Source organism: Delphinapterus leucas, chromosome 1 (genome assembly GCF_059928025.1).
Source record: "Delphinapterus leucas isolate spDelLeu-1000000601 "Yukka" chromosome 1, BTC_Dleu_Yukka2, whole genome shotgun sequence".
Taxonomy (NCBI): domain Eukaryota; kingdom Metazoa; phylum Chordata; class Mammalia; order Artiodactyla; family Monodontidae; genus Delphinapterus; species Delphinapterus leucas.
Genome location: NC_143129.1, coordinates 110173081 through 110245169, shown reverse-complemented (window position 1 = coordinate 110245169; position 72089 = coordinate 110173081). Strand labels below are relative to the sequence as shown.

General features: G+C 39.6%; 1 protein-coding gene across 2 annotated transcripts; it reads left to right on the top strand.

Annotated features, from left to right (window-relative positions):
- The first annotated feature begins 26640 nt into the window (after positions 1-26640).
- On the top strand, positions 26641-52552 carry CDC7 (cell division cycle 7). 2 transcript variants are annotated; one of them, XM_022553360.3, is made up of 12 exons: positions 26642-26778; positions 27475-27663; positions 35305-35388; positions 37195-37330; positions 40632-40725; positions 40810-40952; positions 41864-42116; positions 42734-42829; positions 43588-43766; positions 44591-44673; positions 47200-47349; positions 50790-52552. In XM_022553360.3, the coding sequence occupies exons 2-12, from the start codon at positions 27555-27557 to the stop codon at positions 51182-51184; spliced, it is 1722 nt and encodes a 573-aa protein (XP_022409068.1). In that variant the 5' UTR covers positions 26642-26778; positions 27475-27554; the 3' UTR covers positions 51185-52552. The 2 variants fall into 2 exon arrangements, with proteins under 2 accessions (XP_089775931.1, XP_022409068.1); XM_089919805.1 differs by lacking the exon at positions 42734-42829 and having other exon boundaries at positions 26641-26778.
- Positions 52553-72089: the final 19537 nt, after the last annotated feature.

Genomic DNA, 72089 nt, shown 5'->3' with positions numbered 1-72089 from the left:
GAACATGGTGCAGTAGAAAATAACCCAATTCACAGTTATAACCAGCTATCATGCATAAGAGATAGTGTAGGGCCTAGCACTATGAGTCTCTCAATGGGGTCCATAAAATGTTCATAAGCACCCACCTTGGCTTTCATTCATCACACGTGCCTTGACTCAAAATTCTGGAACATTTTCCTGTTCCCTATCTGAGCTGCAGATAAGGGAAAGGGGAAAGATTTCTAGGCTTCTAGAAAATTGTTGGCCCACAGGGCAAGAAAATTACCTTGGTTTTCCCTCTTTGTCCCTCATATTTAATGTCATCAAGCCCTGCAGACCCCAAACCTCCCTTGTATCTGCCCTTTTTCACCCATCTCCACTGCCTCTGTTCTCATTGTTGCATTTGGGTTCCTACCATAGATACCTAACACATCACCCATCTTCCAGTCTTGCCCCTTTCCAATATATCCTCCATACTTCTATCAGTTTACTGATAACCTTTGCAAAACTCTAGTCTGACTATTGCAATTCCATTTTAAAATATTAGTGATTTCCTGTTAAATGTGTTTAGAAGGAAGTTCAATCTCTTTATCCTAATATACAAAGGTTATCTTGATTTGGCCCAGATGTTGCAGATAGATGTATATTTTTGGCCACATATTTTAATATGTTTGGGAAAATTCACATAAAAATCTGTATGTTAGATTTCTCTTGAAAAAATAACAAAAAATATCTGACAATATTTGGACCTTCATTCATAATGACTACATCAGGCTGGAGTGAGGAATCGTTGCCCATTTGGACAAAGCATGTGCTCTCTGGTTTATCACTGTCTCCACTCTCCATATTGTATTTTACCCAACCTGCTTCACTCATTCACCTTATCTGCTTAGCTTCGGAAGCACTTTTGTTTGCGGCCTGTGGATACCCTCATATCATCCCCTATTACTTCTTCCCACACCCCTTATTTTACTGAACTACTTATAAGAAGAGGTAATATTGCAATAGGTAATGTAGCTTCCAGACTGTGTGACTTTGTAAACGCTGCTTCCTCTGTTTAGAACATTCTGCCTTTACCCTTTACCTATCTAACACCAACTTTCCTTCAAGACAGTTCAAGGGCTCCTTCTCTAACTTCCCCTTAGTTCCCAGGCTCATTTCTTTGCCCTTCTCTGTAGTTTTCAACTCTTACCACCTTACTTTTATTGCCCCCATCACACCCTATACCTGCTCATTCACAACACCTATCATACTGTGTTATAGTTAATAATCAGAACATTTTCCATACTAGACTATAAATTCCTTGCTAGATTTGCATTTCCTTTGCTTGGCACAGTGCCTGGTATCTTATAAGAGTAAATATTAAGTGAGTGATGTTGGAAAAATTTATTTAGGGGTAACAGGCAAAACTAGTAAGTACCAAAAAGAATGTAATGGAAAGAGGAAGAGAACTGAACAATAGTTAGTAGGTGAGAAAAGGGAATGGAAACAAAAAAGAATTAATTTAGAGGAGAATTTGTCTAAACAATCTTAAAGGCAAAAGGAAGAGAGGGTTTCAAGTTCCAAAGGGAGACTCAGAGCCATCAAATGCCCTAGAAATACCAAGGATGACGGTATATTGAGAAAGTCCAGGCTTTAAACAAACTGATATCCAACCCTCAGTTCCACCACTTACTAGCTGTGTGATCCAGCAAGTTACTTAACTTACTTAGCTCTTTTGAAACTCAGTTTCCTAATTTGTCAAATAAAACCTACTGTGGCAAGGCAGTGATTAGAAATAAAAAGCAAAAAGCTGAGAGAACTATTTTCATTAAAAATGCTATCACAGGGCTTCCCTGGTGGTGCAGTGGTTGAGAGTCCGCCTGCCGATGCAGGGGACACGGGTTTGTGCCCCAGTCCAGGAAAATCCCACATGCCACGGAGCAACTAGGCCCGTGGGCCATGGCCGCTGAGTCTGCGCGTCTGGAGCCTGTGCTCCACAACAGGAGAGGCCTGCGTACCGCAAAAAAAAAAAAAAAAAAAAAAAAAACTCCCTTTAGGGAGTTCCCTGGTTGTCCAGTGGTTAGGACTCGGTGCTTTCACTGCTGTGGCCCGCCGGGTTCAATCACTGGTTGGAAACTAAGATCCTGCAAGCTGCTTGGCAAGGACAAAAAAAAAAAAAGTTACATTAAATATACTATAAAGGTAGAGTGAGACATTTAAAAGAGTAACTGTAGTGCCATGTACACACACAAAAAAGCTTATTTATTAACAAAAATTAAAGAACTATGTTTCCTAATAATAAAGCTGAAAAACAGAATTTCCAACATAAAAGCAAAGGTTGCCAATGAGGACAACCAACAAAATTGTCTAGCAACAAGAAAAAATGAAAGAAGGCAGGGAGTTGTTCTAAGCTCTAGAGTTAGTTCATTAGGTTCTAGGACAACTAGTTGCCCTGCTGACTCTCTGACCATTCCTGACAACCTGATCTCCTAAAAAGGCAAGAGGTGCTTCATGGGAAGAGGGTAGTGGACTAGAACAGAGAATCTGTGTTTACTGGAAATCATCATGGCTTCAGGTCTCTTATTTTGGTCTTCAGAATGTAATCAGCCTCATAGAATACAAAATATACAGACATATATGCTATCTATGGCTAACATATACAAATTTGGTAATTTTGCTAGAAATTATCTTAGTGAAAGATCACACAGTGGTTGAAAAGGAGGATTTTATCTAGGTAGCATTACTTTTATTTTACTCGTGGATAATTAAGAACTCTAAATATATTGGTATGAAACATAGAACCACAGATGATTTGAGATTCTCTTCGCCACTACAAGTTGAAAGGGCAAACGTTTATAAAACCACAGTGACAGATGTGTATAATGAAACAAAGGAGAAATTACTAAATAGTATACATTTATTTATATACATATTGAAGTTATGATTTTAATATCAAAGTAGCTGTTGACTTACATCATCCTAGATTTAAAAACAAAGATCCTTCTTGATCTCAGGCTCTTGAATGATTACATCAGGAAAAATCTTCATAATTAAGGCTTTTGGTGTCTTTAGCATAGCTCCAAATGGGAACATTTTAATAGGCTTATATAAACTAGAAATAGGGTGATCACATAATTTATTGTCCAACCCGTGACAATTTTGAGAGAGAAAGGGGGCACTGACTAGATGGAACATGAGGAAATGAGGCATAAACTAGGACTGTCCCAGGCAAACCAGTGTGTGTACTCCTAGTCTAGCTGGAGATAAATCCCTTCTCCCATCTCAGCTTTTTATAGACATTTCCCAGTTTGAGCCTTGTCCTACCCCATGGCTGTAAGGTAGTGTGGAGCGAGAAGTCCATCTTTCACCCCTACCCTAATTTCCCCCTTAATTCAAAGAGGCTTCATCTTCCCTTTGAGAGATTTCTTCACTGGCAATATTCAGCACTTGCCTACATGTCCAGCATCAATAAATCAAATGATTATCAAAATTACATACAACATATCTGTCAACTAGAGAAAAGATAAAAGACTTTCAAAGACTAAAGACAAAAAAGATTGTAGATTATCACCTGATGACTCTGTTTAAAATGTGGTGGAATATTATCTATGAAGTATTAACAGATTATTTTTCTTTGACACTTACCCATCTTTTAACACTTCCCCTCCTTCATTGCCTCAGGGAAGGGGTGTTACAGAAGAAAGCAGATTTTAAAAGAGCCTATTCCTTGCTTTTAAGTTTCAAAACCCAGGCCCTCAGGAGACCTGAACAGACTCAGGGCAGTTTTAAGAAAAAAAGGAAAAAGGAGAAAAGAAACAAAAATAAGAACCTGGCTTCAGGCCTAGAGGGTGGAAGGAGAGGAGAGTCAAGGGGAAGAAATAAGATCTTAGAAGCTTGGGGTCCTTGAGAAAAGAGCATCTGCCCTTCCTCACCCCATCCCTCAGGTTGAATTGAGACCTGCAGGGGTCTACAGAAATTTGGGATAGGTTTAGGAGAGCCAAGAACAGAGGGGAGGTCCTGCAGGTGGCAAGATCCTGGAGAACAGGCACCTTAGACAGCCTCACCCATCCCCCAAGAGGGTGCAGAAAGCATGGAACACCTTCTGTGTGCCCAAGAGGGTGATGAATGACCCTGGCACCTTACAGAGTTTTCCACTGGCCAGCAGGTCATGGGAGCACTTGACTCAGCAGCAGAATGACCACTGTTGCCCAAGAGAAGGGGCCAGACCCAAAGGGGGCTTTAGGAATGAGCCTGAGAGCTGACTCAACGACAGCCCTCATGGAGCACAGACTGAGGACTCAGTGAGGCGATGGTGGCCCCAGAGGATATCAGTTTGGCCAGATGATCTAATGCCCAGCCCCCACCTCACACCCTGGCACTCCTGGAACATAAGTACAACGTTGGAAAAAGGGAGGAGAAACCCCAATTTAACTGATATTATGTTTCTGCCATCCGAGGGGAAAGCTCAAAACAGAACTTAGGCTGAGCTAGAGGAAAAGACATTTATATTTCTTATTCATATGTGTTTGTGGATGAGAATTTGAGCCCAGTACATATAGACAAGGACATGCAAAATGACAGATCGTAGCGCGACCTACGCAAAAAGAACGAGGAGGAAGAATATCAACCAGAACAGCTTTGAATCCAGACCTCCTCCACTCACACAGTGAATTCAGATAGGTCCTCCGCCCCTCCATTCTTTTCAAACCACTTTAACCACTGTGTTAACAAGTCCTTTCAATGTCATTTCCTTGACAGCATCCCCTTCTTTCTATCTCCAGTGCCACTGCTTTAGCCCAAGCACTCACCATTTCTCTTTTGCACTAATGTATTGTATTAATAATAATAACGGTAACAGCAACAACAAGCTAACATTTATGTGGACCTCCTATGTGGCAGGCATTGTGCTGTTTGCTGTATCTCTACTAACTCTTTTAATTGTTACATCAATCCTATGGGGTAGTTACTATCTTTATCCCAATTTCACAAAGGAGAAAACTGAGGCCCAAAGAGGCTAAGTAAATCATCCACAGCCATAGAGCTAGAAAATGATGAAGCCAGAAAATCTGGGCCCAGACACCTGTCTCCAGAGCTATTTCAAATGACTACTCTATACTGCTTCCTCTTAGTTTCCTAACTCTCCCTGCATCTAACATTGTGCCTCTCTCTTCCACATTATTACCTACATAATCTTTCTAAACCATAAATCTGAACAGAGTACATTTTTCATAAAATCCTTTAAAGGCTTCCCATCATTTTTAGCATAAAATATAAATTTCTTAGAAAGCTGACATGATTCAGCTCCTGCCTGTCCAGTCCCATCCTATAGGCATACTTTCCTGGCAGAATTTTCCTGGAATTTTCCTGACATATAGTACTGGCAATATTCCTTGACCCAAATGAATGGACAGGATGTCTCACTCACACACACACCCAAATTCCCACTTGCTCCTTTTAAGAGTTCACTTATGAGCTTCCTGGTTTTGGAAGCATGTGTTTTTATGATCCTAACCTAAAATATATAATAATAAATTCTAATCAATAACTTTCTTGTCTGGTTAGTGAATTTTTTGTCTATCTTCCCCACTACACTGGGAGCATCCTAAAGTCAGGCTATATTTGATTTTATTTGTATTGGGCCAGAATGTGGCAGGCACTCAATACAATTGCCGAATGAAATAATCAAAATATCTTTCATATCCTCATCCATTCGGCTCAATTCAACAATAATTTCACAAATGTAAATGCCAGGCACTTTGAAATACTTTCAAATTCAATTCTCCCGGCAATATTATAAGATAGCCATTAGCATTCCAGTTTTAAAGATAAAGAAAACTGAAACTGAGAAGTGCATATAGAATAAAAGAAGGTAATAATGTATTATCTTGCAGGATTTTTTGAGAATTAAAAATAGCATAAATAGGCTTCCCTGGTGGCGCAGTGGTTGAGAGTCCGCCTGCCGATGCAGGGCACACGGGTTCGTGCCCCGGTCCGGGAAGATCCCACATGCCGCGGAGCGGCTGGGCCAGTGAGCCATGGCCGCTGAGCCTGCGCGTCCGGAGCCTGTGCTCCGCAACGGGAGAGGCCACAACAGTGAGAGGCCCGCATACCGCTAAAAAATAAAAAATAACATAAATAAGTACCAAGTACTAAACATAGCAGTAACTCAATAACTGGTGATCCTTACAATTATTGATCTGTTGTAAGTACCAGGACTTATTAATGTTTCCTAACTATATGTCAAAGCTGGTCCAGATATACCACATCTGCTCATAATTTAAAATTAATGTCTCGTTTTTTTTTTTTTTCCTAAGAACGTTACTTCCATTCTTTAGTGTTCATTCTGATCCTTGGTGTTAACCCTTGGTTCCCACAAGGTCCACATTCCTAATTTCTACAGGTCATTTCACAAAATGAGACACAGCTCCCCCATGGGGACCTCCTGACCCCACTGTGCAGAATACATTCTTACATTTTTCCCAGCATTTTAAAAGAACTTCCTTCCTGGCTTTAAGAAACTGGATACTGCCTGCTTCTTGTCATTTTAAGAGTTGATGAGTTACAGCCTTGCCTACACACAGCTATGGAGGACTGTGAGAGAAGCAGCTGGCTCTGCTCAGATGAACTAAGCAAGACTCCCTCAACCTTCAATTTCACTCTCCAGCCCCTCTCCGCTAGCACCTGGAAATGCTCGTGTTCTCTAATGCTCATGGGGTACCATAAAATATTTGCTTCCCACTTCAGGGTGGGGTGGGGTTGGCGCTGCCCAACCCAGATGAGCAGTGCCCAATTTTAGGATGCCAGTCCCAGCTGTGCTCCCACCCTAACTTCATGCTCCTGCCCTCCTGACACTTCTGGGCCTTCTCCTCAGGAATTTAGGGAGAAGGGAAAGGAAGAGAGGAAAAGAGTGCAAAGAAAAGCCAGGAGCGGGTCCCAGATGAGCTCACACTCACTCAGAAAAGAGGATCTAAATTTGAAGATCCATTAGAGTAGGAGTGAATGTTGAAGCCAACTAGTTCACTGGTGAGTAAACATCTTTGCATTTGGGCCACAATGAAAATGTCTGCAGGTGTGGCAGGAATGAATCTTTGCAATTTAACAGACAGTTTTTGCTCCACATTTCCTCATACCTCACAACCCTTCTCTTTACACAGGTGGCAGATAGAATATGAGGCATGTATTACCTCAAAGAAAAGATGACATAGCGGCCCACATAAAAATTCTTGGCTTATGAATTTCAAATTCACAGGCTTAATAATAATATTTTATCAAACTAAACATTTTGCATGTATTCTCTTATTTAATCTCCATAATTATGTGGTGTGGTAGATAGAATAATGGTCCCCTCAAAGATCCCCATGCCCTAATTCCTGAAACCTGTGAATGGGTTACCTTAGATGGCAAAGGAAACTTTGCAGATGTAGTTAAGTTAAGGATCTTGAGATGGTGAAATAAGCCTGGATTATCCTGGTGGGTGAAATGTAATCACAAGTGTCCTTATAACAGGGAGGCAGAAGACTCAGAGTGAGAGAAGGAGATGTGATGGTGAGATGAGGTGAGTTGAAGGGGAGAGCAGGGGAGGGAAGGGAATGGAGTTCAAGGAGTTGTTCACTCTAACCAGGACCAGGGAACATTTGTTTATGTGATTTGGACAAGGTTCATGTTCTTTTCTGACATTAGTATAGAGTGGACTTGCTTTTGCCTTGATCCATCCCCTTCACAGACTGGCCTTGTCGGATGTTGCTGTTTTGTGAAATTGTTTATGTTGAACGGGGGAACAGTAAGGCCTTAGCCAACAGTACCAGGCTAGCTCTTGTATATCAGGGGCTGCTTCTTTCTCATTTTTTGTATAGTTTATATATAATTATATATTTTAATAATTAATTATATATATAATTAATATATTTAATTATATATATAATTATATATTATATAGTTTATATAATCATCCATTTGATGCTTCATTCTTTATTTAACTTGATGTTTCATTCTTTATTTAACTATGCCCTTCTCTTGAACATATAGGTTGTTTCCAGATTTTCAGTATTACAAATAAACCTATAAATGTAGGCCTCCAGCTGCCTTAAATAATAAAGGAGATTTACTGGCTCCTGTAACTCTTATGTCAAGAAAATGGAAAGACAAGCCACAGACTGGAAGAAAATATTGGCAAATCAAATACCTGATAAAGGTCTTGTGTGTCTAACATACACAGAGAACTCTCAAAACTCAGAAATTTTTTTCTTTTTAATGAACAAAAGGTTTTAACACATTACAAAAAATATATATACATTTGGCATACAAACAAATGAAAATATGCTTAGCATCGTGAGTCATTAGGAAAATGCACAATGAGATACTACCATACACTCATTAGAATGACTAGAATGAAAAAGACTAATCATACCAAGTGCTGGCAAGGATATAGAGGAACTGGAAGTCTCATAAACTGCTAGTGGGTGTATAACCACTTTGGAAAACAGCTTGGCAGTTTCTTAAAAAGTTAAACACATACCTACTGTGTTATACAGCCATTCTACTCCTAGGTATTTACCTAAAAGAAAAGGAAATATATGTCATACAAAGACTTGTATACAAATGATCATAGCAGTTTTGTTTTGTTTTGCAGTACGTGGGCCTCTCACTGCTGTGGCCTCTCCCGTTGCAGAGCACAGGCTCCGGACGCGCAGGCTCAATGGCCCTGGCTCACGGGCCCAGCTGCTCCGCGGCATGTGGGATCTTCCCGGACCGGGGCGCGAACCCGTGTCCCCTGCATCGGCAGGCGGACTCTCAACCACTGCGCCACCAGGGAAGCCCTGATCATAGCAGTTTTATTTGTAATAGCCAAAAACTAGAAACTACCCAAATGTGCATCAGCAGGTGTGTGGATAAACAATTGTGGTACATCCATACAATGGCACACTACTCGACAATAAAAAGGAATGAACTTTTGATACATACAACATGAATAAATTTTTTAAATAATTATGCTGAATGAAAGAAGCCAGATGGAAAAAAGTACACCTATTTATATAAAAAGTACATTCTATTTATATGAAACCCAGAAAACGCAGCTAGTCTATAGTGAAAGGAAGCATATCAGATGTTGCCTGGGGAAGGGGAGGGGTGGGAGTGACTGATTACAAAGGGGCAGGAGGAAACTTGTGGAAGTGATGGATAGGTTCACTGTCTTGTTTGTGGTGATGGTTTTACAGGATATATGTACATCAAAACTCATTAAATTATACAATTTAAATATGTGCAGTTTAACTCATTATTTTTTAAAAGGAGGGAGAGTGAGGAAGGAAAGGCAGAGTTAAAAGGGTAATTGAGGAGAGTTTAGTGAAGGACTGTTTACAAAGATGTGAGGAAAATTAAGGGCTAATGAAATTGCTGGGGGGACTAACAACAGTGGGAGAGATGGGGAGATGGGGCAGGGAACCTTCTCCATTTTCTAGACCTGAAGGTGAATGGAGGAGCTGTTCTTGCAACCTGGTGAGAGAGAAAACTGGGAGAGGAGATATGGGTTGCTGCAGACTTATGTAGGGAACACAGCCAGTCAATTTGGGGCCCAGCAGGGAGGGAGATGGGGAAACAAAGCTCCAACCTCTCTTTCCTTTTCACCTCTCTCCTGCCGGTTAACCAACCTTGCCCAGAGTCTATAGGTTAAAGGATCCTGGGTGATGTGGTCCAGTCAGTAGAGATCAGCTTCCCAGGGCACAGAGTGCAGAAGGGTGAAGAGGGGATATTGAACAAAGAGAATATCCAGCACAGTACTTCTTGCTCAGTTGCTTTCCTCAAAGCTACCTTTTATTTTTATTCTTTTATAAATTTATGTATTTGTTTATTTATTTTTGGCTGCATTGGATCTTCATTGCTGCACATGGGCTTTCTCTAGTTGTGGCGAACGGGGGCTACTCTTCGTCGCGGTGCACGGGCTTCTCATTTCAGTGGCTTCCCTTTGTTGTGGAGCACGGGCTCTAGGCACATGGGCTTCAGTAGTTATGGCGCACCGGTTTAGTTGCTCCGTGGCATGCAGGATCTTCCCAGACCAGGGCTCAAACCCATGTCCCCTGCATTGTCAGGTGGATTCTTAACCACTGCACCACCAGGGAAGTCCAAAGCTACCTTTTAAGTTTTTGTATTTTCCTTTCTTAAAATACCGCTGGCAGGTGGTTAATGAGGGACTTCCGTGCCCTGCTAAGAAACAGCCTCCTGTCTTATCCCTGTCCCCACGTTGTTTGCTAAGTATGTTTGGGGTTGTCCTACAACAACTGAAGTTCTCTGTAAGGTAGGACAGCTGGGCATCTGGCAGCATAAACAGAAAATGGCTTTTTAAGGGAGTGTCTTGCCAGCTCCAAAGGCTTAAGTCAAAAGAAAATTCAGATGATCTCTTGCTCTCGGTTTCTTCCCTCGCCCCAAATTCATAAGCAGAATAGTCCTAACTGGATAAAAATGTAAAATAGCAGCCTCCTCAATTTGTCATTAAAAAATGTAAACACATGGTAGGTACCACTGAATGGCCATATTAGGGAATAGAAGGGGAACTGAGAAAAGATAGTGACTTCCTTTCCATCGTAAAACAAAGAGATTCGTGCCTTTACTTTCCAAGGTTTGGTATCTGTTATAAAATGATACTGTTGTTTTGTTGGCGCAGTAGGGAGCACAGTCTAAGCAGTGAGTCACTCTGCAGACCAGACTTGTCTGAGTGTGTCTGCAAATCACTAGAAGATGGGGGTGGGGAGGGGGGAGGGGGGTGATGGTGGAAGTCCTGGTCTGAGTCAGAAAGCTGAGATCAGGAACACCCACGTTCAAGGACAGGAGAAGGTGGATGTCTCAATTCAAGTAGAGAGGGCAAATTCACCCTTCCTCTACCTTTTTGCTCTACTCTCTTTTGGTTCAATGGATTGGATCATGCCTATCGGAATTGGTAGGGCGCTCTTTACTCAGTCTACTGATTCAAATGCTAATCTGGAAACACCCTCACAGACACACCCAGAAAAAAATGTTCTACCAGCTATCTGGCCATTCCGTAGCCCAGTCAAGTTGACACATAAGTTTAACCATCACACTGTGTTTGAAAAAAAGAAAAACCTGCTTTTACTACCTGCTTAACAGGATTATTGAAATATTACACTAAAATATTTAATGTGAAAAACAGCACAGTGTCTGGTTCATAATAGGCAAAGTTAGTTTTCTTCTTTTTCATACTGTCTGCTTCCCCTCTCAACGTCACTGTCGACATAAAACCTCTTTTCGTCAGTCATAAGGAGTTGTTTTCAATCACTTGACTGCTTTGTTCATTTTTTTTTCTTTTTGTTGAGACTTCAGCTGCCCCTCAATCAGGTATAATTTGCTAATATCCTTTTGAACATACTCTGATTTAATTTAAGATAAATGCTGTGTACATTTAAGGAAGGAAGGGAAAATGGGACAGTAACTATAGTGGATTGAATAGTGCCCCGCAAAGACAGGCCCAGCTCCAAGTCTCTGGAACCCATAAATGTGACCTCATTTGAAAAAAAAAAGGTCTTTGCAGGTGTAATTAAGCCAAGAATCTCAAGATGAGATCATTCTGGTTAATCTGGGTAGGGCTCAAATCCAATGACAAGTGTCCTTATAGGAGACACATAGGAGAGAAAACAAGAAGATCACGTGAAGATGGAGTCAGAGATTGGAATTATGCTGCCGCCAACCAGGGTATACCTGGAGCCCCCAGAAGTTGCACCAGGCAAGAAAGGACCCCTCTAGAGTTTTCAGAGGGCGGGTGGCCCTGCTGACAACTTGATTTCAGACGTCTGCTCTCCATAACTGTGAGAGAATAAATTTCTGTTGTAAGCCATCCAGTGTGTGGTAGTTTATTATAGCAGCCACAGGTACTGATATAAGAAATCACATCTGGGGCTTCCCTGGTGGCGCAGTGGTTGAGAGTCCGCCTGCCGATGCAGGGGACACGGGTTCGTGCCCCGGTCCGGGAAGATCCCACATGCCGCAGATCGGCTAGGCACGTGAGCCATGGCCGCTAAGCCTGCGCGTCCGGAGCCTGTGCTCCGCAACGGGAGAGGCCACAACAGTGAGAGGCCCGCATACGGCAAAAAAATAAAAAAAAAGAAATCACATCTACTGCATGCTAGCGCTCTTACAGGAGCTTCAAACATGCTGTGTCATTTAGCCCTCAAAAGAACCTGTTCAGGTAGTATTACAATCAGTGCCTATATTTAGATGAAGTAATTCATCCACAGTCACAGAGTTAATGAATGATGAGCTGAGATTAAATCTAATAACTTTGATCATAAAGCTCATACACTATCCATTGTATCATGTTACCTGTCAAATACATTATGCTATTTAAAGAGAATGTGACATTGAAAAAAAATCAAGTTTTTTTTTTTAACCCATAAACATACAAAGTAGTGTCACCAGATAAGTGTTCATAAATATTTTCCACCTGCTTGCTAATTGAATGGACAGGAATGTTTAAGTAGAGAGATAAGATGCCAATACCCTATTAGGTATGTCAAGGAGTGCTACACTTCAATATTGGTATTTATGTTTCTTTTTAATCTTTTAACTTTTCCTTTAGGTGACCTTAGTTTTTTATTTATTCATTTAATAATTCATATGCGCCAGGTAATGTGCTAGGTGATAGTGATATAAAAATAAATAAGATATTATTCCCATCCAAGTTACTCCAAAAGGAAAATTAATTACAGCTTATAAGTTGTATAAAATAGATTGTTCAAACACTTTAACCATCGATAATGTAATGTTGCTAAAATTTTCATACCTTCTGCTCTTTACTGCTATTCAAACAATGAAGATTTCCCACCTTGGTGTGAAACATAAATTTACATAAGCTCTGTTTTACATGTATGCATGGAACAAGTTGTCAGTATGACATAAGTACATGTAGTTATTAGTCATGACAATAATGTGTGGGAATGGGTAAGGGTCAAGGCAGACCCATAGAACTTCTAAGTTTTTTCATAGTTTAGCTCAGATCATTGTGTGAATTTTCCCAACCCAGGAGCAAGAGACTCTGAAGAGATTATCTCATTTAAGCAAGGTGACCAGTCTCAAAAGACTCTTAACATTTCTGTTACTTAAACCTGTTAAACTCCATTTCTATTGAATACCACTCGTAAATGTTCGGAGATAATTTTCTATTGATCTCTCACTTTTCTGCACATCCTGTTAATAGAATCACTGATAGCTATTGTTCTAGGCTGTCTTTTTACGGATGTCTATATAGCAAACAGCTTGGGACGACTGAGATAGTATTTGCCTCTGGAGTAGAGGGCAGATTTATTTGCTGACCAATAAAATAAAGATCATGTCTTTCACCAGGGAAAAGTTTGAGCAGGTCTGCTTGTGGCCACTCTGGCATGTGCAACCTGGAAGGGAGGAGGGAGTTGACCAACGGGGAAGAGAAAGCAGTGAACAAATACTTGCTTCCTCTTTTAAACCTGGGTGAAATGCTCTATAACACATTTCAAAAGCCCCCTCAGAGGATTCTGCAAGATTGTGCACCAGTCACCCACAGGGGTGGCCAGACCCTTAACACATCCTTGTCTTGGCTTCTCCACCTTCCTGCCTGTTATACCTGCTCCCTGGAATAACACAGTTTAATAAATGTTACTGGCCTTAAGGGGAACCCACACAAAGACACCATCTTACATGTCTTGGTTTTAGCAATTGTTATTTTCCTGTAAATTAATGTCTGGAATATTTGAAGAGTTATTATTGTCAGTGTTGGGACTAAGCTGTTTAGTGCAAAAATCCTGGGTTCTAACAGAATCCAACGCTTTTCAGGTGCCTTAAGAAGAGTGGTTAGTTCCTCTCTTAATTTCTTTCATAGGACTCCCTAATTTCATATTGAAAAAGAGAAAATGTAAACTGATAACCACAAAAGAGCATGGAAGAGAGAAGTGGGCATATTCATTCCATGAATACATTAGTTTCTATAACTGCCTACTCAAGATTAACTAAAAAAAAAATAAGAAAAAAGACAGGAAAATTTGGGATGCTGGCTGTTAAACCAATTTTACAATGAAGTGTTCACTTTGTTCAAGCAAAGTGTAAAGTTTAGGGAACTCATCCTTCATTTTTAATATTCATGATGACTATCCATGGGTAAGCTGCAGTGGAAATGTGTGGAAAGAATGCACTGGCCTTGCTTCTTGGAAGGGGTCTTGCTACAAGGAACTACCTTGTAAAGTTAACTTGCTTTGACAAGTTCCAGATGTGATTCATCTGACCAGAATTATTGACGTACTGGAGCTGAGCATAAATCAAGGAGATGTGATTTCTTGCAATATAGAAGATGAGTATTTATATAATCAATTGTTTGTCTTATAGGATCTAAAACTAGAATATATATTTTTTTTATTTTAATCATTTTTGGTAAGACTGTTGTTATGCTTCATGTGTGTGTCACATGAAAGAAGGCACCAATCATTTTCATTTCTGGGCCTCTATTTTCCCTTCTCTTTTATATTTTGGTTGCCACCCTCTGCCACTTTCTTAGCTATGTGATGGCTTCAAGAGACAGTAGCTATACCTTCTTAAAGCCAATAACTCACTACCTTCAAGGATGACTAGTAGGCAAGGGACCCTCTTTAGGTCCCTCTAACATATTCTGAGATCAGAGTTACCCTTTCTGAGGAACTTGCAGGTTTCTATACAGGCGCCATAAAAATTCTCCAAGAAAGTTTATGATGTAGCTTATAATTTGCTCCAAATTTTAAGACACATGTGCTACTCAATCCTTTTCATGTGGATAGGGAGAAAGCCTGTATTAGAATGTATGAGTAACAACATAAGTGTGACTTAAACTGTTAAGAAGGATTAGAATCATTGCTCTTGAGAACACTGAAGTAATTTTACTGGCTTTACCATAACCCATTACCAGATATACAAATGCAAGAAGGAAAGGCTCAGTGGATCTTTGCCTTCGCTTCAAAGAGGCACTGAGTATTTGCTGCCTTCTCCCTCTTCATATCAAAATTAAATACCAGGGACTTCCCTGGTAGCGCAGTGGTTAAGAATCCGCCTGCCAGTGCAGGGGACACGGGTGGTTCGAGCCCTGGGTCTGGAAGATCCCACATGCGGCGGAGCAGCTAAGCCCATGCGCCACAACTACTGAGCCTGTGCTCTAGAGCCCGCAAGCCACAACTACTGAAGCTCACGTGCCTAGAGCGCATGCTCCACAAGAGAAGCCACTCAGTGAGAAGCCCGCGCACAGCAAACGAAGAGCAGCCCCCACTCGCTGCAACTAGAGAAAGCCCACGAGCAGCAATGAAGACCCAACTCAGCCAAAAATTAATTAACTAATTATTTTTTTAAAAAAATAATGTCACTTGGTTATCAAGAGTCTTAAAAAGAATATTAAAAAAAAATTAAAGACCAAAGTCATTGTCCATCCAGAGTCACACTGTTAAAGACTTCAGGATATGGATTTGTGCCATATTTCCTCCACTCTGCCTTCTGTATTTTTTTCACACAGAGAGGGTGAATTGGGGCTCTCCTATCAAGAAAAAGAAACTACCATTAGAAAGTACTAGTCTCAATTCTTAACTGTTGTAGTCAACAAATACTGGTGCATTTGTATCCTCTCTTTCTCTGTATTAAGTAGCTGATTTACTGTATGGTAAAAATTTCTTCTGCACTCCTTGATGGCATTTGTTTAATTCGTATGTTCATGCTAAAGTGCAAGCTGCTTTTGTGAGGCTCTAAAAGCTGACAAACTTTTTCCATAAAATATTTTAGACTTTGTGGGCCACATGTCTCTGTGGCACCTATTCAACTCTGCCATTGTAGGACAAAAACAGCCATAGACATTACATAAACAAATGAGCATGGCTGTGTCCCAATACAGCTTTATTTATGGCATTGAAATTTGGTTTTCATGTAATTTTCATGTGTCACAAGATAGTATTCTTTTAAAAAAAAGTGTTTTCAATAATTTAAAAATGTAAATTCATTTTAGCTTGCCGTGTGTACGAAAACAGGCAGCAAACTAGATTTGGCCCACAGATCACTGATGCTCCAATATCAAACTTATGAGAGTTACAGTTTATCATTGTGCTTAAAGCTTCAGAGTAAACCATGCCTGTGTCTCCATTTTAAATTCTATTTTAGTATTTTGGGGGAGGGGCAAGGATTTACAACCTTACTGTAAAATTCTTCTTTGGGATAAAATTTGGTATTTAAAACCTAAAATAGAGAAGACGGTTGTTCTAAATCTGAAAAATCACTAGGACTGAACCCCAACTAACGTTGCTGTATTAAACTATATCTTGATTAACTGTCTTAAAAATAATGAACATTCACCTCTTTAAGTATTTTAAATAAAAGCTGACTAATTATAATTTTCTTCTGTAATTTAAAAACATACAGGAGGGACTTCCCTGGTGGCACAGTGATTAAGAATCAACCTGCCAATGCAGGGGACACGGGTTCAAGCCCTGGTCCGGGAAGATACCGCATGCCACGGAGCAACTAAGCCCGGGCACCACAGCTACTGAGCCTGTGCTCTAGAACCCGCGTGCCACAACTACTGAACCCACGTGCTGCAACTACTGAAGCCTGCGTGCCTAAAGCCCATGCTCCACAACAAGAGAAGCCACTGCAAAGAGAAGCCCACGCACTGCAACAAAGAGCAGGCCCTGTTCACCACAACTAGAGAACGCCTGTGCACAGCAACGAAGACCCAAAGCAGCCAAAAAAAAAAAGCAAATGGCTGTGCCATTCAAAAAAAAAAAAACAGGAGTATTAAAAGTTTCATACAAAACTGATATATCATTTAAAAATTTTCCTCAAGCATATTTCTTTTCTAGCAAAAGGGCGCCAAGACAAAGGCCCTGAACTTGGAAATTCTAGTGATTTTTCAAAACCTTAAATCATCTTCTTTAAAGATAACAAGAAAATGGAAGTCAAACAATTGTGACTTCACTGTAGTGAATATTTTTCCCATTAATGGCTGAAGTGAAAATTGTCAGCTCATTTTGGAGTGGTATAAGATGCTAGCAAGATTTAGTCCCAGGAGATGAGGCTCAACACATCACAGTACTTGCTCCTTGACCTCCCTGTCCTGACAGTATTTTACATTATATTGGAGCCCAGTGAATGTAAAGAAAATCTCAACTTTCATAAGTTTGCATTTGAACTTTAAAAATATGAATTTGGTTCTATGAGTCTCTCTGAATTTTAGTGATAATAACAGGATTTATTCCAAAGTGTTTGAAATCTGTATGTTTTAGGGGGGAAAATAGGTTGTTTCCTTTGTATGCTTCAATCACCTTCAAGTATAGCATGTTTATTTCATCTTATGAATACTTTTTCTCCCTTGGTAGATCGCCAGTTATTTCTTACAGATCTTTCCATTCTTCATGTTTTCAATTTTGGAACTGAATTACAACTACCCACATGTACCACATAGATGGATAGATGAACAAGTATACAAAACAAAAAGATAGATAAATATTATACTAAATAGGTTGGATTCTTCCTCTTTTTTTTATTTTTTCCTAATCCTGAGAGATGTGTCTCTCTTCAAACTATGCTACAAAACAGTATCTTCTTTCCAATAATGGAGCATGCAATTACTTATACTGTATTTTCATACTGAATTACAAATTTAACTTAGCCTGAGGCACTTATTTGCTATCTATGTTAAACAAAACATTTTTGAAAATATAACTGAGGTATACTGGAAAAACTGGATATCCACATGCAAACAAGTGAAGTTGGACTTTTACCTAACACCATATACAAACATTAACTCAAAATGGATCAAAGACCTAAACATAAGAGCAAAAACTATATATCTCTTAGAAGGAAACAAAGGGCAATAGTTAGATTTGGAAATTTCTTGAATATGACACCAAAAGCACAGGCAACAGAAGAAAAAAAAATAGACAAATTGAATTTCATAAAAGTGAAAATCATTTGTGTATCAAAAGACATTATCAATGGAGTAAAAAGACAACCCACAGAACAGGAGAAAATATTGGCAAATCATATATGTGATAAGGGATTAATATCCAGAATATGTAGAGAACTCCTAAAATTCAACAAAAACAAAATGCAGTTCAAAAAGGGTGAAGAACTTGAATAGTCATTTCTTCAAATAGGATATACAAATGACCAAGGAGCACTTGAAAAGATGCTCAACATCACTAATCACTGGGGAAATGTAAATCAGAACTACAATGAAATACAACCTCACACCCATTAGTATGGCTCCTATCTAAAACAAAACAAAAAACCAGAAAATAAGAAGTGCTGGCAAGGGTGTGGAGAAATTAGATCCCTTTATGCACTGTTGATGGGACTGTAAAATGGTACAGCTGCTGTGGAAAACTGTACAGAAAACTCAAAAAATTAAAAATAGAATTACCATATGAGCCAGCAATTCCTCTTCTGGTATATACCCCAAAGAAATGAAAACAAGGTTTTGAAAAGATATTTGTACACCCAAGTTTATAGCAGCATTATTCATAATACCTAAAATGTGGAAGAAACTTGTGTCCACTGATCGATTAATGGATAATCAAAATGTGGTATATGTACACAGGGGAATATTATTAATCCACAAAAGGAAGGAAATTCTGACATATGCTACAACATGGATGAACCTTAAAGACATTCTGCTTAGTGAAATAACTCAGGCACAAAAAGACAAATACTGTATGATTCCTCTTTTAGGTGGTACATAGAGTAGTCAAATTCATAGAGATAGAAAGTAGAATGGTGGCTGCCAGGGGCTGAGGGAAGCAGGGAATGGGGAGTTATTGTTTCACGGATATAGAGTCTCTGCTTTGCAAGGTAAAAAAGAGTTCTGGAGATGGCTGGTGCTGATGTCACACAACAATATGAGTGGACTTAATACCACTGAACTGCATGCTTAAAAATGGTTAAGATGGGTAAGGTTATGTGTATTTTTGTTTAAAAAAATTTTTGTTTTAAATATAGCTGGGGTCTAATATAAACCAAGACCTTTGTAATCAAAGAGTCCTGTATTCAGATTCCAGTTCTGCCACTTACTGGCTGGTAGTCGTCAGCAATTTACTTAGTCTTTTCTAAAGCTCATTTTCCTAGGCCATAAAATAGTTTCAATAATTAAAGAATTAATGAGATAGCACATATAAAGATCTTACTACAGGGCCCGACTGAATGCCTGTGACAGTACCCATTCAATATATCCTTTTCTCTTCTTCTCATTATACCAATAATTCAAACATACATCAAACGGGATTGAAAGGGAATTCTTGGAAGTTTTCCCTTATTGCACTGCTATTGAACTTTCCTAATTTCCATTCAGGATGCCTGGATGAGAGGGAAGGCCCCTAGTTCGGTTGCTAGAATTTATGTCCCTCAATGTCACTACTGTGTTCTTTTACCTATAAATGTCCATTTCTCTCACTATTCCAATTTAAGACTAAGCTTAAACATTATCCACCTACCTCAACTGGAGCTCGGCCCTGAGAACAGGGGTGGGGTGGGAACCACTTATCCCAATTCTCTCTCAACTATCCACCAGGTTTTTAAAAACAAATAGGCCTATTTATTCGAGAGGCAGCAAGCCAAAAAGAAAGTAGTGCCAACAGCTGTCAGCCTCTTTTTGTGAGCCAGCACCTGTATACAGGGAATATCTGTTCTGTTTGTTTATATTCTCCCACCATGGACCCCAGAGCAGTGTAGTCTCTTGTTTTAGGTGTTTTCTCACAGGAGAGATGTGTCTGGAGGCAAGTGCCATGTTAGTGACCTTTCCTGGACTGTGACTTCAATTGCAACTGACACTCATCTTCAGGGGGAGGCAAGAAAAGGTAGAACCCAGTCTCAATCATCACCCAGACAAGCAGGATACACATAGGAAGTTCCTCCTGTGCCCAGGGTTCAGGCTGTCCCCTCTCTAGCCCCTACTCCGCACAGGGCCCCACTGCTCACTAATCCACCTCCCTCAAAAATGGTTACATCAGCAGAAGGGAGGTCTTCTTCACTGGCTAATTTGTTCCTACATCCACTCATTAGAATCACTGACCTGGTTATTGTTGCTTCAGCTGTTTTCTCCTGCAAAGGAGACCACATTTGGCAACACTAGAAATAACATTCTTGTGGTCACATCAGCAATGATGAGAACAGGGTTGTTACTTTTGCTTTCTTGTAACCTTTTTAGTTTATAAACAAACTAGATGTGTCTCTCCTTTCAACATCTCTCAAGGAGAAATAAGCACAAACAAAATAGAAAGACCTTGTATGCAGCATAAAGCATCATGTAGGAATAAACTCCTTTTGAAACTTTTCCATAAAGAGACCATTACAGATCATCTATTTCTAGTTTTCACTCTTGTTCGCTCTCTCTCTAAACACTTATTGAAAAGGGCACCTTGCTTATAGCTACTTCCTCCTACACTCTCTCCTAGGCGATCTTAATAAAACTTGTGTTTTTCTCTCTTTCTCCTGCAGTTAATATCCTTTACTAGCTCTCTACCGCCCTCATTTTGAGAATAGCACACAAGAAGCTTCATGATGAGGTTCCTGTTTACTCTCTAGCTTTTCTGCTACCAATCTTTCTCTATTTGTGCTGAAATAATACCAAGCAACTTATAGTTCCCTGAACAGTCCTCTTAGAAAGCCTAAGAGAATGCCTCTTCCTTCCCCCATCACTGGGGAATTTCTATCAAATTTTCAAAACCCAGCTTGGACATCAACGCCCCTGGAAAAAGTTTTCTCATTCAGAATTAATAACTCCTTCTTCTATGCACTTATTCCATTCTACTCATTCATTTATTTGACAAATTCAGTAACATTCGACAAATATTTACTGACCTATGTAACACATGTCAAGTACTGTGCTAGAGAATTTCATCACCATTATTGTCATCCTGGCTAACACTCACATAGAGTTCACACTGTGCCAGGCACTGTTCTAAATGATATACATGTACTAATTCATTGACCTGAGTAACAACTCTTTGAAGTAGATACTCTTACCATTGTGTAAATGAAGCAACTGAATCCCAGAGAAGTTAAGTAACTTACCCTTGCTCCCCCTGGCAGTCCAGCTTCAGAGTGCATGCATGTTCAAGACAAGCCTCATCCATATCGTAACAGAGATAACAAGGCGAATGAGGAAGATTGACATTAACAAGCAATTATAGCACAATGTGGTAAAAGAATGAGTACAAGATGCTGTGGAAGCGTGCATTTGAAGAACTAACCTATTCAGTTGGTGAGGCTTCCCTGAGAAAAAGGTGCTTAAAGCTGAGTTGGTGAAGGATGAGTATGGAAACTGTCCACTTCAACCCCTAGATAGACTTCAAACTACTTGAGGGAATAGTCCTCTTCTTAGTTATCTCCGTATGACAGGACCTATTCTACTGCTAGGCACACGAAATGTGAGGAGGTATTATTTACTGAATAAATACATAAATTAAAATGTTAGGTATCTTCTATGAGCTCCACCAGGAGCTTTATTTTTATTTTTTTAACATCTTTATTGGAGTATAATTGCTTTACAATGGTGTGTTAGTTTCTGCTTTATAACAAAGTGAATCAGCTATACATATACGTATATCCCCATAGCTCCTCCCTCTTGCGTCTCCCTCCCACCGTCCCTATCCCACCCCTCTAGGTGGTCACAAATCACCGAGCTGATCTCCCTGTGCTATGCGGCTGCTTCCCACTAGCTATCTATTTTACATTTGGTAGTGTATATGTGTCCATGCCACTCTCTCACTTCGTCCCAGCTTACCCTTCCCCCTCCCCGTGTCCTCAAGTCCATTCTCTACGTCTGCGTCTTTATTCCTGTCCTGTGCCTAGGTTCTACAGAACCTTTTTTTGTTTTTTTAGATTCCATATATATGTGTTAGCATACAGTATTTGTTTTTCTCTTTCTGACTTACTTCACTCTGTATGACAGACTCTAGGTCCATCCACCTCACTACAAATAACTCTCGTTTCTTTTTATGGCTGAGTAATATTCCATTGTATATATGTGCCACATCTTTATCCATTCATCTGTCGATGGACACTTAGGTTGCTTCCTACCAGGAGCTTTAAATATTTTACTTAATCTGTATATAACAATTCTGCAAAGCAGTTATTTTTCTCTTCTGAATTACTAATTGAGAAACTAAACTTCAGTTCATTAGTGGAACTTTGTGTATTTCAAAATTCCTTGCTGTTCTGCAGTTTCAGAATTGACTCATGGACAGCTCTTTGACTTTTAAATAATTTATAATTTTATTTTATTTTTATTTATTTATTTTTTGGCCATGCCACATGGCTTGCAGGATCTTAGTTCCTCAACCAGGGATTGAAACTGCACCCTCCACAGTGAAAGCACGCAAAATCCTAACCAGGGAATTCCCTATAATTTTATTTTTGAAATACACATTTTCCCCATGAAACTCTAAGTGTTTCGTCCTATGTATATTTTACCATGAAAATCTAGGATTTTATTTTATAACATGTGGGTTTATTTCATTTACCTGACTATTTCTTAGTCCAGTCTGCTGTAACAAAAATCATAGATTAGGTGGCTTAAACAACAAACATTTATTTCTCACAGCTCTGGAGGCTTGGAAAGTCCTAGATCAAGATTTAGACAGAATGAATATCTGGTGAGAACACGCTTCCTGGTTCATAGACAGGAACTATTTATGTCTATTACTATTGCTATGTCCCCACCTGGCAGAATAGGTGAGGTAGCTCTCTGGGGTCTCCTATATAAGAGCCCTAATCCCATTCATGAAGCTCCACCCTCATCATCTAATCACCTCCCAAAGGCCCCACATCCTCATACCAACACTTTGGGGATTAGGGTTCAGTATCAACGTGTGAAGTGGCTGGGGCGGGGGGAGCAGGGGGAGGCATAAACATTCAGTCTACAGCAATTGCCCTAAGAGACAATTTTTGTTCATATTCAAAAGTTATGTACCTTGAACGACCTTTATAAAAAACACAGGATTAGGGGTGCTAACCCTCTATGCAGTCCAAAATTTTTTACAGTCAGCCCTCTATACCCATGGTTCCTACATAATCATGATTCTACATCCATGGATTCAGCCACTTCAGACCCTATAGTACTGCAGTACATATTTATTGAAATAATCATCATATAAGTGAACCCACACAGTTCAAACCTGTGTTGTTCGAGGGTCACTTGTAATTGCTAAGTTGTCTATCTTTGAGGACTTTCTAAGAGAGTGCCTCAGCTTCTCAGCTTAATAGTGAAGATAAAATAAATAAGTGGGGAGAGGATAAGCCTTCTCATAACTTTTCCTTTTTATACACTAGGCGGTTCTTTCTTTTTCTTTTTTCCATTAGTAGGTACCTCCACGAAGAGAGAAGAGATGAACAGAATTATTTGAAAGTTGTGCTGGGAACTTATTCTGCGTTGACTGTACAACTAGCCAGGAACTCCACACTCTTCCCAGAGTGAGAGACTGTACTCAACTCAAATTAAGTCTCTACTTGGTGGGCACCTGGTTTTCCCCATATTAGCTGTCTATAATCACTTAGAATCTAAACACAGATCGCCTGGTGCCCAAGTACTTTGAACCCCACTAATAAGATTGTTCACCCCTGTTGCACATGGGAGTCGAATGGGGAGTTTTAAGAGAATCTGATGTTTGGATCCCACCCCCAGAAATTCTTATGTAACTGGTCTGGGCTTCGGCATTTTTAACAGCTTCTTAGGTGATTCTAATGTGTAGGCAAGGTTGAGAACCAGTGTTCTAGAACACTGGACTGTAGATTCTGATCCAGGAGGTATGGGGTGGGGATGAGGTTCTGTATTTCTTTCCTGTGCCTATGTGCTGAAATGGCTGCAAGCAGAAAGTACTAATGGAGCCCAGAGGAGGGGATACTACTTACTGCCTGGGGAGAAATTGGAATAGGCAAAATAACTGAGCCTGAGCATGGGAATCAGGATATTTTCAATCAGGATAATTTGGTCTTTTCACACCAAAACACAACTTTTCCTCCAGCAAATTTAACTACCCTGTGGAATGCTCTTATCTCTGAAATCCCAGTTTTCACCACTCTGTGAACCATCTACTACTTCCATTCTTCTAACTCAACCTTATATCTCCATTATAACCAATCCTTACATTATAGAGAGAGTTCCAATTCATTGTTCCCAGCACTTCTTATCTACCTATCTATTGATTCAACAGTCCATCAATCTATATATATATCATTATCTATCGCCTTCCTAAAATCTTTCCTCTTCGCCTCCCAGAGATTCCGTGGTGCATCATTACAATTACTTCCTTGTAAATATCCTTACTTGCCCCTCTCTGTGTGATGTCCATCCTTAGTTAAATCCAGCTATTCCTTTCCACATCTGCATTCTCTTGACTGAAGTTTACTTGAGAAATAAACATAACACTATGCTGTCTGGACTCACTTTAAATTTATGACACAAATAGAAAATGGGCATTCAACCCCGCTGGCAATGTCACAATCTTTCTACACTTCACCTCCTCACTCTCAGAAGATACCTCTGACCTTCTCACTCCTCCAACCTTTAATATCCCCTTCTTGCTGAAGACCTCATCTCATATTTTATTCAGAAAATTGATGTGATCAGGTAGGAGCTATCTTATTCTCCCACCCAAACACAAACCATTGCATCTGAATTAAATCTTCTGTCTTTCCCTCCTGTTAAAATGTTGGGAATCTGGGTTCTTTTCAAAGGTACATCCCCCCTCCTTATGCTTTGGATCCATTCCTTCATCCTCCTCTATAATTTCATTCCTGTAGGTATTCCCTTTTTATCTAGCATCAAATATTTCTTTCTGCATTACATCATTCCCACAAAAATACAAGCATTTATCTGCCAACACAACATCAACAACAAAAAACTTCCCTTGCTCTATTTGACCAACTATAGCCACCATCCTATTTCTCTGATCTTCCCCCTCCAAAAAAACAAAAAGAAAACAAAAAACAAACAAACCCAGAAACCAACCAACCAAAGAAACAAAACCTTAAGACTTGTCCTACTTGTACACCTTTTGTTCTTCATACACTTCAGTCTTTCTGTCTCACTATACCTCTGAAACTACTCTTGCCAGAGACTAATGATTGCCATGTTGCCAAATCCGTTGTCACTTCTGTCCTTGATACTTGACTTCCATGTAGCATTTACTATCGTTGACCACTCCTGTTCAATTGTAAAACATTCTCCTCTTGATTACTATGACATCACCTTCTTACCTCACAGGTTATTCCTTCTCATTCTCTTGCTGGTCCATCTTCCTCCTCTGCCCAACTTTGAAATGTTGGAGATTCCCCTAGCCCAGTTCTCTATCTACAGTCTTTGATTAGATAATCTCATCTAGTCCCAAAGTTTTAAGTTTCATGTATAAACTCATAACTACCAAATTTATGTCTCCAGCCCAGAATCCATTCCAGACCAGTATATTCATCTGTTTACTTGACATTATCACTTAGATATCTAACAGGCATCTTGGACTTGATTATTGTCAATGCCCTCCAGCAAAAGACCGGCTAGGAACACAACTGTAATTGAACGAGTTAGGTTTATTACTTGCTTCTGTGAGAATGCAAACCATGGAGAACCATGTGACATCTCAGTAAGAGGGTGTTAGCAACTTGGGTTTGTGTTATGTGATTTAGGGAAGGGTTCAAGGAAGAGGGACTTTACTCTGGATGGGAAGCTGTAGGAAGGCAGGAGTAATTCTATAATTGTGTATTTTAATTAGTACTATCTAGAATGACTGAATAATTAGTACAGGAGCAGCAGTTCAGTCATATTATCCAGGATAAGGAAATGTTTGCTCATTTTTGTGGCTTGGACAATGTTTATGTTTAGTCTATATCCAGGCATGATTACAGTGATCTTTTTTTTTTTTTTTTTTGTCTTCATCAATCATGGTCACAGAGTAGCCTTGTCTGGTGTTGATGTTCTGTGAAATTTCCCCCCTCTAACTTACCAAGCTCATTTCTACCTCTGCACTTACTCTGTCCTTTGCCAATTAGTCTCTTTCCCATTTGGCTCCCATCATGGTGAGTCCTTCTTAGTCACCATCACATCCTTCCACAATTTTTCCTTCTTTGGAGCCCTAATCAATATCTAAAAAGAATGTTGCTCATTTGTTTGTTTATTGCCACTGCCTCACTGGAATTTAGCTTCATAAAGGGATGGCGGTTTTTTCTATCATGTGTTCCCCGCTGTAACTCCAGCCTCTAGAAACCAGCCTCAGAGCCAAGGGCTCAAATATATACTGACTGACCGACTGACTGAGTGAATGTCACTGGGCTCATTTCTTCGAATACAGCCATAAACAATTAGTACTTGCCTTTCTCTGTTTGCTTGCTTTTAACGGAGAAGTAGGGCACTCAACAAAAACAAGTGAAGCTGGGAGTCAAGAAAATGAATGTCTTTTATTCAGCGTGCCCAATGTCTCTGTAAGTCGGGATGTGTTACGACTCCAGTACCTGAGACTTTTATGTCTCTGAATTATCCTCTTTCCTGAAAATGCTGTTAGATCCTTAACCTTACGTTTCACTCTATTTTTTAGTAAATGATTATGCCCGGACTTCATATCTGTAACCGTTATTTCAGCCAGCCACGGCCTTGCGGAAGAAACCCAACCCGCTTGCGCAAGCGCCCAGCAGCAGATAACGCGGCGCACAGGGATTTACAGTGCGCATGAGCGATTGGAAGCAGCAACGCGAGAAGTGTTGCGCAGGCGCGTTTGGCAGACTCGCTAGGTGGGCGCTCTCGGAGGCGGCGACCTAGGCTTTTGGGGAGCCAGAGAAGTCGTATTCCTTTAAACCGTGAGTTTCCGACGGTTTGCTCCCTGGCGCGGGATTGTGAGGGATTAGAAACGAATTCTGGATCGTGACTTCGGTCTTTTAGCAGCGCAGTTACCCCCCTACACCCCACCCCCACTTCGGATCCCCCTGACCTGCGGCGGGAAAGTCGTGCGCCTGCGCACTAAGCATCCCGTTCGGTCTGGAGTCTGAGGGAAGAAGGTCCTTCCCCGCGGAGCTCGCAATCCGCGCTCGCCGAGGGATCCCATTCATTCCCCCTTCTCTTCCTCCGCCCGGCGCTCGTGAGCCGTGTCGTATCAGTTCTCCACCAACTTGCGTGGGGCCTTGGACAAGCCTCCTGGCGCTCCCTTTCAGCAATCAAACGATCTCCTCCTCCAGCCCTCTTCCTCAGGTCGAACCGCTCTCCCCACTAAGGCCTCTCCCCCCGCATTCGCTGCCTCTGCAGTTCCCACCGTCGCCCTTGCCCCTGACGGCGGCTGCCGGGGAGACTCCTCTGTTAGGCACATTTCCCTTCGGCCCCCTGCCGGTGTTTCTGGGAGGTGAAAGTGGAGCCCATGGAATCCTTAGAAATGGCTCACAGTTTTCCTTCCTTTGGGGATTTGGACATACGGTGCGTTTTTAATTGTTTGCCCCTTTGGGGACAGTAGCATTTTTTAGTGCTTAGTTCACTGAGTGATTTAAACTTCTCATCTTCTCCAGTATGCCGAGTTTCACAGCTGCTTTGCTCCCCCTGTGGACATGACCCCTTAGCTGGCGTTTTGCGCCGCAGTCGCTTTGCGATGGAGGCTTCTTTAGGGATTCAGATGCAGGAGCCAACGGCTTTTTCTCCTCGTGGCCGGTTTCTGGCGGATGGCTCATTAAAACATGAGCAGAATTTTAAACTACCAGGTATGTGTTCATTGCCAAAGATGTACAGGCAACAATTCTGTAATTTCGATTATTTAAAAACAAACAACAAAAAACACGTCCTGAATCTTAAAGTGAGTTGTATGTTTATATAGGAGCATTTTATGAATCAGTGAAGCTTCATAAGATCTAGATTTAGGATTGGATTGCATTTTAGAAGGAGGATTGTAGTCCAGCCATGTCATTTTACAGATGAAGTTGCTACAGTCTAATATTAGTCGTTGTCTAAGAACACAAAGTTTGTTGATACCCAAACTAGAATTTCTCTTCTAGACCTGTGTTCTTATTTCTAATCACCATATTGCATTAAGCTTGAATTTAGAAATCGGCATTGGAGGGACTTTAACTTACATATTCAAAGGCAGAATTAGTTGACAAAAGTAAATGAAATGTTTGTAGCAGTAATGAAGGACTGTATCTCAGTGTACATCATGAAGTGTTGCTTCACCCTTACCCAGACCTTGAAATGAGAAGGAGAGGGTCAAACAATGCCTAATCTTGTACACTGAAACACGCACCTTCATTCCTGCAGTGTGCCTGGGACATAGCAGGCATTTAATAAATATTGGTTAAATAGGAGTTGCAATTGACTGTTGTTTTTTTTTCTCTTTTCTTTTCTTAAAATGTAGCTAAATGTTATTTTCTCTTTGTCTTAAGCATATTTAGTGCTTTTTCAAAAATATTAATTTTGACCTTTCGTCCATGATATATACTTATACACTACAAAATAGACTTTAACTCGACCCTAGAAAAATATGATATCCCATACTTTTGCTTTCTGACTAAGGGTAAACTCATCTTTGACGTTAAAATGAGTACCATTCCTGATGTCCCTATTTGATGAAAGCCACTATTATTCCAGTTAAAGTTTCTATGCTTAAAACTTTAGAGTTATCTTTAACTTGTGCTTTGTATTTGCTCCCCTCATCCAGTCACCCAATTTTATCTTACTTCTTTTTAGTATGTAGAGTGTTGCCTCTTCCCATTCCCACTTTCACCACATTAATTCATTCCCTTACACTTTGCTCCTGAATTACAACGAAGTTTCTTACTTAAACTGCCTGCTTTCGCTGCTTTTTTCATCCTCCAGTTCATTTTGTACACTGCCACTAGAATAATCTTAAAATGCCACTTTCATCCAGTTTCATGGATGCTTTCCCTCTTGCCTTCCATTTTTCTTGCAATTACCTGTTTTTCATGGTTCACCTTTCCCTATGTCATCAGACACATAATACAATAACAGTCATTATTATTATTCTTGTATTGTTTAGCACTCTGTGTATTCTGTCTCTTCAGTTATACTATAAGGTCCTTGAAGGCAGTATCTTGTATAGCTCCTGATGTACATTGTGCATTAGGCAGAGTGTATGAATGAATGAATCTGACTTGGCTCTAGCATACGTTCAGGTAAAAATTACTATTCTAATACTCTTCTGAAAACCTGCTAGGAAATGAAGAGTGGTGTGAATTTTATTCCAAATTTCCAAAGTTTGGTGGCTTTTATATGTAACAGAACATTGAGCATTATAAACAGTACCTTTGATAATTTATAAAACATGCTGAAATTTTATTCATATTGTTCTTTTTTATTTGACCCTTAATAAAAGCTAAGATTATATCAAAAACATAACTTGAATAAGGAGTAAAGCTGATGAAGTCCAGGCACATAACTGTCTCACGATCTAATATGATTTACTCTCCTTTGATGTAATAACTTTTGAATGGTGGGATTTTTATATATCTTTGTATTCCCAGAGCCTAACAGTCTTCAGCACATAGTAGGTACCTGAAAATATTAGGTTGAATGATTAGATATCATTCATCCAAAGGATATAAAGTAAAATTTTTAGTACAATGCCTGCATAGTATGACCCTTTGTTTTGGGATATTTGTCAGCTTTTTATAACTATTTTTCTGATAAAAATTATACATGTTTATTGAAGAAAATACAGAAAGTCAAAGTAAGAAAATATCCCACTGTACAGATATTGCTACTGTTGACATTTTGTTATATTTCTTTGGTCTTCCTGTGCATACAGAGATACATTTTTTAAAAAACTGAATTAGGATCACAGCCAACTTATTTCTGATCTCCATTTTTAACTTAGCAATATATATCTTGAACATTTCTTAATGTAATTAAATACTCTGCACTTGGACTGCCTAATGTTCCACTGCATGGTATCGTATAATTTATTTAATTGCCTTTTCTTATTGAACCTTTAGATTGTTTTCCATTTTTTCCTATTAAGAAAAATGCTGGTGAACAAAGTACCTGGCAAAGTATTAGCTCAAATGTTTATTCTTTCATTCTTTCAGCAGGCTTTTTTTTTTTTTAAGTATCTACCATATGCCAAGTTTAGTAAGTTATAAAGATCTTTTCAGTGAAAGAATGAAGTATAAACTGTATATATACTGAATGTCTCCTCCATACTGTTGAACTGTACTGGAAGGCTTGCTTTCATTGTGTTATATGGATGCTCTTAGCCTACGATTCTAAAGTGGGTTATAGGTAACGTCCTGGTTTGCCTGAGACAGATCCAGTTTATGCCTGTTGTCACAGTGTAATTATTAGTGCCCCCTTTCACTCTGAAGACTCTCCCAGTTTGGGCTAAATTATATGATCTCCCTAGTTATAGGAAGCATTATTTTAGGCAATACATGAAGCCCCAGAATAAGCATGACATATATTCCTGGAGGTCAATTTTACTCCATGGTAAGTAATTGAAAACATTTCATTTGTATGATGAATATTTCTTAAATGTCTATGTCTGTTATGTGCAGGCACCTTTCTAGGTGCTAGGTGCTAGGAATAAATCCGTTTGTAAAACAGACAAAAATCAGTGCCCTCAATCTAGTGGATAGAGATAGAAAATGAATAAATAGTATGTTCAAAAGTGATTAGTGCTGTGAAGAAAATGTAGAGGAGAAGGGGAGATAGGAGGTATTGGGAGAGGAGATTGTGATTTTAGTAAGTGTGATTGGTTGGAGAAGGCTTCAGTGTGGTAACATTTGAACTAGGACTTGAAGGTGGAGAAGGAGTGAGCTGTGCGTGTATCTGGGGAAGAGCATTCCAGACAGAGGAATCAGCAAGTACGAAGGCCCTAAGCTGGGAGTGTGCCTAGCATTTAGAAATAGCTAGGAAGTCATGTGAGTGGAAGTGGGAGAGTGATGGGAGTGAAGTCGAAGAGAGGGGTGAGGAAAGGAGGTAGTTCTTTGGCTTTTATGTGGAACAAGATGAGGGTGAAAGCAGGGAGTATAGTTAAGGATGCTTTTGCTGTAGCCAACTTGGATATATTATGTAGCAGAAAAAAATTCGCTTAAAATTTCAAAACAGAAGCGTAGACCTTCATAATATTTAATGAAGACCTAAATAATATTTTAGTTTGTGGACTTTTTTCAGGGTCTTTCCCCAGTCCTCAAAGTATATATTCATTGGTCTCTGCCTTTAGTAGTATTTTCTAGCTTTTGATATGAGTACTCTCTTTCACTGTCTACTCTCATCTCCCAGTTCATAATCTGGGGATTTTTCATTCACTTTGGTTGTCAGGAAATTTTTCTGTTGTTCAGAAACATCAAAGTTGTTCTGCAGTGACAGGAAACCTTAATATAAACATAGTTTGAGTTTTGTAGAGATATGTAAGTGCATAGTAAGTGAGTGGTGGTGTGGAAGCACATTGAGCTTGCATAGTCATTCACATGGCCTTGCATTACAGTATTTTCTTACTACTTATATTTTCTTCCTGCTTATTTCTAACAGTTAACCAGCACCTCTACTACTAACTGCCAGCTCATGTTTATGCAAAGGGAAGTTCCAAAATGTGGAACTCGTAGGAAAAGCATAGAGTATTGTAGTTGGAAGGTAAAGTTCATCTAATCCAGTTCCTTTGTTTTAAGGATTAAAAACCTGAACAGTAATGTCGTTTAATTATAGGAGTTGAATGAATCCAGACTCTTTAGATTCCAGGCTTTTTTCTGTATCAGCACTGTCCATTAGACTTTACGCGCTAACAGAAATGTTTGTATGTTGTCACATATGGCTAATGTGACTGAGGAAGTTGATTTTTAATTTTATTTCATTTTAATTTAAATAGCCACATGAAACTATATCATCCTACTACAAAGCTTTTTGTGTAATTAATCATGTGTATACAACAAAGCATGCACACAAACACTTCAATACATTTAGTAATAAAGAGACCACAAATGGTTCTTAAAATATTTTGTCATACCTAAACACCATTAATTGTAAGATACACCATTATTTTATGTACTGCTCAGAAATACTGCCAGTTATACTGTGACAGTGCTTTCCTTAACACCTAGAATTTTTTTTTATAGTTATTGGAAGAGTTCTTTTAGATGTAATTAGACAAATAATTGTATATCTCTGGGACATACATGAAATGGAAAATAAACATTTCAGATCTGTCCCTTCTGAATCACTTTTTATACTCAGACTTGTTAATATCCTATTTTTTTCCCCTCACAATATTGTTCTCATACATTAGTTTTTGTTTTTTTGGCTGCATTGGGTCTTCATTGCAGTGCGCAGGCTTCTCACGGCGGTGGCTTCTCTTGTTGCGGAGCACAGGCTGTAGACGCGTGGGCTTCAGTAGTTGCAGCATGCGGGCTCAGTAGTTGTGGCTCACGGGCTCTAGAGCGAGGCTTAGTAGTTGTGGATCACGGGCTTAGCTGCTCCGCGGCATGTGGGATCTTCCCGGACCAGGGCTCAAACCCATGTCCCCTGCATTGGCAGGCAGATTCTTAACCACTGCACCACCAGGGAAGTCCCTGTTCTCAAACATTAGTGATGCAGAATTTCTTTGAAGAATTCATTTTTTAAAAAAGCCATTGTTAATGAGTTCTTAAGAACAACCCAGTTATGTGGAGCTGGCCTACATTTGATTTCTACTTCACCACCTTTACTATTCCTCCCTACAGCCATTTTGGCTCTTAAGGATTAAATGTGAATGCTCCTCTGTGATTTCTTGAATTTTCTTCAGGTCATTGACACCTGTTGTATAAGTTTTGATGCTGGCCAGCAACAGTTGTAAGTTGCATCCCAATTTCAGAGTCGTTAAAATTGTGTCTTAGAATCAAAGAAATTTAATAACAAATTGAATATATCATTGTAGTGCCTTTTCATGATGCCTTTCCTATGACACTAGAATTTGAAGCTGGTTGGACTTGACACTCATTAGGAACGATTGTAATTGACTGTGGCAACTATTACTGCTAGAAAGCCAGCTTTTCCCCCAGGCCTTGGTTTTGTTTTTGAGAGAGAAGTAGTGTGGTAGCTGATGGTGAAGTGATTGCTTTTGTCTTTGGCTTCACTCTCTTGTAACTTGTAAACTTTTGCTTTTTTTTTTTTTTTCCTACAGCTGTCTCTGAACAACCATGATGATAGTAAGAATTCATTCATTCAACAAACATGCCAGGCAGTTTTCTAAGAGCCGAGTGCATTGTGGTGAATTATACAGACAGGGAGCCTGTACTGGTGGAGTTTATATTCTAGTGGGAGGAGGCAGACAGCAAACAAATAAATAAACAGGATAATTTTATAGTGAATAAGAACTCCAAAGACAATAAACAGGGTAATGTGGATAATGGGAGGAGCGCTAATTTAACTAGCGATGTCAGAGGAAACTGTGACAATTGAGCCAGCCATACGAAGTTATAAGGGAAGAGGATTTCAAGCAGAGGGAATAGTAAGAGCAAAAGCCCTAAAGAAATAATGTTAATAATAGTAACCACAGCAATAAGAATCACCAGTATAATTTAATATTTACAATGTGTCGGGCATTGTGTTAGAAGCTGATCTTGTGTTGTGTATATTATTTCATTTAATCCTCACAGTATTTCAGCGGCATGGGTACTGTTATGCCCCCTTTTCTATAGATGGGGAAATTAAGGCTCACAGAGGATAAGCTGTGTGCTCTAGAAAGGCCATACCTGCTGGGTAATAGTGGAGCCAGCATTTTGATTTAGGCCTGTCATCTCCAAAACTGGTTCACAGGATTACTGTTATATTGCCTGTTATATTGAAATCCATGAAGCTTCTCCAGTTCATCTGCAAGGTAGATGGGAAGGTGAGGGTAATTTAAGTAAGTTCTTCCCATTACCTTAGATGGAGTGATGTAGTGGAAAGGCTACTGGATTAGGTCTTCTTGGCCTCTTATTTAATCTCCACCTCTTAGTATTCTTAGTATTCTTCACCTCAGATTTATCCTCCACTTGTCATCTTCCTGCTTAAAAACTTTACATGGCCTTCCTTTGCATCCTCTGCCTTTCCTTCCTCACCCACATTGAATTATATTATCTCTCCTACTCTTCCCTCACTCCACAATAACCCATGCCTTTTTCCTTTTCCATGTCTTTGCATACATAGTAGTTCCTTCCTAAAATGCCTTCTTGCACTTTCTCTACTTGGTGAATGCTTCAAAACACAGGTTAACAGTCACCTGAAGCCACCTGGCACCTTCAGGAGTGTTCATTCCCCTCCCCCCTTCTACCTAGTAATATGTGCATTCCTCTAATATTACAGTTAAAATCTTGTATTAAAAGTGAGCTTTTAACATCTGTCTCTTCCACTAGGCTAAGCTCCTAGAGAACAGGGGCTTCCACCACCTTTGTTCATTTGTATTTTTAATATACCAATTGCTGGGCACTTTTAAAAACACAGTGTTTGTTAAATGAGTGAGTCTATAAACTTACCAGCAGTACCTCTGTGAAATTGGATAAGTGATTTAATTTCCCTGAATATGGATTCCTTCTCTGAAAGATCAGGATAATTATTTCTGTTCTCCCAATATCACAGTGCTGTTATGTAGATCTGAAAAGATAATATGTGTGAAGGTGCTTTGAAAATGCCTTAAAACTGTTGCATGATGCAGAATGTTATTATAACTTTAAAAGTAGCTGATGCTTGGCCTAGATATTGTAATAAAATCTGAGGACTCTTGAGTATGTAGTTCTTTTTTGTATCCAGTAGTTTATCACATTTTGTATTATTGCCTCTCTGAATTTTAACCATGTAGGTTTTTGTAAAGAGCTTATATTTATTTAAAAGTAATGATTTTTCTGCTGTCAAGATATAGGATACTACTGGTAATTGGGACAATTTTTAAAGAATATATTTTTTAACATTCTTGAGACCTTTAGTAGACCTTCTTTCTAGAGTATACTGTGAATATTCAATATGTAAAACTTTTCCAAGCCTGTAAGATTTTGTATCTTTGGGGGAAAGAAACAGTTTTCAAGAAGATTGCATTATGTCCTTGTCATGCCATCTAGTGATCGCAGCACAAATTGTTTAGTTATTTTTTAAATTTAGCCTCTTCATTGTGTTGTACTCTGTGCAGTGACAATGTATCTATATGTTAGTATGTAATTTCAGAGTAGCAGCAATTGGGTATGAGTGATTCAGTTACTTTGCAGTTTTGTCTGTTCAGGAGGTGTGTGAGTTAGAGCAACTTGATGGGGTTTTAGTCTTATCATGAGTTTAAGGTTTATTATAGATACTTTTATTTGTAATGTAATTACTTATGTTTTAGAAATTATTTTATTGAGATTTTTCAACCTAAGTAATTAATTGTATCTAAATTCTTTTTTCCTTGATAGGTGTTAAGAAAGATATTCAGAAGCTTTACGAAGCTGTACCACAGCTTGGTAATGTGTTTAAGATTAAGGACAAAATTGGAGAAGGTAATCTGGGGATATACTTCATTATCTTTATAAGCTTTTTTTTCCTCCTGTTTTCCTTTATATAATCTTGATTTTCATTATTATTTCTTATTGGAAAAATACCCCTTTTAAAAATACTAAGACCATGGTTATATTACTAATTATCAGCTTTTCTTTTTTCCTTGGAAAGAATCTAAGAATAAATAAATATTTACAGTAAAATGAACAGTCCTATTTTAACCTTTATAATTTTATACTATTAAAAGTATTGCTGGGGGCTTCCCTGGTGGTGCAGTGGTTGAGAATCTGCCTGCCAATGCAAGGGACATGGGTTCGAGCCCTGGTCTGGGAAGATCCCACATGCCGTGGAGCAACTAGGCCCGTGAGCCACAACTACTGAGCCTGCACGTCTGGAGCCTGTGCTCCGCAACAGGAGAGGCCGCGACAGTGAGAGGCCCACGCACTGCGATGAAGAGTGGCCCCCACTCGCCACAACTAGAGAAAGCCCTCGCACAGAAACGAAGACCCAACACAGCCAAAAATTAATTAATTAATTAATTAATTAAAAATAAAAAGGCAGATGCTTGCTTTAAAAAAAAGTATTGCTATATTAATAATATATTATTAAAGATAATTATTAAAAATAAAAAGTTTAAGATTTAAGTGGGGGGATTTGATCATGGAAAGCTGAATCTTTTTTCTCTTTCTCCATTGCGTTTAGGTAGAATTGTATGTTGAACAATGGCAATTTTTCATGGCAAAATGATGAAAATAAAGTGGTACAATATTTATAGGATAGTCAGTATTTATGTAAATACCATTGAGAGACTGGCAATCATATTGATTGAATGAAGGGTGAATTTGGCAGACAGATGTGAAGGGATTGAGAAGATAAAAGATAATAGAACTTTTTAGTGACTATACTGAGAAATAGTAAAAACTTAACAGTAAAAAAAAAAACAACAGCACTTCCATTTATTCATTGCTTGCTTTTCACAATGGAAAGTGTGAGATGAGAAAAGGCTGAGTCAGCGAGGGCAGAGAGATTAGAGGATGAGATGATTTGGGATGTAAGAAGCAAATCTTTATATTTTTTTTCTTACCTTTTTTTGAACACTGACTTAGTGTTCAAAAACTTTGTTCTGGAAAACTGATGTCCTCATAACGAATAGTGAACTATTCCTGGAGAGGGGGAGGAGTGGAGTGTGTTCTAAGGCTAATAAGTTTGAAAACTATAGCATGTATAGCTCCCTTTTGGTTATTTATGATATACTTCAGTACATTAAAGTTCTAGAAATAATCTATCAGTTTGCTTTAACTCAGTATTTCTCAGATTTAACTGACCACCAAATCTTATATTTTTTTCTCTTTAGTTTCATGGTGAATTTAAAAGTTTAAAAAAACTTTTTAAAATAAAAAATGTAGGTTTTTTTGCCCCCTAAGACTGTTATCATTTTTACTTCTAACAGAACTGAATCCAAGTCTTAAGAAAGTAATTTCCAATGATAATATTGTAGAAAGATACTTGGTAGATTGGGTCATACCATGGAAATATTTTATGCTAACTCAGTTAAACAGATTTACTGTATAGCTTTGCTGAATTAATATACCCCCTAAAGATGTGAGGACAGTTAAGAATGTATTAAAAATTGAAAATAAGTTGTATTTACAAATGTGTTTGCTTTTTGTATTCAGTGTCATTAAAATATTGATGACAGATTATGATAATTTTATGGGTTCCAAACAGTTTTTAAGAATTATTTTAGCATTGTCTCATAAACATTTTTAAAAACCAAATATTGAAAAATCTAATAAATTGTTTTACAGGCACTTTCAGCTCTGTGTATTTGGCCACAACACAGTTAAAAGTAGGACCTGAAGAGAAAATTGCTCTGAAACACTTAATTCCAACAAGTCATCCTGTAAGAATTGCAGCTGAGCTTCAGTGCCTAACAGTGGCTGGGTAGGCAATTTAAAGATATTTTTAATTGAACTGCTGTATATATTTTTTAAGATTTTTAAGTAGATATCTAATAGGGATGGTGAGATTGTGGATTAAACATATTCTTCAGTCAGGTGTTTGCAGTTTGCTAGCACTTTTCCACTAATCTTGGAATGGCTAGTTAAGTTTATATTAATTTTTAAAGTGGATTTCTCCTGAGGCTCAGCTTGACTTCCTGTTCTCTTACCACTTCTTTTTCTAATCTTTCTGCCAAATCATAAACCTTGGCTTCCATGGTGTAGATATTTTTTAAAATGTGGGGAACTCATATTTCACATCTTCCCAGATATTGACAGCCTCATCTCATATTTTATTTTGAACAACAGAATCCTCTGGCATGTCTTTCTGTTTGGTTTCTCTCTGCTAGGTCATCCCTGTCAACATAGAGACGTGATGCAGTATCTCTTATCCTCCCTGTACTGCCGTCCCCCTTCCAGCTACTCCATTATTTCTTTGCTTCCCTTCATGGCCAGACTTCTCAAAAATTACCTGCACAGACTGTTTTCACTTCCACACCCGCCTTTTGCCACACACACACAGTGAGGCTGCTCTCCGCTATGCTAAATGGAAACTACTTTAGGGGCAACCATGACTTTGTTTTGCCGGTTCCTTTTTCTGTTCACATGAACTCCTGGCAGTGTTTAACATAATTGATTTGAACCATTGTCTTTTGACTTCTGTACTACCATATACTCCTTGTTTCTTCCTGCTTTATTTGGCCTTTCATTTTCAGTATCCTTTGCCAGTTCTTCCTCTTCCACCTGACCCCTCAATGTTGGAGTTCCTCAGTGCTTGATCCTGGACTTTCTTTCTCTAGACTTCTTTAGGTGGTGTCATGTATTCCACGTGGCTTTAAATATATAGTAATGATTCCCATAAGTGTATATCTAACCTCAGACCTCTTAACTGCAGATTTGTATGTATCCACCTGATGATTTGATATTTCCATTTGGGTACCTAATAAACATCTCAAACCTAATATGCGAAAAACTAAATTTTAATTCACCTTCATCTGCCCCAAAAATTACCTATGGCAACAATCTGCCTTCATCTATCCATCTCAGCAAATGGTACCACAGTCTGCCTAGTTACTCAAGGCAGAAACCTAGTAATCACACTCAATTTCTCCATTTCTCTCCTAGTCCACTCCATCACCATGTCCTGGCAGTTCTGCCTCCAAAATATTTCTAAAATCTCATCCATATCTTTGTCTTCTCAACTGCTATCTCAGTCCAAGTCTAGATTACTATAGTAGCCTGCTTCTTCTCTTCCCCTCTTAATCCCATAGTCACAAAACAGCCAGAGTGATCCTTAAAATATAAAAATATGTATGTATGTAATATAAATTGGATACTATTACTTCCACTACTTAACAATTCTTCAGTGGTTTCCCAATGTTCTTTGAAAAAAAAATCCAACTTTATCCCATGCCAGTCTTTCCACCTCCTTCACTGTGCTCTATTTTCTTTAGCTTCTCAAATTTGTGTCAAGAGCTTTCTCACTTCAGGGCCACTACCCATACTTCTTCCCTATCCAGGAAGACCCCTCCCAGTCCTTGCATGCTAACCCCTCATCTTTCTGCTCTGAGCAAGAATGGTACCACTTCAAAGAGGTCTTCTCTGAATTAGATTCTATTTTTTATTGTCACAGCACCTTTTGATATCTTTCAAAACCCTTACCATAATTTGTCATTATTTGTTACCTGGTTTATTATCCATATTGCCCACTATTTAGGAAAGTCCATGAGGGCAGAAATCATGTTAATTTTAATTCACCTTCTCATCCTTAATGTCTAACATAGTGTCTGTCAAGTAACAGTGCCCACTAAGTATCTATTGAATGAATAAACACGCCTATTAATTTGTTTTACCCCTCTGTTTATTACAGAAGACAAGAGGATAAGATGGCTTCTGTAAGGCATGATTACATAGTACCTTCTAGTCCCCTGAATAAGATTATTCCTTTTTCCACACTTTAAATAACTCCCTCTACCACTTTTTCTTTCCTTGTTGTTCAAAAATGTGCATGCTAAAAAAAGTCTACCTGATCTTGCTTCCTTTCTAGCTCCCACACTGGTTTTTATTCTTTGACAGATATTTCAGGAAAATTGTGTTTATGTTCTGTTTCTATTGTATACTATTTTCCCTCCTTAAATCCTGTTTGGCCTCTTCCTTTCCACTTAAACTGCTTTCTGAAAATTAGTTAATTTCTTTTTGCCAGTTAATTCCTCTTGCCAGACTGAAAGCCTTCCCTCAGTCCTTATTCTAATTGACCTCCTTGTTGATCACCCCTTCCTTGAAAACTCCTCACTTGCGGATGTCCCTATCTGGGCTTTCTGCTCCTTCCTTATTTTGCCCTCCAACATGAGACTTTTCCAAGGCTCAGTTTTCTCTTCTCTAATAATTTCACAGCTTTAGGTATCATTTATCTATAATATTGTCACTGACTTACACTTGACTTCTCACTTAAGATATAGTCTTGTATCTAGATATCTCTATCAGAATGATGAGGTTTTGGTTTTTGATGCTTCTTTTCCTGTTTTCTCTACATATTTTGTTGGTATCCATGTTGTTTTAGTTACTCAGTCTCAAAACTCTGAAAATCCAGTTTACCCTATTTTCCTCACCTTTCTCTGAGGTAGTATAGTATAGTGGTTAAGAGTCTAGGTCTGGAGCACACTGCCTGGATTCAGATTCTGGCTCCATGACCTACTAGTTGAGTTACCTTGGGGAAGTTCCTTAACCTGTCTGTCCCTCAGTTTCCTTATATGTTAAAAAAAAAGGGGGGGTGTAGGAAATAATGGCACCATCCTTATAGGGTTGTTGTGAAAATTAAGTGAATTTGTTGATAGGTGTGAAGTGCTTAGATCAGAGCTTGGCATGTAGTGAATGTTCAATAAATATTAGCTATTATTAATTTTTACTTGATTTATTTATTATTGTTACCATCTTATCTGCTACTAAGTCTTGTTAATTCATTTTTATTATTCATCTTTTCCTTCCCATTCTGTCACCTCCTCAATTAAAATTATAATTATCTCATTTTGAATTATAACCTCATAACTGGTACTGTTTGTTTAAAAAAAAAAACCTTTATCTTGCATAAGTCAGTTAAATGAGTAATCTCTCCTGTATGGTGATGGTTTTAAGTTAGTTTTCTGGCATTATTTATGCATTGCTAAAACTGCATTTTTTAAAAAACTGCATAAAGTTTCAGTTCATTTGACCTTTCTTCTCAAGTTCATTGTGCATTTTTCCACTAGGGGGCAAGACAATGTCATGGGAGTTAAATACTGCTTTAGGAAAAATGATCATGTGGTTATTGCTATGCCATATCTGGAACATGAGTCCTTTTTGGTAGGTTTTAATATTTCTTGAATTTTTATTAGCTAAGCATTTCATTAAAACAATCTTATAACCTTATTCATAACTTTATTTTAGGACATTTTGAATTCTCTTTCTTTTCAAGAAGTACGGGAATATATGTTTAATCTGTTCAAAGCTTTGAAACGCATTCATCAGTTTGGTATTGTTCACCGTGATGTTAAGCCCAGCAATTTTTTATATAATAGGCGCTTGAGAAAGTAAGTATGGAAAGTTACCAGCAAATACTTAATACTTGACTGAATCTGTGCTGTGGGGTCCATCTCTTAGATGCAGAGCATCCTGTAACAGCCACACACATCTTTTTCTGTTTCAGATTTTCACTGTGGTTGAGGAAGGGAAATACACTCAAGGAGAAAAAAAAATTGTATTAGTAAAACAGTGTACGTCATGAGGTGTACCATGGCTCAGTGGAAATAGCTAAAAGAGACTTAGAAAGGGTCTAGTTTTTTGTTTGTTTAACCTTATACATTTATCTCTGGGCTTTATTTTTCTTTTCTAGTAAATGAGGGGATTGGACCACATGATAGCCAATTTCATGTTTCAACACTAAAGTTTTGTTTTTTGACTATTTTTTATGCTGATTATATACATAGAGGCATTGTAAGCTGAAAACTTAAAAACTGCTGTTTATATAATGGCTCATATTGAGTATAATAAGGATAATAGAACCATAACTTCTTGGGCTTTTGTATTCCTGACTTTTAGTTTTTTCTTTAATTAATCAGATTTTTAAACCATGATTTTAATTTATTTTTCTTTTAAACTTGTTTAATTAAAAATTATCTGCTATGGTGCCATCTCTGCCACCATCAGAGGACAAAGGATTGTGTTTACATCCTGCATTCCTTGTTGCCTTGTCTGCACAAGCCATGGGAAGAAGGGGAGAAAAGATGTTTTCTTGTGTGGGATACATCTTTCCTTAATTTTCAGTAGTTAGCTATTAAATCCTTACCTTGTCTGTAAAACTTACTTTTCTTTTTTCAAGAATGTTATAAATCCTTAATTTATCCCCCAAAGAATACAGTTTGTGTGAATATGGTTTGAGCATATTATGATATTAACTAAGCTTTGTTACAGAGAAGTAAAAGTGCTTATTTTTGTTTCATAGGTATGCCTTGGTAGACTTTGGTTTGGCCCAAGGAACCCACGATACGAAAATAGAGCTTCTCAAATTTGTCCAGTCTGAAGCTCAGCAGGAAAGCTGTTCACAAAATAAATCCTGTGTAATCACCGGAAACAAAATTTCACTGAGCGGCCCAGCAGCACCTAAGGAGCTGGATCAGCAGCCTACCACAAAAACTGCTGTTAAAAGGCCCTACACAAGTGCACAGATTCAGACTAAACAAGGAAAAGATGGAAAGGTTCTACCTCTTTTATTTCTTAAGTACTAATACGGTTTTAGAAATGTACTCCATTCAACATGGGGAGTTATAATTCTAGGATAACGCAACAAAAAAACAATGTTGTTTACACGTGTTATATATTCAATTGATTAGATTTCACTAAGATTTACAATAGATTGTTTTATGATTTCAAAACTGAAAATTTTGCTTGGTAGATTTATAATGTCTTTGTCATTATAACTGCATTATATAACAAAAACGGAAAGTAATTTTCCCTGCATGTTATAAAGTTCATATTAATTACCCTTTTTAAAAGAAAGCATTAGTTATAGGGGAAAAATTCTGAAGTGTCTATCTCCATTTTAGCTGCACAGCAAAATGTAACATCCATGCAGGTGGTTTTAGAATTTTTTAGTTATATATATTTGTGGACTATGATAACATTGTATGGGGGTTAAGAGTTCTGTCTAGACTGTTTTCTCCTTTCACAGAAGTGTTTTGGTGCCTGAGAATGACTTGGATGCAGCTGTTTTTGTTTTATGTCACTTAACTCTTTCAAAACTATGGCAGAGTACAGCTGGCAGAAAGTGTTACAGATATAATCCTTATTTTCCTTGTTTTTGTTGGTATTGTAGGAGGGATCTGTAGGCCTTTCTGTCCAGCGCTCTGTTTTTGGAGAAAGAAATTTCAATATACACAGCTCCATTTCACATGAGAGCCCTGCAGTGAAAGTAAGTAATGTAGCTTAATAGTGCAATCATCAGCCAGTCGTACACTGGAGAGAATTTGGGGAATGGCTAGCTTTTATTATTAGTAAGTTTTTAAGAGTTTTGCTGTAGCAGAAGTTATTACTGCTTTGAGCATCTAGTCAATGCTTTCATTTTCTCCAGTTCTGAACTTTTCTTTTGGAATTTTTTGTCATTTTTGATTAGCTGACTATTGTTGCTCTTTCTCTAAAGGAACATTTAGAACGTTAAGGCCTTTCCTCTCATTGGCTGGAACGTGAGCTCCCAACAACTAACACATTTCTGACACACAGTTGATAGCGTAAAGATGTTTGTAAAATTTACAAAATTATCACCAATGTTAAGTGGTTTTTAATTGACTTATGATATCCTGTAGCAGCTAGATAGCATGAGGAACAAATTAAAACTGATTTTAGCCAATGTAATTGTGCAGTTTACAGTTCTGAAATGGAGTTAGACACTAGAATGTAATTGTTTTGTAACATTTCAGGAAAAGTTCTAATAAAGTGTAATTCAAATATTCACCAAACTAGGAATGGTTAGTAAATTTTTAATATGTTTATTCAACATAGTAACCTAAAAAGACCTTAAATATTTTGATAGACGAGTGTTTATTTACAATCCAACAGCACATTCAGCAGTTTTGAAAGTTATGCTTCCCCTATTGCTTTTTGCTCTACTAGCATCTCAAAGGCATCATGTTAAATGCCATGAAAATAGAGAATATGACTTTTCTTTTACAGCTTATGAAGCAGTCAAAGACTGTGGATTTACTATCTAGAAAATTAGCAACAAAAAAGAAGGCTATTTCTACAAAGGTTATGAATAGTAGTGTGATGAGGAAAACTGCCAGTTCTTGCCCAGCTAGCCTGACCTGTGACTGTTATGCAACAGATAAAGTTTGCAGTATTTGCCTTTCAAGGTAATGTGTTTTGATGGTGCTATAAAATCACCAGCATGCTGCCAGACAAGATGAGAAATTGCATTGATTTTGGTGGACAGTTGATTTGAGTGAGTGAAAGGGAACAATGCAGTTCTGTGAACTGCATAGGCACTAATGCTGATTGGTACCTTGAAGAGCAAATGACAAGTATTGTCATATTTGTTCCCTTCACATGCAAATGCTCTTTGGAAAACACATTTACTTTTACATGCAAATAATTTTGGTAGGGGTAGGGATAGCTCTTATGAAACTTCAGAATTGCATGTTTTACTTGCTGATTTAATCTTGTTTTCTTTCTTTTTTCTTGCCTGTGTAGAATAACCTGAACCAAATACTAGAACTCTTCTCTCACTCCCACCTCCAACTCTTTGCCACATAAATTTTTTCTTCCCTTCAAGACTTTTATAAGCTTTCATGAGCCTTTCCTGATTAACTCAAGTATATAAGTGAACAGGTATCTCAGAAATTAATCACTCCAAACAGAAATAAATTTTTATACCTCAGAGTTCCCATTGTATTCTATTTTTCTGTTATGTTCTTACCATATACTACCTCTTTCTATGCCTGGAAGTTACCTTAAAACCCTTCTGGAATAAGGCCTGGGAACTGGTGTCGGGGGAGAGACCTATAGAAACAAAATCCAGGATTTTCATCACACTGGATTATCATTTGCTTTGTAATAACTTTTATTTATATAGATGTCAAGGTAGAATTTACTGTGAACTAAATTGATAAATGTTATTTTTTGGTCTTAAATAATTAAACTTTACATAACTAGAAAAATCTTATTTCATCATCATAAGGCGGCAACAGGTTGCACCTAGGGCAGGTACACCAGGATTCAGAGCACCAGAGGTCTTGACAAAGTGCCCCAACCAAACTACAGGTATGTTGCACTAGAAATACAGAACCCAGTTAAATTGGTTGCCGTGGGTGTGTTTTATTTTATGATTTTTGTCTACTTATGATTAAATTTGAGCTCTGCTGCTTTTAACTAAGTTATGTAAGTGGTTCTAGCAGTGTGGCATTCCCATTTTTGAGATAGTGCTATTTATGAAAGCTCCTAATCCTAGTGTTTCCTTTTTTTTTTTTTTTTACCTGATAGATTGCATTTTGCTTATCTGTTTACAAGATGATTTCACCAGGAATAATTTTAACATCACCTTTGTGGGGGAAAAAATTGTGTTTAGTAGTATTTGCTAACTTAAGACTTGCAACATTTTATGTTTGTCTAATACCTGAAAATTCTTCTGTGATACACATATGATTGTGTGTTTGATTAAAATTTTTTATTATTGTGAAAACAATATAATAGCATTAAAGAGATTTCTGAAAAAGAAAAAAGTCTATAGCCTGAAAGAGTTGTCATGGAACATCTTATTGAATAGATGAACCCTGCTGTTCACTTGGATTATGGACCTTACAGAAATGTATTCATTTGTTCTGTGTTTATTCTGTGCTTGCTAATGATATAAAAAATGAATGAAACTCTGCTTACACTCTGGTCAGGACATACTCGCAAATATAAAATAACCTGTTAAGTATGGTTATAAAACTTTATACAGAGTATTTTAGGGGTATCTAACCTAATCTGAAGGGATTATGGAAGGAAGTTCATGGAAGATAGAACGTCTGAAAAGAGAATGTAAATTGGAGTGAGGGGTTTGCATGAGCAGAGGAACTCAAGAAATAGCATGGTCATACAGGAATCAATAAAAGTTTAGTGTTGCTAGAATGTATGATGAAAGTCAAGGAGTGGTGAGAAATAAACCTGGAAAAAGGTAGACGGTCTCAGATCACAGTTGTTATATGGCTTGGACTGTACCCTGTAGGTTTTGGAAAGTTATTCAAGGGAAAGGGATGGTAATAATTGTATTCTAGAGGGGTCATTCTGGCAGGTGTGCAGAGAGGACCAGGTCCAGGTGAGAGATGATGAAAACCTGAACGGGGGCAGTAGTAATACAAATGAACAGAAAATTGAAGAATTGGGGACTTCCCTGGCGGTCCAGTGGTTAAGACTTCACCTTCCAGTGCAGGGTGTGCAGGTTCGATCCCTGGTCGGGGAGCTAGGATCCCGCATGCCTCATGGCCAAAAAAACAGAACATAGAACAGAAGCAATAGTGTAACAAATTCAATAAAAACTTTAAAAATGGTCCACATCAAAAAAATCTTTGAAAAGAAGAGCAAAGAATGGGAAAGGCAGAGCTTGATGGATAATTGGATGCGGGATTTGGGTATGAAGTGGTGGGGAAAAGGCATCCAAGATGTTTTTCAGACTCCTAGATTGGGAGATTTGAATGGGTACCAGTAACCAAGGGGAGAATAAAGAGGTAACTGGTATACAGGGAAAGATAAAGATGATTGGGGGCATAATTGGTTTGAGATATATGTGGAACATCCAGATAGAGATGTCCAACAGAATAAAAGTAAGTGAAGCACAGGGAAGTCTGGACTGGAAATACAGTTGACTGTCATCATTACTATATAAAAGGTAGCTGAAGCTGTGAAGTGTATGGGCCAATAAGGGAGAGTATATAGGGTAGAAGTTGGAACTCTGGGTAACCTCAGCCCTTAAGGCTTACAGGAAACATTGAAGGAGCAGGCGGAGGTACAAAGGGAACCAAGAAAGGCAGATGATGCAGTGGCCAAGGGAGTAGAGCCAACAACTTGATGATACTGGGAGTTCAGCCATTAGGAGAGAAGATGTCCCTAAACATTTTTCTTTTGGCCACACGGCATGTGGGATCTTAGGCATGTGGGATCTTAGTTCCCCGACCAGGGATCAATCCCATGTCCCCTGCAGTAGATGTGCAGAGTCTTAACCACTGGACAGCCAGGGAAGTCCCCCTAAACATTTTTTTTTAAAATGAGTTTATTCTCATGAGGCTGAGCTGGTCTTAATCATAACTGCCAGAATTCTAGAGATTGATTGTTTCTACAGCAAAAGTTAGGGTTAACATCTTGCTGAAGATGAGCTTCTAACGTTTAATGCTTTTCACTAAAGTGAAACACTTTCATTACTATGGTGTGTAACTCTTGGGGTACATCCAGATTTTTTCCTACGTAGCTACTTTGGATTTATTTTGATGTTATAAAATGTGCATTTACTTAGTGATGAGATATCCTTTTAAACTTAGCAGCTTTCATGTTGCTCAAGAAAGAAAATATTGTATTTTGCATTAAGGATGTTAAACCAGGGATTCTTAACCCTGAAATCATTAAAAGCACCTGAGGAACTTTAAAAAAAAAACTGATGCCTGAGCCCTACTCCAGACCAATTAAATCAGAACCTCTGAGGGGATTGGCTGGGGCATCAAAATTTTTTTGAGGCTCTTAAGAGGATTTGAATATACAGTAAAGGTTGAGAACTACTGATGTAGGAGTACAATTAAAGTTTGTTTTCTGTTACAGCAATTGACATGTGGTCTGCAGGTGTCATATTCCTTTCTTTGCTTAGTGGACGATATCCATTTTATAAAGCAAGTGATGATTTAACCGCTTTGGCTCAAATTATGACAATTCGTGGATCCAGGGAAACTATCCAGGCTGCTAAAACTTTTGGTAAGCAGTTTTATATTATGGAACAAAACAAATACCTTTGATTTATCTCCTACAAATCACTTAATAAATTATTATGAAATTCTCTTTACAAATAAACATATTCATAATGTTCTCTGGTGTTAGATACAAAGTTTCTCAATTGCTTGAAAATTAATTGCATTGGGTAAGAAAATAATTTATCACTTCTCTTCTCTACATGTAATCAGTTTATCTTATCAAGCGCAGAGTACTACACTTTTCCAGCATTTAGAGCTCAACTTTATAATCTTAAACAAAAGAATAAGGAATAAAATCTTAACTCCCTGTAGTTATGGTTTGACTTTATTGCATAAATATTTTTCATTATATGTTTTAATTTGTTTATTGTATATTTATTAAGCATCAGGTGCTCTTGGGCCTGCCTTAAATACTCTTAGTCTGTATTAACAAGTAAATAGTTAATTATAATACAGTGTAGTAAGGACTGCAGTAGGGGACATAATAGGATGTATCTTGTTGTCAGGTTCCTTAGGGTTAAGAGTAGTGGAGAAGCGAAATGAACAGAATACCTTTACTGATGGATTAATATTATAAGCATTTATTGGATGTGGGAAGTCATCTTAGCTACACAAGTTCTTGTACTTCAAGTCTGGGATATGCAGTGTACCTCATAGGGCACTTGAGAATTATCTCAGCCTTGCTCTTGCCAACAACTTGAACTCAAATGGCCACCTTGTATTTATTCTCCATGCACAATTATAGTTAATACTTTCCAAAGTGGGTGGGTGTAATTGAGTCAGCATGCTGCCCCAAAATATGGAACACTCCTTTGGGACAAAATTTCAGTCAGCCCACCTCAAAAGTAGCTGGGCTGCCTGTTGCCCAGCCCCAGAATCAGTGGGTCTTAATCAGGGGTGCATATCAGAATTGTCTGAGGAACTTCAAGAAATACATATGCCTGTCTCATCCCACCTATTCCTGGAAAATATGATTCAGAAAAGTATGATACCTAGAAAGCGTTGAGACTTGTTAGTTTGAAAAAACAAGTGATTTTGACCAAGAACTATTTCTGAGTAAGAACTACTGCAAAAATGATTGTCCCTCACTTGGGCACCAGTGCCGTGGTCTGATCCACCAGGAAGGCTTACTGGCGGTTGTGGTTCTGCAACACAGTCAGTCTACGACTTGCACCTTTCTTGAAACTATAATAAGAAAATTTTATCTGAGGGTGATAGGGTGATATATTACATATACACATGGGAAATGGAACCATGAAGCAAAGCCTTGGAAATTGTATTCTTACATGAGAATGTTTATTTTCAACTGATGGGGAAAACTATCATCTGCTGTTGAGTAACTTGCTAAGAAGTTTATGAACATGAGATATATCAAACCCTAAACATTTTGTTGAAGAGCTCAAATCTCCCCCATTTGTAATAGTAAATGATGACCAAAAATGCAAGTGCAACATCTAACAAAAAAACATCGTAGGGCAAGCATCATGACAGCATAACAGGCAAGGGCTTTTAGAGATTTATCATTGTAATGCTTGCTCTCATATTTTAAAAAATGCTATATAGCACTTGTCTTAGTTTCATTAGTATGACTTCTGTAGTTACAGCTGACCCTTGAAAAACATGGGTTTGAACTGCTTGGATCCACTTATTTGCAGCTATTTTTCAGTAAGTACTACAGTACTGCACGATCCACAGTTGGTTGAATTCACAGATCAGAACTGCAGATACGGAGGACAGACTATAAATTTATATGTAGATTTTTGACTGCGTGGGGTCAGCCCTCCTGACTCCCTCGATGTTCAAGGGTCAGCTGTATTGCAGTCAAATCTTACTATAACTTTGGGCTGAATACAAAAGGATTCAGAACTTCAACAGCGATGACCTTGTTCCCCTTTATGACCCAAAGAGACTTATCAGAACAGCAGGAGCACTTCTCTACTTCTCTTGTGTTGTGTGTAACCTTCCCCTCTGTCCTCAACCCCTAGACCTGGCCCCATTGTAGACTGTCATTAAGTACTCGTTGAATTAAATAAATTCAGAAGAAAAACCTTGAGCTATTCTCCTCTGGCTATAATTTTTTAGAGAGAAGAGGAATAATGAAATAGATTTAAAAGTAAAACAGGATTAACACGCTATACCCCCACAAACTTAGTTTTGGGTAGTTTATTTCCTTTGTCCCCTCACTGCTTCCCCCCACCACCTTTTTTCCCACCACCTTGGTCTACCTATCCAGCAGAGATGAGTGTATGGTGTATGTAAAAGTAACTTTTTATCATCCAGAGATAGATTGTTTTGTTAACAATCCACATGCCCCAGAAAGGAATCTAAGTGCTGTGCAAACTCATTGTTTAGAGCCATTTCTATTTAATAAGGAAATACGGCAAAAGTAACAGACTATTGCCTATTTGTGTGCCTAGCTTATTTTTGCCCGTGTCTAATAATTTTGTTGGGGAATTGTTTCAAAGACATTTATATTTTTAAAAACGAAGATCTGGTTGGTTTATTAACTGATTTAAAAACATTTATTGAGACCGTATGTGTACTAGGTTAGGTAGACTATTATTGAGTCTCTTCTCATAGAGCTTAAATTCTAATGGGGGAGAAAAAATAAACAACTACATACTGTCAGACAGATGGGTGGTATTGCGAAAAATAAAAGGGTAAAGGGAGTGAAGAAGGCTTAGCTATTTTGAATAGGTTGGTTAAGGACTGCATCTGTAATAATGATGTGATATTTGAACAAAGACGTGAGAAGCAGAATAACACCTTTTTGTCTAGTCCAACAGGCATTAATTGAGAACCTAGTATGTACCTAGTATGGATGTCTAGGTTTTGGGGGTTCAAAGATAAATAAGATAGTCACTATCTTCAGAGAGCTCATAGTCTAGCAGGTGAGACAGACATATATTTTATCAGTTACAATACAGAATAGCAAAAGTAATAATAGAAACCTTCACAGGATATAACAGAAGCTTAGAATGATCAACTCTGTGAGTGTCAGGCATCTTAGAGGTAAGGCTTGAACTGAGTGGTGCCCTAAGTGGGAGTATTCTGGGCACGGAGTTGGGGGGGAGGTGCAGGGCATCCTAATCAAAGACAGGAACCATGTAGTTAGAGGCATGTAGAAGCTTGGAAGGGGGAGAGGGAATGGGAGCTGCTGCTGATTAAAGATTACAGAAGAATATAATGAAGCTGGAGACTTTGACAGAGTCAAGTGAGTCCTTTACTTATTAAGTCACTGCTTTCTACTTACTATCTTTCACTTTATGATTTGACCTTCAGCTATGTAAGGTAAAACACAACTTAAATATAGCACGTGATGTTCTATCTCATATTCAGTGTAAATATATCCAAAAAGCATGCAGTTGGACTTGCATGTTTCTCATGGGAGAGACTTCTGATATATTCAAATAATATAAAATATGTATATTTTTTCTCTTTTAGGCAAATCAATATTGTGTAGCAAAGAAGTTCCAGCACAAGACTTGAGAAAACTCTGTGAGAAGCTCAGAGGTGTAAATTCTAACACTCCTAAATTAACAAGTGATATACAAGAGCTCACATCTCAAGACCCAACTTTTTCAGAGAAGATGGACCATAAAGGTGCTCACCTCATACAAACACCTAAAGCACAACACTCAGGGAATTCATTGTGTAAAGGGGACAGTAATGGCTGTGGGGGTAATCTTGATGAGTCTCCTACCAATCTAGAAGGCTGGGATGAGGTACCTGATGCAGCTTACGACCTGCTTGATAAACTCCTAGATCTAAATCCGGCTTCAAGAATAACAGCAGAAGAAGCTTTGTTGCATCCATTTTTCAAAGATATGAGCTTATGATTATTGTTCTTTAAAGTCTGCTGTTGTGTATTGTGAGGTGAGGTGAAAAAGAGTTATTTGTAATAGCCATAAATTCTTGATTGGAGACCCGGGCAGGGTGAATAATTTGTTTAAAAATCTCCTGACAGATTCTAAAATATGGATTAAGATTACTTAAAATGACTAGGATAGTTCTTAGACTAACAAAATGATCTTTGAGTTTGATCTACCCGAGTAGGATCAGATCTTTCATTTCCCTAATTACTTGTCACTGCCATATGCAGAAATAAAAGCAGTTTTAGCCTAGTACATAGGGGTTCAAGGTACGAGTCTTAAAATGAAGGGTTGTGACAGGGATTAAATGAGTCAAAAGACTTAGTTTACTGGTTTCTTCAAACTATCTGTACTTTTGGAAAACTCCACCTGGTGCTGGTACTCTAACCATTCTGTAGGTAAAGAAGATAATTTCCTTTTCTAGAGGCATATATTATACCTTTTATGAACACTAAAACAATGAGAAAATATTGGGGGGATATTACTTGAAATTGAATTTAATTTATTCATTTTTTAAAAGTATTTTGTGAAAGCATTTTTTGTGTGAATTGCCATGTTTTTCTTAATGGTTTCTCTTGATTTTTCTGCCTTCTCTACCCCCACCTAACACATTCTCCTTGGAAATTTTATGATACTTGCCACAAAGTTTCTGGGTGCTTTGTTAAATATTGCCTGTGTTCACAGTTGAGAAATTAAAATAATGTGTTCACTGGTTGATAAAGGGAAGCTGCAGGACTAAGGTAGCTATTGATAGTCCAAAATGCTTTTCTTTTTCTCTAAACATGTATGGTTTTTTCATACCATCTTAGGTAGCTGCTAAAAGGAAAAGTGAACACAGAATTGAGAATATTATTGGAGACTTTTCCTCTGCCTAGAGCCATTCTATATCCTGTTTTGACCAAGTTGGTCCTGCTCAGAGAAGGATGCTTACTAGTGTCTTGGGGTAGGTTGGGAAGAGTTCTAATGAAGTAGGCAATGTAGAAAAGGAACTAAGAGGTTTATATATTACGACATTTCAAAATGATATATATATCGATGACAGCATATCAAATTTACTATGGGAAATAAGTCTGCGAGTGTGGATCTGCTGAGAAGTTTCCCACTTAGTAGTCATAGAGGTATAATACAGCTAAGGAAGGTACAACATTCTTTTTGTTGTTTTGAGCACTGAAGTTAGTATGTCTTATCTGTACTCTGTTTGGCAAGTATTATATATATATATACCATTACCATTGATCTGCTATCTTCTCATGCTGTAATCTTTTTTAAAAAAAACTTGAATGTTGTTGAATTTGTATGTTTAATAAAGTCATCCTTTTATATTTTTTATGTCAATGTCAGACTACTCATTTGAAAAATGCCCTTTTTTAAAAAAGTATTGACCACTAGGATTATTTTCCTTCTGAGACTGATGAATTCTCTCTGTTCGGCAAACAGTTGGTAGTAGATTAACAAACATTGACCTGACTCAAGTAATATATGAAAGATAGATGTATTTCTTTATAGAAATGTGGCTCACAATCAAGTTAACATATTCTCAGAAAATTAACAGGAAGAAAAATTTACCAAAAGTGCAAGTAAGGAGACATTCTCTAAGAAAGTTTAATATTCAGGGCTGTGGTTTCAACTTTCCATTAATGTCTTTTGAATAGAAAAGTTGAAATACTCGACTTTAAGAATAGAATTTGGTTGATATGTAAGGGAAGGTAAAAGGAGCTAGTGTTTTAAAAGATATCCAGTGTTACAAGTTAGTTCTCAGGGAATTTCAATCCCACTAGAGAATGTTGCCTCAATTTTTGGTGTTTTGTAGTTAAAAATTAGGAAGGAGCTTCCCTATTCATATTCTTCAGGTTTTTCAGCCTTCTGAACACTATAACGACAGATATCTCCCTAAAAGATGATATTAATAGGCAGAATAGTCATTTCTAGGGGAAGATTGAGAAGGTAACTAGTTAATGCCATTTCCTATTACTATGGAATCTCCCAGAATATTCAGCTATTTTTCATTGTCAGCTTTTTAAAATTCTTATTGCTCAGACTCTTGAGATAAAACTTATGGGTGTTTTCATTTAATAAACCTTAGACATTTATAACTATTAATATAACAAGCTACAAGTATTGGTTTTCAAAACAGGCTGCAGCTCTCTAGCATTTTTAATAAAACTTTTCCTTATAAGGAGATGCTTATAGTTGTCTTAATGACCTAAATAAAAATGTGGCTCAAGAATGGTTATTCCAAAGAATTAAACTTAGTTTATTCAAAATCTGAACATAAGTCATCAAGTGATGTTATTAATCTCTTACGTTCCTGGCATCAGTAACAAAATGGTGTTACAGATGTCAGAGTATTGATTGCATGAAATCTTGAAACCCACAAAACTCGTAGGCTTAGGTCTTAGTAATTTCTGCTGTTTATGTAATTTCAGCCCTACGCGTCACCGAAAAGTTATTTATCTTAAGAAACTGTGGCCAAATTTGGCGGGTAATGCTGTCTGCCAGTGTCTGCAGATGTATTGTTTCCGCCTACAACTGTGTGTGCTGTCTGTGGTCTTTAAAGAACACTAACACCAGGCAGAAATGTCAATTCTCTGTTCAGATTTTTTTCCTATGTTCTTAGAACTGACGTTGCCATTTCCTAATTTTGTCAAATTAGGTTTTTCAACTATCTTCCTTTCTTGAAAGCTGGGTATTATCACCCATGTACTAGATAAGTAATCAGAAGTAGTTAATGCTGTGTCAAACTGCAGCAGGATTTTCAACAAAGTCACCACAAAGTTCAGTGCTAAGGCGAGTATATAGTAAATAACGACATTTTAGATACCTGAAGTAAAAAGGCATGATCTTCGCAAAGCAGTTGGAAGTTGGGTGAGAAAATTATAAAACTGAAGTTCAGAAGAAAGAGATTCCAAAATAGTTTGTGCTTAATCTGAGCTGCTATTTTTTTTTTTCTCAGTAGAAGAAAATGAACTAAGAGAATAGAATGTCCCTATCCCTAATCTCTGTTTTGAGTACTTTAAAAAATTAGCAATGTATGTAAAAGAATTCTAGAGGAGCGAAAAACTTATTTGGAGAGCATGTACAAACCCTTTATAAGGCAAGAAAGATGACTACAAAACATGTAAATGTTGTATCTTTTTGGCCATGCTGGGCTTAGTTCCCCGATCAGGGATCTAACCCAGGCCCCCAGCCATGAAAGCACTGAGTGGTAACCACTGGACTGCCAGGGAACTCCCAAGATGTAAATGGTTTAGAATTTTGATGCACTGTATGCAAAATGCCCATTTAAATTTAACACGACACTGTCCTAGCCCTTAAGCAGATTCCATCTTGGACCCTACTGAAGCAATTCTTTGAGGAAAGCAATGGATTTACACTAGAAAATTTAATCCTATCTTATGAAGGGAAATGAAGACCAAATAGCATCTAGATTGATCTCTAGTTCTAGATTTAGAGAAGGCCAAGGTCACCCACTCTAGTAGGGAACCAAGAAGATGAACCAAGGGATAGGCTTCTGACATCCTGAAATCAGAACAGTAATAACAACACTGTCAGCTGCAGGGGTGAGTGGCACAAATCAGAAAATGAAAGAGCCATCTGATAATTCTTTCTAATTTTTGCATACGTTTCTTGTCTACATTCTATTCATGGTGTGTCTTTATATGTGTATATTTAATTATGTATTCACCCTTTGTGTAAATTCCTTCTGTAATTTCTCTGAAGACTGTAGCATATGATCTAGAAATGACTCCAACTAGGACAAGACTAAGACAGTAAATCAGAAACAGATGTATGGCTCCATAGCCTCACATTGTTGTTTCAGCTCTGTCCATAAGCAAAAGGAGCAGGGGGCCCGGGAATCCAGCCACCTTCGAATTTCTCTAGACACTCATCTTACTGCTTTTTTACCCGATAGAAGTTTCTCTGTTTCTTCTGGCATGTTGCTGGTCTTCCTACACACAAATGTTCTGACTGAAATCAAAACCAGCCCCACTGTATGTGTATGTATATGAGTAATCGTTAGACAAATATTATCAATGCTCCTTTACGCTTTTCCCCAACGTTAGTGAAATGAATGTCTGGTGTTCTGTGAGTGTCGTTTTTGTCATTTTCACTTTTTATTTTAAAACTCCATAAATGGGGGCTTCCCTGGTGGCGCAGTGGTTGAGAGTCCGCCTGCCGATGCAGGGGGCACGGGTTCGTGCCCCGGTCCGGGAAGATCCCACATGTCACGGAGCGGCTGGGCCCGTGAGCCATGGCCGCTGAACCTGTGTGTCCGGAGCCTGTGCTCCGCAACGGGAGAGGCCACAACAGTGAGAGGCCCGCGCACCGCAAAAAAAAAAAACCTCCATAAATGGCCATATCAAATGTGTACTCCTCTTTAAAATTTCAGTCACTTTTATGTGTTAAACACCAGCATCTTTACATCTCTATGTTGCGTATTATGAAGAAACATCTTTTTTGTTTGCCCCCGTACAGTGTGACTAGGCATTTATTGAGTGGGTGTTCAATGGATATTTGTTGAATGCATGCATTTAAGTTACACCTAATTAATTTGCTTCTTTTGGCAAGATATAAGCCAAAAGCCTCTCTTAAGAAGGGTGCCTATTTTCCTGTTTGGTACAACTTATTTGATAGGGAGTGACACCAAATGGTAAGAAAAATGAAATGCCTCATCCCTCCTTACATAATCTCCAGTCAACCGTCCCCTCCCACTCCCCCCCCCCAACAAATATGTAGTGTAAAGAAGGCACGATTTTGATGCCAGGCTTTAGGTTCAGGATAGCCCTAAAGGGGTCTTTGGACTTTTAGTTGCCTTTCCCTCCCTTAGCCCAGATGCATTCATTGTTACTAGGCTACCAGTAGTCCCACTCCTTCCTCTACAAAACCTTCCCTGATCACTCCAATCCAAAGGATCGTTTTCTCGGTTCCCTGTACCCAGATTGTAGGAGGGTAGAGACTGTTTTATGTCCCACCCACCCCCACACACACATTTCTTACCAACGCATTAGAGACTTAAGTACTCAGTCAAAACGGGTTGACGAAGGACCTGACACCAGGGGTTATTTCCAAACCCCAACAAAATAATCTCAGCCTAAAGGCAGCCACTTTCATTCTTAAACATCTACAGGATTATAACATTTTCCCGTGGTAGTCTGTCCTAAAATTTCCCAGCTTCTCACCCCCTTCCCATCCATATCATTTCTAATTTTTCTCCACTCCAATTCCCATCGCTTTGACCTCAGAGACAGAGAACAGCTGGTGGACATTCTGTTTTTAATAACCCTTAACATCCTTGTATAAGAGGCAAGTGAGCAAAAGTTTTATAATTATTATAGTCATGGTTTTAGCGCCTACTGTGTGCCAAGCACCATAACAACAACAAAATCAGTTTGTTTTAATGACTTATAAGCATGTGTAAATTCCTATGGGAAATCATTATATACACACTTGATTATGCTTTGATAATGCGATTCATCTTCATACGTGCAGGACCCTATTCATCTTGGATTTTTCTGAGGCAGCTTCTGTTACAAAAATATCAGTCCTCATTGATGTGTTCTGAGAATTCCAATATTTTCTGCATCCAAATTGCGTTGGAATGTCTTTCTAACTAGAAGTAGCGTGAAATTGTTAGAACTGCATTCTACTTTTTTTAGCTTTGAAAATGTGTCCACTATAACATATGTGGCATTTGAAGTTCTCTTCTTTGGGAACCAGCTGATGTATATATTATTGAGTATAATTGAGAGTCTTCTAATGCCTTTTGAGCACCGAGTGGGGCCTTAAGTATTTTCATTGAGGTCCTCACACTTAAAAGTATAGAGGTCACAACCGGAGAACTAATGCCCTCTTACTCACCCTTTGTCGATTAAAAATAAACCCTAGGGAATTCCCTGGCGGTCCAGCGGTTAGGACTCAGCGCTGTCACTGCCAAGGGCCCAGGGTTCGATCCCTAGTCGGGGAACTAAGATCCCACAAGCCAAGCAGCACGGCTAACAATCAAAAAAAACCCTGCCTAGAGGCAGTATAACGTAAAGGAGTCAGCCAAGGTTGGCTTTTCCCTTTACTGAGAGTCTTGGTTTCCTCAACTGCAAAACGGGGTTGATACGCCTATCTATTGTTTGGAGGAATGAGAGCCTGCTTCCTAAGTATAAGGTTGACACAGTACACAGTTGTTCTCCTTTCTGCCCCCAATTTTCCCTTCATCTCCCCCATACAGGGGAGTAGGGCCTGAGAACATTTGTATATATTTCTTCCTTAACCTTTAAAAAAAAATTAGCGCATCAGGGCTTTTATACCTTTGAATGGAAAACTGCGATAATCGGGGACGCTGTGAGCCCGACGTTATAGTAATGCTAATCTTCTATGTATTGTGATGTTCTGTCTGTCCACCAGATGGCAGGAGTTCCTCTGGCACGTCCTGTCAGCTGTCTAGACACATTCGGACTGGTGTATCAGTAAGGCTACTGAAACAGGCAAGAAGGTACCCAAAAATACTGGCCCTTACACAATCAAAACAATTTTACCAGGCAAAGGAGGAGCTAGTGATCATCTACCACACACTCATCTTTTTCAGTCACAAACTTACATGTTCTGCTCTTTCTCTCCTGGGCTTCTGCATATCCTGCTTCCTTTGCCTGGAACTCTTCTCTACCAAACCCCAGCCACCATCACCTGGATAACTCCAGTTCATCCTTCAGGGCTCAGTTCAGACATCACCACCCTTAGGAAGGCTTCCTTGACTTCTTATTCTGGGTTCAGTGTACCGTACTCTTCTTCCCTGATTCCTGGATCCTGTCACTATTCAGTACCCTGCTCAAATGCTGCCTGCTCATATAGGCCTCCCAGTTTACTTATTTATCATCTCTTCCTCTAGGCTCTAGAACAGTGCTTGGGACAAGTAGACACTCAGACCCCTATGGTAAGGAATGACTGTGCTCCCATAGCACCCTGTAGCCTCCAGTCATTCCTATGTGGTGCTTACAGCCTATATCATCAGTCTTATCTGTATCACCTACTAGATTGTAAACATCATGACAACAAGAATCATGTCAATTTTATGCACCATCGAATCTTCAATGCCTGGCACGAAATTGGGTCTCGGTAAATCTTTGTTGAAAAATGAGCACATATAACAATAGTATACACATAGGCACACAGTATGAACAAAGTGAAGCAAACGATTTTGTTTTGTGTTTTGAAGAGCTCAGTGAAGCAGAGGAAGAGAAATGGTAGGAGGGACCTATACTAGGCCTTTTTTTTCCCCCTACAACAACATCTGTACATTCGGAGTCAGCCAGGTGGGCTTTTGACAGCTGCTGCACTAAATGAATAGGTTTTATGTTGGCCTGAATTCTCTAGTGGATTTAGAATTAATGTCAAACTTTGTAGGAAGTTAAACGTGGTTTGCAGAGCAAGAGTTTGGGAGGCTGCAGAAAATTTGAAGAGGTAGAAAAGATGTTTGTGAGCAGCCATCTGGTGACCAAACAGATATGGCGATATAAAAATACATAACAGGAAAAGTGAGATTTAGACAGTTATAGTAATTAGGCTGAGGTATAACATTCAGCAAAAGACTCAGACTTCAACATGAGAAGCACTTCTAAGGATGTGCTCTGGGTCTTGACCAGCGCGTGATGCTCATGTAAATGTGTGTCAGAGGGTCCCAAGATAAAGGTAGAACCAGTTTTAGCCAGAGTCAAGAAGGGTCACTTCCATTTCCTTAAAGATCCCAATATATTATTTTTAAAAGAATGACAAGGGACTTCCCTGGTGGTGCAGTGGTTAAGAATCCGCCTGCCAATGCAGGGGACACAGGTTTGAATCCTGGTCCGGGAAGATCCCACATGCCGCAGAGCAACTAAGCCTGTGCGCCACAACTACTGAGCCCACGTGCCACAACTACTGAAGCCCGTGCACCTAGAGCCCGTGCTCCACAACAAGAGAAGCCACCGCAATGAGAAGCCCGCACACCGCAACGAAGAGTAGCCCCCGCCCGCCGCAACTAGAGAAAACCCACTCACAGCAACGAACACCCAACGCAGCCAAAAATAAATAAATAACTTTAAAACATAAAAATAAAAGAATGAGATGACAAAGCAGGTTTACAAAAATGATAATTTTTAAATATTTCATCTAACAAATTATCAACATATATAATTTACAATGTATGTTATGTATTAAGTTAAGCCACATGATATTACTGATATTCAACCACTTTTTTGACCTAGAAAAACAACTGTTTCATATAGTTCCACTTAATACAACCTCACCTGGAGATAAATGTCAGAAATCTGAATGGGAGGCTCTGCTCTTCCTTCTCATGACTATGAGCAGTGAGCTAAATCCACAGTGCCCATTCTGACTCCCCCAGTATTGACCAGAGCCTCAAGATTGAGGGCGTCTCATTTGTTTGTGAGCATGAACTCTCAACTTCCAAACAAAAGCGGTCTCAGCTCTCTGACCCAGGGCTGGAGGCCGAACATCTGGCTAAAAGAAAGCTACGTTCTAGAGACGAAGCCCATGTATTCATTAAGGGTGAGGAGGTGTCTGCTGCGTCTTTGTATGTCTCCAAGTGCAAACGCTGGAGGTTTCTCTGTCCCTAAGTAAGTTCCCAAGTCAGAGAAGATGCAGCTGTGCCTGACCCAAAGTGGGCCTACAGAAATATTGACTGGCTCATTTTCTCCCTCAACGGATCACCTCCTGGCTCTCTACTGCTAAAGGTGAGACTGATTGTTTACTTACTCTCCCCTACTTCAGTAGAGAAAACCATGCTAACAACTCCTGTTCTTCCTTTCCTTTCCCACCTGTTCCCAAGCATATGCACCCTCCCCCCTCCTTAACCTCCCTGCTTCTTTAGCCTTCCCTTCCTCTGCATCCCCTTCGTCCCCGCCTCCTCCCATAACCACTGACTAAAGATAAGCCAAATGATTGGTGGTAATTGAGGAAGACCCCATATCAGATTCCCCACCCCTGTATCAGATCCTAAGCTGACCTTTCCTGACCCTGAGAGGTCATGAGGTGTACCTGGTGCTCTCAATAAAGAAGTTGTTTGGATAATCCCAATGGGACCAGATGTTTAAATTCTTCTTCTCACTCTCACCACCATAATGTGAGATGGATCCAAATATGTTGCAACAGCATGGCCTTGGGCCTGCAGCTCATGAGTTAGGAAACGTTGCAGCAAACTCCTTGTATGGCGATGTTATCAGCAAAGGACTCTGTCCTGTCCTTAACCCTATCAGTAAGAACTGCACACAGCTTTCTTCTTGTCTGTGCCCACAGACTTTCAGAAGTGTCTCCCTGGTCATCTGCAATCTTCGCAGGAGCATAGGCAGGATTCTCCTCTAGCAAGTCCCTTTTTCCTTCCCAGGTACCGTGTTTATACAGTCCATCTAAGCAGGGCTTGGCAGTGGCACATGAGCCCCCTAACTGACGCTTCCCTAAGTGCACATTTAAAGGGTGACATGTTTGAATTGGCAGCTGGGCTGCAGTAGGTGAAAATAAGAACATTGTGTTCCTTTCCGCATGGAGTCATGCATGTATAGATTCTCCAGCATATGGTGAAGTTGCAAAAAGAAGGAAAATACGGACTTTAGTTTTTTGGTTTTCCTCTACATATAAATTTTAGGAATCTCTCCATATTGTAAAACCTCACAGCACTTTGTACGTCTTGGAGCGTGGCTTCCTTTATCCTGACTTGTATTGTCGTGATTTATATGCTTATCTTATCCTTGAGCCAGATCTTACTGATTTTCACATCCCAACCTTATTTCTTTCCCCACCCAGTGTCTAGCATAGTACTTTACACAGCATAAGCATTCAATGACTATTTGTGGAACTGTTAAAGATGCTTTGCTTTGGAGCTGTTTTCATCCAACCCTTCCATTATCCAATTTTATTTGGAGAACATAGTATTTAAAATATTAGAAAGATGGCCGTAGGTGACTCAAGTTAGGGTGTGTGCCCGGGCCTCAACAGTTCCCTTTTCCTTTGGGAAACGTCTCTAATACATGGGAGTGATAATCATATTAGTGTTTGGTTACCTTGCCCCCTCCCAAACACCCTACCATAGCCAAATGATCCAGGACTTACACCTGACCAGGTGGGGGTCCCTCAAATTTTCACCTTCAGATATTTGAAACTTTAAGGGAGTAGACTTGACCTGAGTCCTATTAAAGACTGGGATCTTAAGGGAAGATTCAAGGACTCATATCACTGGGACTGCCTTTGTTCCCACTTCATCCAAGGTCTAGTCCTTCAGCTCCTCCAATTACCTGAGCTGCCCGAACATCCTTCCAGGAAATCCTTTTTGTGCTCAAGTTGGCTAGTCAGTTTCTGTTGCACATACTCAAAGGACCTGAGCCAATACAATGATTGAAAAGGACACAAAGAAAGCCTACTAGGCTTTGAGGCCTGACCCTATCTTCCAGTTACTGTGTGACATATTGGGCTGGCCAAAAAGTTCATTCGGGTTTTTCATGTTACAGAAAACCCAAACGAACTTTTTGGCCAACCCATGGTACCAGTCATGAACCACTGTGAACCTCGCACACTCATCTTTCTTTCTTTCTTTCTTTCTTTTTTTTTTTTGTGGTACGCAGGCCTCTCACTGTTGTGGCCTCTCCTGTTGCGGAGCACAGGCTCCGGACGTTCAGGCTCAGCGGCCATGGCTCACGGGCCCAGTTGCTCCGCGGCATGTGGGATCTTCCCGGACCGGGGCACGAACCCGTGTCCCCTGCATCGGCAGGCGGACTCTCAACCACTGCGCAACCAGGGAAGCCCACACACATCTTTAAATCACCAGTGATTCAAGCCAGTGCTGTTAAGAGTACATTGAAGGACGGATAGAATTGTAAGATGCAGAAATTGCAGAGGGAGAATGAAGAATAGCATGGGCAAAGACATGGGTGCAGGAGAGCAGGGGCTTATTTGGGAAGCAGAGAGAGCTCCTTGAGAACAAGTGTAGGTTTTATTATTATTTAGATCTGGCAAGAACAACCAATTAGGAGAGGACTGCCATTGAAAAGATAGTCATACTCACAGGTCCCAGGAGAAGGTGGCATGCCATACCACAGGGGGCCACACAGGGAAGACTCAGGATTGGTCAGGAAGCAGAAGGAGCAGAGGAAAACACGTGCAAGAGCTTTTATTGTGGTTTCCATGGGAAGAAATGGGCAAGACAGAGTGAGCAGGCTTGGGATTGGCAAATGTGAATAATTTCAGTGGGCTCAGGGGCACAGAGATCATTCCTAGTTGTTTGGTATTTGGCCCTGGGGTGTTTCGGGCAGAGGAATAGTAGCCCTAGGTGGGAAAGCCCAATAGAAGGGGTGGTTGGGAGTGTGGGCTCTGGATTGATTGTTCTGCCTTTGAAAGGTGCACTCAGGGGCTAGTCATTTACCACCTCTAGGAATCGGTTAGCCCTGGGAGGAGCAGTCCCTCTGGGGTCAGCAAAGCCCCAGATGTCAAAGAACCAAAGAAAAAGACATGGTTGATATACAGGAAAGTAGCAGAACTTGAGAGAGGAAGTGGGAGAATGGGAGTTGGGAGTAGATCATGAGGAAAAACAGATGTTAAGCTAAGGAGTTTGGGTTTCATTCTACAAACTCTTCTGCGACACCCTGAAGGATTTTGAGCAGGGGAATGACATAAGAGCTGCGTACTAAGAATACTACTTTGTGTCTTTGGACAGAATGAGGTAGAATTTAAGGATCAGATCAACAGAACCTAGTCACTAACTGCATGCAGGGATGAGGAAAAGAGAGAAAAAATATTTCAAGCCTTTGTGATTGGAAGATATTACTACTATTAATAGATACAGGTCTCCGAGGAGAAGGCACCTCCAGTAGGAGACTGGGGAGAAATGTGGACAGAAATTATCAGACAGGTTTCAGAGATATTGAGAGGGAAATGGTACCATTTCTGTGGCCATGACCAATGAACAGTTCCCATTTATCACTGCTTTGTGTGATTATAAGGCATTGTGTGCATCTCAGCTCTCCAGCTATATCAGAAGGACCCTAAAGACTTGTGTCTTACTATCTTTGTCCCTCCCCAGGACCTAGCACAGAGCTTCACTCCCTTGGTGCCTGCTCTTTGAGAGGTTAACCTAGACTGTTTCTCAGGGGGCGTATCTGCCAAGATTTGTCCACATGAAAAAGGAACCAGTCTGGGCTCTCTCACTACTTAGCAGGGGTCTAAATGTGTCACAGATTACACACCCAGGACACAGATAAGAGGCTTAATTCCAGTTAACTTTGACTTCCCATCTGTAAATGAAAGAGATTCCTAACTGTTCTCTAAAGTCTTTTCTGGTGCTAACATTTTGTGAATCATTTTTGAGACTTTTTTTTTTTTGCGGTACGCGGGCCTCTCACTATTATGGCCTCTCCCGTTGCGGGGCACAGGCTCCGGACACGCAGGCTCAGCGGCCATGTGGGATCTTCGCGGATCAGGGCACGAACCTGTGTCCCCTGCATCGGCAGGCAGACTCTCAACCACTGCGCCACCAGGGAAGCCCTGAGACTTTTTATGCTAGAAAGGTACCTAGTGGATTAGATAAGTTGCATGCTCTGTTTTGTCAATATCAACTTTAGGCACACCTCCTCCTTCTTGACTCTTAGCAAACCTTATTAGTCTGAGACGTAGTCAATTCTGAAGGTGTTAGCGCCTTCCTATTCCCTTCATCAACCTTTTAGTTTTGGCCTCCCTTTATCCTGGGGTAAGGATCCCCCACCAAGTTGGCCCATCTGTTGGGTTGAGTGGTTTCCAACTTCTGCTTTAAACACAATAGGCAAATTTTCAGTCACTGAATCAAATCAGGACTTCTCTGGAGCGTCCTAATTCTGCTCTAAGAACATGGATACAAGTGGGCTATTCAGTGGCAAAGGAACCTTGATGAAGACAACAGCCAGGAGAAAGTCACATTTATTAAGGGCCTTCCATATGTGGCCCTCTACTGGATTCCCTGGATCCCCTTATGAACCACACTCACAGGGCCTTGAACTATTACATCACCAGATTTGTAAACATTAAGTTCAATGACTCTCTTCCCATTAGAGTATGTGCTCCATGAAGACAGGGACTGTGCTATGTCTGTCTTATTCACTTTTCTATTCTGGTTCCTCAGAGTGCCAAGAAAATGGTGGCTGCTGGGTATACAGTAAATGGAGGAATAAATAAATGCTTTTAATCCTAATGAATTAAATTAGTTCTGCAAAGCAATAGCATTTCCATTTTACAGAACTGAGGCTTAGAGGGATTTAATGACTTGCCTGTGGTCACATGGTTAGAAAGTTGAGGAGTCGATAACTAAAGTAGGTGACTGAAGCTGGGCTCTCTCTGCCCCCCTTTCATGTCCTCTATGAAAACTGCCCCGAGCAAGAGTGCCAGAGCCGTGCCCCATGTCTGTTCTTTGAAACAGAAATGGAACACAGCTAACGTAAGCAAAACAGAACTTTTGGGAATGATATCAGGGGCTCACAAAATAGATGGAGGGTTGAGAAACTGGGGCAGGGCTGGGTTTCATGTTGTAGGTGTAAGTAAAATTTGAGTGAGGGCCTGGCATCATTTCCTCTCCAACAGTGTTTTGGGGTTTTTTTCCCCATCCTTGTCCATCACTCATCTCAACTCAGAGTCCAGGAGGGAGAGTTTAATTGGCCAGAGGAGGGCAGTTTACCTGTATTGACAGCCCCACCTAGACTGTACATAAAGAGGAGAGAAAATTCGCAAAAAAAGAATCCGAGTGATCTTACTAGAAAAGGGTAGGAGCTTGTGCTGGGCCTCCAGAAGTATAGCAAGCATCCACTACACACTGTTACATGGAGGGCTACCAGTGTCCTGAACCAGAAATGAGCTAGCCCCTCAAGCCACTACTTGTCCCTCTGCTCCTCCAGGAGAGATTAATGGAGGAGGGGAAGGGAGGTGAAGGAATCTATCACAAAGCCATGTTTGAATACCAGCTGGGCTCTTCCTCAGAAATTCCTAAAGTGTTGAAGAAAGTGAGAACTCACTTGTCTCAACCAACACGCCCCCAACCTACCCCCAGCCAGACCTGGCCTGGCTGGCTTCGTTTGTTACTTCTGTTGTTATTCACACCTTCCTGTGGGATCATTTTAAATCCCTGTTTCCTGATGATCCAACATCCTTCTTCAATCAACCGGCAGGGGGTGAAGCCTGCCAAAACCTCAGGTAGCAGCCCTGCCCGTCACCATTTTCAGTAACATCCTGTGTTCACATCTTTCCTGTTCAGCTCCAAATGCCAGTTTAGTTTATGAAAATTTCCATGGCCTCCTGCTGAGCTAATATTCACATATCCCAGCCCATAGGCACAGGGACCTTGGTCAGATTATATTTCTTTCACACTGGACTCTAGCCCCCGATGTGTGCTCGGCGCCATTATTACCTTACACAGGACACTTAATGTTGGCGGTGAGCTCTGACTTCAGAAGCATCCCAACAACCCTATTTGGGAGGTGGGGTATATATTAGGAACACAGAGAGGTCAGGGAGCACTGTTATACAGTACGATTGTGGTAGAGCCAGTACTGAACCCCAAGTCTTCTGGCCCGGGCTCCTAGGCTTCCTCATTAAAGAAGCTGCTAAATCAGGTCAGTGAGAGACTTATAATCCTGCTGCAACGCACCAGAGGGCCCGTAATTCTACAGTTACTACCAAGCCCTGAATCATTTGCAGAAGTAATTGGTCCAGAATTTTCCCTCAGCAAATACCTACTATGGTGTCAGGCTCTGAACTAAGCAATTTACATACATCACTTTCAGTGCTCACAATTACCTTGGTATTTATCAGGAGCCCCATTTCACACAGGCTCAAAGAGTTTAAGTCATTTGTCTCAAGTTCATACAGGTAGTAAGTGGGAGAACCAAGATTCAGACCCAGAACCCTGGCTCCAGAACCCCTGTGTTTTTCCACTGCAATTAAATTCATAACTATCTCCCATAGATGTTTTCTCTCTTCCTGTGACAACTACACACACACACACACACACACACACATATGCACACGCACACATACACACATACACCACACCCTCTCCCCAGAGATCTCTCTAGGAGTCTCCCTGTACTTTATTTTAAATAACTTTATTAAAGTATAATTTACATACTATAAAATTCACCATCATAAGTGTACAGTTTGATAATTAAAGTAACTTTAAACAGTCATGCAATCATCACAATTATCATAAAATCCAGTTTTAGAATTCTTCCATTGCACCAAAAATTTCCATCTTATTCTTACACAATCAATCCCATTCCCACTTTCACTCCTCTGACTTGCTTTCTGTCTCTATACTTTTGCCTTTTCTACAAACTTCATTTAAATGAAATCATACAAAATGTCTACTGTGTCTGACTTTTTCTACTTTGCATGTTTCTGAAGCTCATCCATGTCATTGCATGTTTTTCAGTAGTTCATTCCTTTTTATTGCTAAGTAGTATTCCATTGTATGGATGTACTAGATTTTGTTTATCTATTATATATCAGTTGATGGACATTTGGATTATGCCCAGCTTGGGGTGTAGGGGAGGGAAAAATAATTTTCCTTCCACCCTTCTGAGTTCTTGGCTGAGACCCTTGTAATGAAAGCCAGATTAATTTTTTTTTTTTTTTTTTTTTTGGCCCCACCAGTGTGGCTTGTGGGATTTTAGTTCCCCGACCAGGGATTGAATCTGGGCCCTTGGCAGTGAGAGCGTGGAGTCCTAATCACTGGGCTGCCAGGGAATTCCCAGACAGATTTTTTTTATAAAGGAAGTGTATTAACATGTATACCTTCAAGTACATATGGGAGATATCCAGGAATAAAATAAGTAACTCCCTTAGGTGGCCTAAGCTACTAGCTTAAATACCATCTCCAGCTAAAGACAAAAGAGAGTTGTGTATGGGGAGGCTGGTAGTGGAGTTATGAGAGGTTACCAAGAAAAACAAGGTAAACAAGGGTAATGGAGCCCCATTTAAGTCAGTGTTTTCTCCATTGTTTAGATTCTCTTGTGATTTAGAATCATCCTTTTCTTTACAGAGAGGGAGACAACGTTACAAATGGAGACTTCCTTCATAAATGTAAATTTCACTTACAAAACAGTAACTTCTACTCTGTTTTCAGAGCTTCTCCTGTGTCTGATGTTTCTCAAAATAATCCTTATGCCAAAAATGTATATTTTGGGGTGGCATATTTTGCTACCCTTTGAGGGCTCTTATAAATAATGCAGCTATGAACATTTGCATATGTTTATACAGATATATATCTTCAGTCCTCTTCAGTAAATACTTAGGAATGAAACTGCTAGGTCATATGGTAAATATGTAGTTAACAGTTTGAGAAACTGCTAAACTGTTATCCAAATTAGGTATACCATTTTATATTCCCAAAGGCAATGTATGAGAGTTCCAGTTTCTCCACATCCTTGTCAATATTTGACATTGTCGGTCTTTTATTATAGCCATTCTAGTGGCGGGTGGGAGTGGTTCAGTGTAGTTTTAATTTGCATTTCCTTATAACTAATGATGTTGAGCATCTTTTCATATGCTTACAACCATTTGTATATCTGCTTTGGCGAAATGCCTACTCAAGTCTTTTGCTCATGTTAAAAAAAAATCAATTTGTTTATCTTCTTATTGAGTTATAAGAGTTCTTTATATAGTCTGGATATGAGTCCTTTATCAGATGTATGATTTCAAATATTTTCTCCCAGTCTGTGGCTTGCCTTTTCATTTTTTGCGTGGTATCTTCTGAAAAGCAAAAGTTTTTTTATTTGATGAAGTCCAATTTATCAAAATTTTATAATTCATGTTTTTGGTGTCATATCTAATAAATCTGTGCCCAATCCATGTTCAAAAAGGCTTTTTCCTATGTTTTCTCCTAGAAATTTTGTAATTTTAACTCTTCCATTTTGCTCTATATTCATTTTGAGTTAATTTTTGCATATGGTGTGAGGTAAGGATATAAGTTCTTTTTTTTTTTTGCAAATGGATATCCAATTGTTCCAGCATCATTTATAGAAAAGACTATTGCATTGCCTTGACAGCTTTGTCAAAATCAACTGACCATAAATGTAAGTGTTTATTTCTGGAATCTATTCTTTCCCATTGATCTACGTACCTATCTTTTGGTCAATGTCTTGATTACTATAGCTTTATAATAAATCCTCCAACTTTGTTCTTTTTCAAAATTATTTTGATTTATCTAGCTCCTTTGCATTTTCATATGAATTTTAGGATCATCTTACCAAATCCTACCCCAAAAAGAGTTGCTGGGATTTTGATATGGATTGTGTTGAAACTATAGATCAATTTGGGGACAATTCCTATGTTAACAACATTGAATTTTCCAATCCATGAACATAGTACATGTCTCTATTTGTTAAGATCTTCTTTAATTTCTCTCAGCAATGTTTCGAGGTTTTCAGTGTACAGGTCTTGCACTTCATTTCATTTCATTAAGTATTATATTCTTTTTTATGCTACTGTGAATGGAATTATTTTCTTAATTTCATTTTTTGATTATTTGTTAATAGTGTAACCCACAACACTAAACTTGCTTATTGGTTCCAGTAGACATTTTTTTTTAAATTAATTACTTTTATTTTTGGCTGCATTGGGTCTTTGTTGCTGCGCTGCACACGGGCTTTCTCTAGTTGTGGTGAGAGGGGGCTACTCTTCGTTGTGGTGCACGGGCTTCTCATTGCAGTGGCTTCTCTTCTTGCGGAGCTGGGCTCAGTAGTTGTGGCGCGTGGGCTCTAGAACACAGGCTCAGTAGTTGTGGTGCATGGGCTTAGTTGCTCCACGGCATGTGGGATCTTCCCAGACCAGGGCTCAAACCTGTGTCCCCTACACTGGCAGGCAGATTCTTAACCACTGTGCCACCAGGGAAGTCCCTCCAGTAGACTTTCATATGTTCCTTAGGCTTTTCTACAAACAAGATCATGTCATCTACAAATAAAGACCGTTTTACTTCTTCCTCTCAAATGTGTATGTCCTTAATGTCTTTTTCTTGCCCAATTGTTCTGCCTAGGACTCCTGTATAAAATTGAATAGAAGTAGTGAAAGCAAACATTCTTGCCTCTTTCTGTCCTGTGCTTTTGACAGATCCTGGATGTTCTCTTTTCAAGGGAGCCCTGATGTCTCTTCCAGAAGGAGGAGGTATTGCAGATACCCAGGATCTCACAGTGCAGCACCTTTATGGCAGTGGCCTGAGACTCTCACGTTATCTAGCTTCTCCCCAGTGCTGCCCCTTTCTTAAAGCCCAGGTTCCTGGCCCCACAGCCAGTCCTGTGCCCAAAGTCTTTCTGCTTCCTTAGGGTCTCCCCTCAGCATCTCCTCCTGCCTTCTTGGATCCATGCTTAAAAGACTTTAGAAACTTCTAAGACACCCATATTTCTCTCTCAAAGGTCCCTTTGGAGCAGCCTCATCCTTTCTGCACCAGAGTTTTAGTACGTCTGATAAGTGACACCAGTTTTTTTGGCTCCCATCCATGGAAATTCAGTGAGGGGGAATTGAAAATCAACTGAAGTGCTTGGAACTCTGATGAAAGATCTCCCTAAAGCCCCAAAGGAGCTGAGGATGCGTCTCAGGAGAAGACCCTGACAGCTGAGGCCCCCCTAAGCACTGTGGGGTCCTGCAGTGAGCTCCTCTCTAAGCTCCAGCTACCTGTGCTCTCTTCTCTACCATGCTCTTCAAAGCACTTGCTAAACTCCAAACAGCCTAATCCCTCTAAAGCCCCGTAAACTCACCATGTTCATCTCAGGGTCTTTGGTTATGCTGCCCCTCCCTCCCGGAATGCCTTCCCACTTTCCTCTCCCTATCCATAGTCTGCCCATCCTTCAGCACCTGTGTCCAGTTCTCCCCCTTCCACAAAACTTTTCCTGATCATTCTGGCCCTTAGGGATCGCTCTACTTCACCACAGCAGTACTCAACTGCCACCCAACTTAGCACATGATCACAGCAGGTTTACACCATGTAATTAGTATGGATTTTCCCAGACCACTTGAATGTAAGAAACTTCACATTTATTTGTTCTAAATCATGACCTCTGGCTTGGCCACAGTCACCAACACTGATGAGAAATCCAGTGTTGGCCATCAACAGGGTTGTCTCCTCCTCTTTGAGGTTTAGGTAGTGGCTGAGGGGACAAGACTTCAATATACCTCATCCTTGCTAAGTCACTACCTACACCCCAAACCCATTAATTAGGCAGTGGGAGCCAAATTCAGCTGCCATGCTGAGCCCAGTGGAAACACCCAGTGTCTTGTTGACCAATTGACAGAGAGGGTAGACTAGCTTCTCTCCTGCCACAGTCAGAACAAATCTCCGACTTGTTCATTGTGTCCTCCCTCCCTACAGAGAAGTCTCCCAGCTCTCCTCAACATCCCACAGCACCCAGCTGTGGGATGGCTAACCTTGTCCCACGTGATTACAGAAGTGGGCAGAGCCAGCTGCAGCCCCTTCTAGCCCAGCAGGCGGGGCAGGGGTAGTGGTAGACCCAGAGGTCTGCAGGAACTGCCAGACCCCTACCCCAGCAGCCCCTGCCTCCCCAAGGCTGCCCTGGCACCTTGAACAACCCCATCCTTGACCTTGGAGCCCGAAATTGTCTCACGGTTCATGCTCTTTCTGCCTGAAGGGTGCGTGCCTGTCTCACTGCTTTGCCAGCATTTCCAGAGCATGCAGAGGGCCATGAATTACAAAAGTTACTTTTCTCCAGTCAGCCTGGCACAAGTCCCTCATTCTCCTTTGTCAATGAGGGAAAGAGTCAGTTGTTCACCCAGCTTTGTCTTGCAGCAAGGCAGCCCTTTCTCTGCCCTTCCTCTCTCCCTCAGAAGTCCTGATTGCGCCTTTCATTTGACCCTGCTATGAAATGCGTGGAAAATCTGCTTTTTTCTACCATTCCTTTCTGCCCAAGTGAGGCCACTCCAGGATAGGTTAGAATAGGGACAGGGAAGGAGGAGGTAATTCCAACAGTTTGCAATCGGCAGCTCATTCGTTGGGTGTTATTTTACTTCTGGGCAAGAACGATCAAAATAACACCCCTGGGGAGTCTCCAAAAGCCCAGGCACTGCAGGTTGCCACACTATCCTGAGCAGGAGGGCAGGATGTGGTCTGGTCGCTGCCTCAGGCGCTCACCGTCATCACCATCAGGAGCTGTTGGAGGAGAGTGCCCTGCGGGTCCTTGACAGAGCGAGGTTATTCCCTCCAATTTTTAAAACACCTCCTCGAGCTTGTTTCTTCCTGCCTGGGTACCTCCACCTTTCAGTCCCTTAACTCAGCAACATCCTCCATCCACTTCCGCTACTGCCCCTGGATTATCCCCTGCAAGACCCAGTGTGAAATTCACTTCTACCTGGAGGTCTCGCTCTTCTCACCTCATCCAGTTCAGTTCCCTACAGGTTTATTTTTCAGCACCCAGGTGTTCTGTGTGATTTCTTTTGCATGTGTCAGCCGGGACTTTCAAAGGATCTGAAATCCTATCTCTTAGTTTAAAATTCCCTAAAGCCAGAGAGTGCGGCTTTCCTCACCCTCCACAGTGCCTCTTTCAGTACTTGGCCCGCAGTATATTAACCAGGTCCAACAAAGCCTCACATGTGTCTCCCAGCCAAACCCCAGGACATCTGAAGGACAAACTCCAGAGTGGCTCCTTGGACCTGGTAGACATGCTACCCTCCCAGTACCTCATAATTGCCAGGTCCCTTGATGCCTTCCCCTGCATGTAGACCAAGGTGTGTTCATTGAGGTTAACAGGTTGATTTTCTGTTTGTACTCCCTTAACCCAAAGAAAAGCCTTGGTAGAAAAGCAAGTAGAAATTCATAAAGGGGAGTTATTTCACAGCTGGTCTTTCTGAGCCCTTGAGACACACCAGTAGA

Coding starts and splice junctions, on each gene's coding strand:
- CDC7 (XM_022553360.3), top strand. CDS start 27,555: ATGGAGGCTTCTTTAGGGATTCAGATGCAGGAGCCAACGGCTTTTTCT. Junction 27,664..35,304: donor GCAGAATTTTAAACTACCAG/GTATGTGTTCAT, acceptor TTTCCTTGATAG/GTGTTAAGAAAGATATTCAG. Junction 40,726..40,809: donor TGGAACATGAGTCCTTTTTG/GTAGGTTTTAAT, acceptor ACTTTATTTTAG/GACATTTTGAATTCTCTTTC.